The sequence below is a fragment of the Manacus vitellinus genome, unplaced genomic scaffold (assembly GCF_001715985.3).
Source record: "Manacus vitellinus isolate BGI_N305 unplaced genomic scaffold, ASM171598v3 scaffold_31_pilon, whole genome shotgun sequence".
Lineage (NCBI taxonomy): Eukaryota > Metazoa > Chordata > Aves > Passeriformes > Pipridae > Manacus > Manacus vitellinus.
In genome coordinates, this window is record NW_021940379.1 from 6,368,456 (window position 1) to 6,429,403 (window position 60,948).

At 39.7% G+C, this 60,948-nt stretch overlaps 1 protein-coding gene across 3 annotated transcripts; it reads left to right on the forward strand.

Annotated features, from left to right (window-relative positions):
- Nucleotides 1-29,644: 29,644 nt before the first annotated feature.
- On the forward strand, nucleotides 29,645-59,670 carry SFSWAP (splicing factor SWAP). Of its 3 annotated transcripts, none has more exons than XM_008920727.4 (18): nucleotides 29,645-30,027; nucleotides 32,460-32,629; nucleotides 33,164-33,301; nucleotides 34,730-34,815; nucleotides 37,909-38,134; nucleotides 38,567-38,682; nucleotides 39,539-39,674; nucleotides 40,078-40,315; nucleotides 40,524-40,655; nucleotides 41,006-41,099; nucleotides 43,361-43,538; nucleotides 45,272-45,505; nucleotides 46,353-46,543; nucleotides 54,174-54,439; nucleotides 55,741-55,866; nucleotides 57,918-58,088; nucleotides 58,664-58,736; nucleotides 59,254-59,670. In XM_008920727.4, the coding sequence occupies exons 1-18, from the start codon at nucleotides 29,774-29,776 to the stop codon at nucleotides 59,317-59,319; spliced, it is 2,895 nt and encodes a 964-aa protein (XP_008918975.3). In that variant the 5' UTR covers nucleotides 29,645-29,773; the 3' UTR covers nucleotides 59,320-59,670. The 3 variants fall into 3 exon arrangements, with proteins under 3 accessions (XP_008918975.3, XP_025751269.1, XP_025751268.1); XM_025895484.2 differs by having other exon boundaries at nucleotides 29,911-32,061; nucleotides 32,460-32,582; XM_025895483.2 differs by having other exon boundaries at nucleotides 29,911-32,582.
- Nucleotides 59,671-60,948: the final 1,278 nt, after the last annotated feature.

Here is a 60,948-nt window from a genome sequence, read left to right on the forward strand (position 1 = left end):
CAGGTATTTTTATCATATCAGTGCTGTGTCAAATCACTTCCAACCATGAAATGCAAAAGAACTGCTCACAGCTCCTGCTTTCAGTGTGTTTGCTATAAGGAAGCAGAAGACAGCTGGTGTTCCTGGTACTTTTGCAGAGATTTTTCCTTGACCGTTCCAGTGAAATTTTGGATTTGGAACTGCTTTATGTTCAGGAAGATATGTCACAGATGGGTTAAAAGAATTCCATTTTTCTTTCCTATTCATCACCTGGATTTAAAAGGTTTTGCCCAATTATGTCACGTGATGGGCTGGATTTAAAGCTAGAGCTCTTGGTGTGATTCAGATAAATATATCCTTTTGAAGTGACAGTGAAAAGGGCTGCTTCCTGGAACAGAGAAAACAATTCTATCACAGAGCATGTGTCAACTTCAGGAACATGGAAAAACCTTAAAGGACAAAAGAAAAAGAGATGGAAGTGCTGAATAAAATCAGATGGTTTCTGCTGACCTCCTGCACTACCTGGAGCATGTCTCTGTATTTCTTGTGCAGGGTGGTACTTTGTTAGGGGGTGAAGAAGTCAGCTGTTATAATGCTGACATACATGCAAAGGAGCTTACAGAAGTGTCAGTAAAGTAAAAAAGTCAGGCATTCAGGCATTTGGAAATGCCAGAATGGGATCTTTGTTTTATTGCCCAGAATTTGGCCCTTCTTGCTGCACCTTGGGTAAATCCTAGTTTGCAAGCAAAATTCTCCTCCCCTGTCAGCCTTTCAGGAGCACTTTTTACAGGATTTTTGTGAAGTTCAATCTATAAGAGGTAAGAGGTAGTGCAATTCCCATTTCACAGAGAGAGAATGCCAGCACAGGGCAATGATAAATTTAGCAAAATGTAAGTCACTTAAGATACAGGGGTTTTTCAGTATATGTATTATTCACACGGGACTGAACCATGCACAAAGATTAGGGCATTACATTGAAGTTCCTGCAATTTACAGAAGTTTGCTTCAAATGACTTCCCATTAAATGCTTCGAAACTGCAAGTTTCTGATGGAAAATGGTGTCTGGTTTCCCACAGGAAATTAAACATATACAGTTGTGCCATCTGCCTATTCATGTGCTGTTAATATTCCTTCCACCTCATTTCTGAGCCCGTTGGCTGGTTTCAAATAAAACTGGTGGAGGAAAAGTTTTCTAAGTGAATGCCTCTAGGCCTAACAAAAAATGTCAGCTAACAGAGAGTAAAACCCAAAGACAGGCCCCATCCCTGTCCTGCCAGGCAGTGCCAGACCCCTGTTTAAAGCACACAACTTTCAACAAGCTGCTTGCTCTGGGATTCAGAGCACAAATACTTGGAGTTAATATCCACGTTTCCCTTGGAGAAGTTGTGTTCTCATCTGGTGATACAAAACAGAGAGCAAAATCATCTCCAAGATATGCAATAATGAGCACTCACCAGGCAATGAAAGGGGTACCATTTTTGTCAGCTTGGAGGCATTCATGGCATACTAAATGCACTTTTATAAAAAATATAACCATAAGCAGAGGAAGAATTGGCTGCTTTTACCATAAAGCATTCCTAGATAGGGTGATGCAAGCGTTTGTGCCATAGAAAATTAAAGGAAGGCATACCCAAAATACAAATGGCAATGGTGCAGCAGTAAATTCACACTCTCTCACCTGCAGACAGCTTCACAGCTCCCCAGCAACTGCACAGAAAGTGGAATGTGCAGAGGAGCCAAGGAGATGCCAGACACAAAACCAGCCACTTGCTGATTCCTGCTGCCAGAAACCTGCCCTCACTGCAATCCATTTGGCATTCCCACCCCTGAGCTGCAAATGAAATGAGATCCCAGGCTGGTGTGTCTCACACTTCTGCCTCGTTCTCTACCAACACCATATTCCCAGGATTAAAAGGGCTGAGCCCAGTCCTTGGTTCCACAGCCCAATTACTGTGTGCAATGCACTGTCCCCCACAGTGACAGGAGTTTCTTGGGCCTGATATTCCCATTTGGTGAAGTCAGTGAAAGTTGTGCTTTTCGATTACATTAGTGCAAGAGTGAGTACAGAGGGGGAAAATTTGGGCAAGTGAAGGCACAAGAAAGCAGTCACAAAAATCTTGGTTTACAAAAAGCAAAGACTCTTCAGAAAGATGGGTTTTGCTTTTCAACAGCTTCCTCGGGTGACAGCTGCTTTCTTGCTGTGCAGCTCTGCAAAATGCTGCTATGCCTGTGAATTCATCTGTGTGGTCTAAATCAAGAGAGGGCTCACTGTCAGATAAATCTAGGAAAAAAAAAACAAAACCCAATGATAAAAAACCCATCAACTTTGCCTTTTCTTCCTAAAATAAATAGCATTCAGAGCAGGAGCTGAATCCTATTTTGAACAGGGGAGTGGAGACTCCAGCTGGGCAGTTTATTTCTCAGGACAGGTCTGCAAGGAGAGAAATACTGAGAGTCCCAGGAGGTTATAACTGCAAGTATTTGCATAAACTTCTCTACTCTGTGTGTATTTGGGAGATCATCTAGAAGAGAAACAAAACAAAATATTTAAAATGGGGTGGAAGGTAGAGAAATTCACTTAGAAACTGTTTCTCCTAGCTGTGCATTCCAAGTGCCAAGTTGTTCCTGGTGGATGCTGCAGCAGCTGCCTCTGCTTCCAAGGCAATATGAAAGAGGTAACTAGGATTCAATTCTACATGGCAGTGAACTGGAAGGCACAACACAGCATATTATAGGGCAAATACAATTGGAAAGGGAGGAGGAAACAATACAAATGGAAGAAGCGAAATGCAGATGTGAAAGTGACTTCTCAATACTCAGAATTCCAGTTTGGTTCATAAAAATACTGGCATAAACCCCAGAACACAGAGCATTTGGTCCATCAGGGAGGGACCCAGCAATGAGTTACTTCACCCCATCTTGCAGTGGTGGTCTAGGCTGGAAAGTTGTATTGAAAAAAAATGGACACTGCTAAGTTCTCTTTTATCTTCCACAAATTCAGTTCAAATTTGGTAAACCATCTTCTCACCTGTAACTACGTGACATTCATAAAAAGGCAGGTGAGAACATGGCTTGAACTGCAGCTTTGTTTCCTGCCTTAATGAAGTTCTAAACCCACAAAAGTCATGCTAAATTTACACAAGCAACAGTTAGCAAGAACTCAGAGGAGATTACAAAGCAGAGTTTGATCAGTGAACTGACACCTGGACCAGGTAACCCATAGTAACTGTCTAATCCTAAGGTCAGTGTTGGAAGACAGACAATCAGAAAAAGTAATTGTAGTTACAGATGGTTCATCTATAAGCTGAGCTTACAAGTCAGACTGTGTTTTTCATCTAACTCTGTGCTTCCTTTTGTATGTTGAAGAGATGGGAGGAATGTAATTTTATTCAGTACTGGGAAAACACATTTCTGTGGGCAACTTCGGAAACAACTGAGAAGGGAACACCAAGACCTGCTTGGAATATGTGTTCTCTTCTGCAGAGACTTCAGTTTTGCCAGTTAAAATATGTTTCAGCAGCAGGTATCCATCTGGATTCTAATCTGAAATAACATAAAAGTTATTACAGCACTTCCAAATATACTGATACACACATTATCTAATGTTCTGCTGTTTTATACCCCACTATAATAGCTGAGAAATAATAGAAAAAGTCTTCGGCTGTTTTATGAATAATAAAGTACTGAGATCAAGAAAAATGTTCTATATATCCTTGACTCACAGATCAAATGGGCTTAATAAAAACTGAAATGAGGTGGTTATCCAATAATCTGAGGATGTGATCCCCTTGGTTTTATTTTCCAAGCTGTTCCACCTGCTGACTCTTTCCTCCCCTCCTCCCCTTCTGCTATACTTGTTAGGAGGTTGAGGTTCTGGTCAAGCCCTTGAAGAATTTGTTGCTCTGAAACAAAGGAAATCATGTCATAATCGTCTCATGAGAAAGTATTCCCCGCAGAAACAGCCATTATTGAATATTATGTGAAGCTGAGCATTTTAAGGCATTGTTTAATTTAATTGCTAATACCCGTTTTAATTAGCAAGAGTTATAGTCCTACCATAATGAGCAATTGCATAGAATAACATTGTGGAAAATTTTAAGACTTTTTCCACTTTGTTGAAAGCACTGACAATATCTGGCATGTTCAAAAGCTGCACCCTTAGGCCAGGGATGTGACAACAAATTATAGCAGGGTACCAAACCAAATGTCCCATCACAGTCCCCCTGCTTAGGGCCTGTACAGTAACACCACGTCCTCTGGGATAGGACCTGTACCTGCAATGCCCTCAGTGACATAGCTTTGATCTGAAGTGTAAAGTACAGGACTAAATTCATAATAATATATCTATCACTTCTCTAAAGTTCCCCGTGTTAACTTTAGGCCTAGCACAGTGGCAAAGGATGAAAAAAAAAAATGAAAAGACAGAATTATAAGAAACTGTGGAAAGAATGAAATCAATTAATCAGTGGATATGCACAGTATGTGCATAAGTGGCAGGGACTTCATAAGGAAAACAGCAGAGAGCTGAATTGCCACCAAAGGGTGTTCTCACTGTTTCATCCATCAAGGCCCATTAGTGTTAAACTTTAGGTCTCACTAATGCCTGACAACGATTGATCCTCCCCATTTTCCAGCCCTCTTCTGAAATCCTAAAGGTGTGTTTGGATAGTCTGCATAGGCACTGGCGACATCCAGTTCCAGAGTTTAAGGGAATCAATCCCTCAGGATGTAAACTACAAGTAGGCTGCTTTGAAAGCAAGGGAAAAAGCATAATAAACAGCTGTGATGGTCTCCCTCACCACCACTGCTCACCAGCACAACGGAGACCTTGATCAATCATATTTGTCAATTTTTTATTTTTTTAAGTCATACCAAGTGTGTTTGGGGATCTTGGATAAATTCTAGCTGCTCTTGGATAAATTCTAGCTGGCATTAGAATAAAAAAGATCTTGGTTCATAAGGCCAACATTGCACTGTTCCTCACTTCCATCTGCACCTAGTAGGGTTTTGTTCTTTGCTCTGAGGCCTTTGTTTCAAGGACTTTTACAATTTTTTTGGAGGTGCTGGGGAAGGGGATGTGGGCTATGGGGCCAGATGGGCAGACTGAAGAGAATTAATTTTACTGTGTTTTGGTCCCATAAGGTAATGGAACAGACCAAAATTGGAAAATCTCTCTTCAAGTTGGTGGACCAATATTCAGAGAGCTGCAATGCAGCTGCAACACCTTTCATGTCTTCTACCATCAGTCTAATGGGCCTGGGGGGGAGGGTTTGACCCTTGCACTGTAGGAAGAAAGCTCTAATTACTCTGAAAGCAAAAAAGAACTTGCCCTTTATGTTACATAACCCATGTTGCTGCTGTCCTACATAACTATGGAGAACTAAATAATACGTAATTGAATGAAAGTTGCAACACTGGGCTGGGAAAATCTGCTGAAATAATTAATACCACCAGTCAGTTATATTGATTTATACATTCAGCAGTCCAGACACAGCCAACCACTGTAGGTTATTATCCTCAGAGTCAATATGTTCAACTGCTATGCAAAAACAAAGGGAAAAAGTCAAAGAATATAATTTGTAACATTTGCAATGGAAAAAAAGGAGGTGCTGAATGCACAATGTGTACTGCATAGGGGAAAGTCATGCTGAAAAATGAATGGAGAAAGAAAGAGAAGCTGACATGAAGGATTGCTTAGCACACAGCCCAAAGTAAAATGCAATACTGGCTCCTTGAATATATTGCTATTTGCACAGTCCTTTTATTTTGCCTCTCTGGTATTATTCAAATTCCAAAGGTAGAGTCTCTGCTGTGTGTGACTGTGTAAATACATATAAAAACACACACGTACACACATATATAAAATAACTTCACAAGAATGACTACTGGGTGTCAGAGGACTTCAAAGTATGAAGTGATACAATTTCTATCAGCACATAAAAGTTATCACAGAAATTATATTTTCAGTTAAGGATAAAATAACAATTTGCATTGTTATCCACTGTAATGAAAATTGTTATTTTTTTACCAGCAAGTGCATGTCTGACTTCAGCCTCAGTGGCAGGATGAATGTTAAACCAGAGCCAATGAATAATTCATGAATGTTATATAATGCAATGGCTCATTCTGGGATTCGTGTTTGAAGAATGACTTCTCCTGGTTAGATGCTGTTTAGATTCTGGGCCAGTGACACTCTGGCATGACCTGCCTGCAATGAGATAATGATGAAAGGGGTGGGTTGTTGTCTGGGGCTTTCTTAACCATTAAAATTTGATTGAGTTTTCATTACACAGACATATCTACAGCAGGATGAAAAAAGCAAACCCTGGAATTCAGCAGGCACGTTGCACCCCCTGAGCTGATTGCAGGGTCAACAACTGTGCCCAGTGAACCAAAGGGCCCGTTCCCACCACATCCTGGGCAAAATGAGGCACAGCGGGGAGGACATTGTCATTAGGAAGTGGCATTAGGAAATCTGAGTCCATTCCCACCTCTGCCAACTGCCTGGGACGTGACAGAAACACAGGGAAGTGATTTCTCTCCATGCCCATGAGCGGGAAAGAGGAATGGAGGGAAGACTGGAACCTTCCCAGGGCAGGGACTGGGCCTTGCTGGTGCTACAGCCAGACCAGACACTTGTCTGGTGTCCTCTCCAAGGGAGCTGAAACAAAGAGACTTGGTATTTACCAAAGGCTTCTTAGCTGTGCTGCTCCAGCATGATGACAGAGCTTTATTGAAAAATATAAAAGGAGCAGGAATCACAGAGTTTTGGGAAATTTAGTATAGTTCATTATAAATTTTTTCTAATGTCATGAGATCTTCTTTGAACGTTTCATTTTAAAAACTCAAAACTTGCAAGAACTTATTTTTCCCTCGTACCATGTCTTTTTGTTGTTTTGAGTGGCTTTTTGAGGGGCTTGTGGTTTGTTTGGATATTTTACACTCCTTTCTCACATGTTATAAATAGCTCTACTAATTAAAAAGCTTAAAAAAAAGAAAGGGAATGGAGAAAGATCTTAACAGGATTGTAAAATGCTGCTCTGGATGTTCTTGTGACTAAATACATGCTCAGACAACATTGTGCATTACAAAACAGATAACCAAATTAAACCCATCTCTGCCTCAAAGGAGTTTTGGAGACAGAATTGGTTCATATGTCTCAGAGTAAAAACAGACAAATCATAACCAATATGGGCTGTAGGGTTTTATACTTCTTGATCCAGGTTAATCCAAGTTGAGCTGCTGTACTGAATTTCTGGTGCTCTCCTTCCATTCCATCTGCTCTTGAACACAACATGGATCTAGAGGTCTAAACAGTGCAACAGTTCCAATATCCTTCTGCCATGAACTCCCACCCTCTTTTTCTCATGTCCACAAAGCAGCATATTTCCTGCCTCTGTGCCACACTGCATGGTTAAGAGGCCAGTGTTGAAGTTGAAGTGGGTTTCTCATTTGAAGTGATTACTCATAAGAGGAGAAGTAATTTCTCTCTGACCTTCTTGATGACCATGAAAATATATATAATTCCTTAGAGCTCCTGCATTTCTCTGATTCAAAAGAATTAGAAAGGAGATACATACAGCAGGGAACTAATTTACACTTAGCTCACACCTTTGGAAAGGGATTTATAACCATCAAGGCTTTAATAAATTCTGCCTCCCTGCAGTTGTTAGTTCCCAAGAGAACTTGATAAAAGCCAAAGTGTCAAAAGGAAGGCTAACACTTCACTGCCCATATCACTCCAGCTGCTCCTAAAAATGAGGATAAGTGAGAATTGTTCTACTAAATTTAAAATTCATTTGCTACTCAGAGATTTAGTGAAAATCTCTGTTCCTCTGAGGGCCACTCCAGTCTGGTTCTGCAAGGACCACTGAGAAAACAGCCTGCACAGCCCAGAACAGCAGCATGCCCAGGCACTAGCCTGGCACCCAAAAGCACCACAGCAGTATTAGTGGGTGAGAACAGGGACCCTACTGCTCCAAGCCAGGTCCTTCAGCACCTCTGTACCACCCACCCAACCTTCAGACATGCAAGCACTAGGCTGAGAGGTAAGACTGAGTAAGGAGTGTTACAGGGTGGAAGCATCTTCCTTCCCAGAGAAGGAATAGTCATTAACACCCGTTGGAACACCCTGGTGGAGGGTGTGACTGTGTCCAGCTATTCCAAATGCCACAGCAGATGCAGACAGCACACGCATCAGTGCAAGCTCCTGCCTGGAGTTATTCCATCAGTATCCTCACTGAATATTGCCTAAACTGTAGTTAGAGCAGGTGTGTCACGTGTGTTGCTGCTGTTTGATCAGTGCTCTGTAAGGTCAGAGCTGTGACAATTTAGATCACAACAGGGACGAAGCATTTTTGGCTCTTAACATTTCATTTGATGAGAGCCCTTTAGTTATTAAGTGCATGCTGGTTTTGTAAAGATTATGATTATGATTATGTAAAGATTATGATGGCAGGTTTTTGTTCGGATACGCTGCCATCTAAGAACAAATAAGCATAAAATAACTACTCACAAAAATAAACCCAACCTAAATTTACTATTGTTGCAGTGCTGTCTCCAGTTACACAAGAGCCTGCAGCAAACTTTCAGCCCAAGGAACCCTCTGCTTTGCAAGCAGGACATCATCTCATGATTTGAATAGAAGTGAGATGACTTACAACATGCCCTCCACGTGTGAGCGAGCAGCTGCTCTGTTGTTGCTCTAGCGACAGGGGAGGAAAAGAAGATTACAGATGGATATGGGTACGAGATGAAAAGCATATTGTTTAGGTTCAGCAATACTGAAACACACAGAGTGCTGTCATTTGTATACAAAGCTGTTTTCCATTTAACCACAATGACAAAATGATAATTGCCTGGCTACAAATGTGTCCATTTTAGAAGTTATAGAAACTGGCAGTCAGGGAGGAAAGAAGTATTCCTCTCTGAGAGTCAGAGACCAATTTGTCTAAACTGTGCAGCCTACTGCCGAGGGTAACAAATCACTCAGACCTCCCCACTGAGCAGAGTCAGACGGTAGCACTGTATGGGTAGGAGGCTCCTACACTCCACGTAAAGCACTTTCTGGAACTCTTAACTCACAATAGCTGGTAAAATTACTTGTCACCCGAGTCTGGTTATTCTGTATGCTGTGCTAATGATGCTGTTTCCCTTTGAATGGGATACTTGAGATGCCCATTAAGGATCTCAAATTACTTTTAAAAATAGTAGATCCATCAAGCTAAGTACTCCATGAAAAGATTTATGTTGTTTTATGCAACAGCTCATACACTGACATTTAAGTTCATCACAGTGTATGACTTCCTTCTAGCAAGATCTTAAATTTCTAATTAAGAAATTTACCTGCTATTTATCTGCTGCTTTCCATTTGTGTGTAAGCAGCTGTTCTGGCTGCTACCTGGTACTTTACAATACTGCTAACAGCAGCTAAGCAGCTGTCAAACTTTGCTTGACAAGTGACAGCAGTTCGATAGCAAAGTCATCACCTCTATACTCTTAAAGTGCACGAAGTGTTTTGCAAATCCTAGGGAAGAAAGCAGGCTGGAGCAGACCACAAAGCCTGGGAAATATTAACCCACTTAACAAGTGATGAGGGCAGTGATGCTCTTCACAAACTAGTGATGCTCTTTGCCAATCTGTTCTACCTGGGTGTGAGTTTGTGTGGGTGTCAGCGTGAACAACCAACACATTCCAATCTCTCCTCCTGGCATTAACGCAGCAACAACTGGAATTTGTATATTGTGCTGATATGAATTCAGTTAAAGACACTGCAGGATAGAAGTGGTTAAACCAGCACAAACTGAATGTAGATCCTGCTTCTGAAATAACAAGAGCAAAGTTGCTTGTCTTGAGCCACAGCACTGCATTTTCTTCTGCTGTTTTGGAAAGCTTTGCATCGCCCCAGCCTGTCTGGAGTTACTTCAGTGCTCTCCAACAAGGATACACGGCAGAAAGAAGCTTTGGCTTTGGCCATGCTCATAGGTGGTCTTCAAGCCCGGATCTACCAGACAGCTACATCCTGAAAGCCTCAGAGTTCGGTCTCTAGTTGTACACTAGCCCATGTCTTCATCAGTGTTATTGAATATCAGAATTTGAAGCCAAGCCTGCCCCTGCAGATTTTCAAGTCTCATCCCTTCCAGAGTGGCACTGCAAAAATGAGCTGAGGAAGTCTCAGTTATGTCCCTGCCTTTGGCTTCTGCTTTCTTGCCTTTTTTTTTTTTTTTTTTTTTTTTTTTTTTTTTTTTTTTTCTGTAGTCTTTCTACAGAGAAAACCCACAGAGCTGTGGGATTTAACACAGGTCTCAAGATAAGACAAGGATCAGAAAAGGACTATTCTGATGGCTCAGGTGATCCTGCACGCTCTGTCCAGATCAGCTGTAGAAGCAGGCTGGGCTTCTAGATGTCATCCAGTGGAAAAGCATTCCAATGCAGTAGGGCAGGAGGGGTTTATACTCCAATTCACCTCCTAGCCTACTTCACCATAGCTTTGTCCCTGTGAATAGGCTCAGGTAAAGCTCACAAAGTCCTTTGGATATAAAACTGGTAAGCATCACAATCATGTTTGTAGTGGATCTATTTCTACCCCCTTAGCAAAGAAACAGAGGAGTGTCTAGCTGCTATATTCTCCCTTCCTTGTGTTCACATGTCCATTATTTATTTTCACTTTTTTGAAGCATCACCCTGGCATAAGGGCACAAAGATGCACCTATCAAATCTGAACCACAGTGATTATAACACAAGCACTGCTCCAGAGCTGAAAGCAGCAATCACTCCTTCAAATAAAGAACCATTTATTAACCCTTTTATCTGAACTCAGATAAAACTCTTACAAAACAGCCCTTTGCAATTTAAACTAAAGGGCAAAATGTTACCGTGGATCTGCTATTTGTCATCTAGGAACATTTGCTGAAGGTCGCAGGGACAGGCAGAGTCCTGATTCTGCTGCTTTCATTACAGGACTCTGCAGGATCAGCCAGTTCCCACTTTGCTCAGATGCTCTTCCTTCCTGAGCTGTGGCTTCTACAGTTACAGTCCTAGGAGGGTACAGAGGGAAGGGCAACGCTGCTGAGCTACAGCATAACAATATGAGAGGTTTCTCATAATACAAAGCAGACAAATGAGAAGGAGAGTAGGAATATCACCTAACTAACAGCAGATAAAGGTGTAAATCCAACTGACCTCTTTCATAGGTACAAGTTGCAAGAAATAAACACCTTTTTGGGGGGGGAAAGGACTCCACCTATAGGGTCATAATATTTATTTGTTGAAGTCATCTTGCTATTTCTATTTAGTTATTTCAAGAACAGTTATTCCAAGGATGTCATTCAAATGGTTTCTGAGCTTTTTGACTCAGAGAAGTTTATTTATTCAGTATTCAATCATGAGGTACTTTCTTTAGGTGTTAAAAATCACTCCATAGTTTGCTCAAGAACAAGCTACGAAGGTAAAGGATAAGAAGAGAGGAAATTCCCATTACAGAAACAAAGCTTCAAAAGTCAATGCTACAAAACTTATGTGATTTTTTTAATGCCACTTTTCTGAGTCCTTTTCATTTGAGCACTATACACTGATGTGAACAGTGATTATTGGCTGATAATTACTCTGTGCACAATACAGCACCTGAAAGCAGAGCAGGTCTACCACTGACTCTGGGGAGCTGTGAAATTCAATAAAATGTCAGTTTGGTTCCCATTTGTGTCAGTCTGTGACACTCGATGTCCCTGTTCAAAGCTCTCCCTTCTGCAGTTAGTGATAGGCTTGGTACAAATCTAGCTAAATCGAGTTACTGGAAGACAGGGAAATTAATAGCTTCAAAATTCAATTCATTTCTGTCTACATTTTAAGATTTCACTGCCAGGTTTTAACATAATTGTTTCCTGAATGCTGGTAAGAACAACCTGCATTGATCTGCAGTGTTCACCTTCCACATGACGTCACTGACAGCTGCATTACGTGGCAGGGCAATTTTTTTCCCCATGTGGTCACCCTTAATGAGATTAAAGGTACTTTGTATTTTCAAGCCATTTATTTGGAAGAGATTGTGAATGGATTGTCATCACATCAAGGTTATTTAACCTAATAAGCAGAACAAAGAAAAATACAACCCACACACTTCTGAAAGAGAGGTTATCAATCAACGCTATTTAAAAAGTGTATCACACAAATAATTTTCGTGAGATACTAAAGAGATATTTTATTTGCAATCCTATGCCATTTGAGCTATTCAGAGGTGCTTTGCATATTCATAGTATGTCCATTTAGGACACCTCATTTCCTATTTGGAATGAGAATTCAGGTCCCACTTTAATCAATGGGAATTTTGCCATCAACTTTAATGAAATCAGGATTTCATTCTTACTATAAATAACTCAGATAGCTTCAAACTACTCCAAAATACTGTCATGAATTACCACTGGCTTCTGCCCCTGTTGTAGAATTGCAAACACAATAATTAGGCTGTAGATATAAAAGCAGCAATGGAGAGAGAGACTAGAACTGAGAAGGAGGGTCAGAGTGGCACCACAGCATATAAACACTGTATCATCCATGTTGAAGTGTTAATCTGCATGTTTCCAGATTAATTCACCTTCTCTAATTCAAGTCCTTTAATATGTAACCCCCAGGCAGAGTACAATATTTTGTTGCAGACAAACATACTGCTATAATCAGCATATTTTCAGGTACTTCATGCCTAAGAAATGTCACTGCTGTATGGATGTATAATGTATACACAGGAACAGATTACACCTATTGCAAAAGCTTCTCTTTAAGATAACACAAAATTCTGTACCTCAGCTGGTACTTCAAATAATGAAATCTTTTCCTGATCCACCACACAGAGCAATTATGCAAATTTCTACTAGTCCCCTCTTTCTGCAATGATTATGATTGAGGGTTCGACATGATCATAATTTGTCTGACTGGAAGATTGTAAGAGAGGCACAAATAAAGCATCGTGCCAAACAAGAAATCCATAGCTAGTAAGCAATTCAACGTTCATTAATAGCTCCTTCCTCCCAGAGGACTCCCCCCAGCCAGCAGAGACTCTCATGCTCCCGTTTCCAAGGAGCTGTGTGTGGCTGATTCAGACTCAAACTTTCTCAGTTAATTCTGTCTCCCATAACTCAAGCATTTCAGTACTGATTATTTGCCAGCTAATCTCCTTCAGCTCATCCCCTTACAGGCAAGAAATATTGACCAAACTAGCCTTACTGGACCAGGACTTAAAACCTGTAGCTAGTCCTCTATTTTCCTGTCTGAACACCATATTCTGAGCAAGGAAGACAATAAAAGTCTCCTTTCTCCTGGTTAGACCCTGCCTTGTTTCTGCAGCACAAGAACTCTCTTCAGCTGCTGTATCACTGATAGCAAGCAGGTGGGAGTTACCCAAGATAATATATTTGCCTTGTTGTATTTTCATGTTGTACAATCAGATTTCTCTGTACAAAGCATCACTACATTGTTTACAAGGCATTAATTCCCACAAGTTGTGCGGTATCAATGAAACAAACCTTAAAAGAAATTATATGCTTCAGCTATTGGGAAATTTGTTTTTTATAGATGACTACAACACAGCCATGAGTGACTCAAACCATACATTATTCCTATACAAAGAACAAAACAACACAACTATAGATGCACCTGGCCATGCAGGAAGGCTTCCACTATCTATCACTTAAACAGATGGGAAAAGTTGCCAGTAAGTGTTGCCAACTGCTCCTCTAATAAACAATATTCCTCCCAACAGAAAGCCAGCAGCATGTGCTGATTTATGGTAAATGTACCATTCTTTCCCTGTGCTATCAGCACTGAAGACAATAACGAGTAGCTCAGAGCACAAGATTACATTTTTATAAAAACAAAACAGTGGGTGTTGGCACAGCACCTCAGCTGCTCTGTGTGAGCACAGAGGCATCTGAATTGCCCCAGTGGGCACCTTAAGATCCTTTATTACATTTATGCTATTGCCTTCTTGAGTACAGCTTTGAGGATGCAGACCAATAAATCATCAGTGAATAAATAGTGTTCAGTGATGTATTTGACATATTTAGATCTATGGACACAAAAGTCAAATCAAAGGCTGTGCAGAGGTAGCAGAGGTTACACCCTCTTACAGAGGTGAGTTGTGTGTACAGTCTGAGTCAGCCTGAACACATCACCAGCAGAAGAGCTGAGCAAGTGCCCTGGTTCACAGACAAACCTGTAAAAATTCCTTCTGTGTCTTCCAAATGCCTGCCATTCAATTACTGCCACTCGTAAAGGGAAAAGGAGTCTCTAGAACAGTGCGATTGCTCTTCGCCGTTAAGGGCTGATGGGGAAGAATCCTGTTCTGGGGACTGCATTAGCTTACACAAGTGTGAAGCTGCAGTGTTCCCATCACCCATCACGTTCAAGATGTTTTCACAGTAGGTTATTAGCCTGGTAGCAGTACTAACACTATTTCTGCGTGGTGTGCAATATGTACATCGCTCAGCCTCCCCAAAATGCTCTTGGATTAGATGCTTCATACACACAGCACCATCCTGGGGCCCATCACAATTTTCCACTCACATTTTACTCAAATCTAATATAAAACACACTTTTAATTCAGAATCATGCATCTCCCTGACACCACGAGTCCTTAACTCCTCTCCCAGCCCCCTTGGAGGCAGTTGCTCTGCATCCTGAGCCAGCTATCCAGAAAGTCTAATCAAATGGCTTTATGGATAAGTATCACTCTTAGACTTAGTGCAATTATTTACATTTGACTAAAGCTTAACACATATTTTGCTAAAGTTAATCTTCCAAAAAGATACTTAAGCTCAGTTCAAAGGTGTTTCAGAGCATAGAACTATGGATTTATTGCAGCAGTTGTTATGTATGTTCAATCTTTCTTAATTGGCATATGTCTTGCTTCAGTTTCCATCTGCTGATCCCTACAAAAACACTATTTAGGACCCAATACTTCTTTTCGCATGAAAATACTACTTCATTGCAATTGAAACATCTCTCAATCTCTGTAAAAAGTACATGCACTAAAAATTGAAAATCTCAGCCCATTACACTTGCAATCTTGACTGTGCACATTTCCAAACCATACTCCTGACCCACACTGGGATTATGCAAATATGTTTTTATTTCCTCAAACAACTAGTTTCCAGTTGATGCTTAGAAGCATTCACTGCAATGCTCCAGCAGTTACTCCTGTGATTGGAGGTAAAAGAGCACTAACCAGGGCATGTCTGATTGACCAGGTCCTGCCTGGAGCTGACAGTTATCTTTACAGATCACGACAGGGATGTTGCTGCTTGGCAGCATTTACTGCTCTGGCAGACACTGGTGGAAATTTCAGGGAAACCTTTAATTCTTTTTGTATGTTTAAAGCTGACCAGAGACAAAGGCAGAGTGGTTGCAAAATAACTACTGATTATTCCACTCTTTTTCGTCGACAAACATCCAGGGTGAGTAAGAGCACGCTAAAGGTGCGAAGAGAGGTATTTTGTCCTACAATTTCCCATGGAGAGAAGGGGGCAGAACAGTGCAGACCACTGGCTGGACAGGGCCACTTTCAGCATCACAGGAAGTGTGTGTGTGTGAGGGCAGGTCTCAAGCCATAAGCAGCAGCTCCCAGTGTGGGAGATGGGAATGGAACACGGAAAGGGTCAGGTTGGAAGGGACCACAGTGGGTCATCTGGTCCAACCTCCCTGCAGACACTGACAGACATGGGTGAGGGCCCCTCCCAGTGTCTCCTCTCGAGGCTGAACAGCCCCAGCTCCCTCGGCCTTTCCTCATCACAGACATGCTCCAGTCTCTTCATCATCTTTGTTCTCCTCCTCTGGACCTGCTCCAGGAGCTCCATGTCTCTCTTGTCCTGAAGAGCCCAGAACAGGACACAGCACTCCAGGTGTGCCTCACAAGGGCCGAGTAGAGGGGCAGGGTCACCTCCTTGACCCTCTGGCAATGCTCTTCCTGATGTCCCCCAGGATCCCATTGGCCTTCTCATCCCCCAGGACACACTGCTGGCTCGGGGGCAGCCAGTTGTTCATCAGGACCACCAGGTTCTTCTCCAGAGCTGCTCTCCAGCAGGTCACCCCCAGCCTGTGCTGGTGCCTGGGGTCATTCCTGCTGAGCTGCAGGATCCTGCATTTACCCTCGTTGAACTCCAGGCAGTTCTCTGCCCCTCTCACCAACCTGTTGAGGTCTTTCTGAAGGGCTGCACAGCACTCTGGGGTATCGGCCACTCCTCCCACTTATGTCCAAAAGCTCTGGATTGTGGGCTGCTGTGTGATGGCCCCTGCTCCCAGAGCTGACAGTAAAAAGGAGGCTTTTAGAGGGACAAGAAAGGATAATTCTCACCTATTGCATTTAAAAGGAAGTCTTTCTCAACAACAGAACCTTTTTACATCACATTGTCAGGATCTGCCTTTTTAGTAAAGGCTTTTATATTGCTCAAACACTAAAGAAGCATTTAATTACAGGGCAGTTCCATAATAATATATTAAGGATGCAATCAGTTCTACTCCTCCAAAATCAAAAGAAGCCGTGACTGGCTAATAAACTACCCCTTTCTAGTTGGGAACTTTTATCTGGTGTTTTAAAAATTTTAGGCTGAAATTTGGCTCTGCATACATTGAAGTATGATCATGAAAATATTTGCTATACAAATGTTAATTGAATTGAAAACACTGTTGATTCTGCCCTTAAATTTACATTTAATTGAAAAAACATCAAAGAATGAAGTAGCTAATTATAGGGACACATGGTTTTTTTGGGACCTACCCAAATAGCTAACAGAGCTCTTCAGAGAAACACAAAATGAAGCAAATTAAGTTACTTTCCAGGTATTTTCTGTGCATTACTTGAGTTGGGGTTTGTTAGTTTGCTTGGGTGGGGTTGTCAGGTTTGGGGGTTTTTTGGTTGTTTGGTTGGTTGATTTTTTTAAACTTTTGGTGCAATCCCAACAGCTGTGTGCTCCAGGCACAGGAATGTTGGATCAAATTAGTGCTTTTTCTGCCCTCTTAAGCATCAATGATCAGCCCACAGTCAAGGCAGAATAATTTAACCCTTTAAGTTAGCAGCTTTCTCCACATCTGGATAAGGTTTTGGACATTTCTAGGCATCTAAGGTCTGGAGAAGAGGATATGAAGGGCCCACATAGCCCAAAAATCAAACAGGCTGCTTGAAACTCCCCCAAAGCACAAAAACAATGGCAAGTTCTTAATATTTAACCTTGTGACACAGAAAAAGTGCTTTTTTAATAGCTTTCCTCCTCCTGCAGTAAAAGTTATCAACACATTCTAGAAAGGTGAGTGGGTTCTGCTTAAGAGCTTTATTTTTTTAACAGTTAAAAAGAAATCCAAGAGTAACTGATTCGTTGATACAGAGAAAACACTCTAGTAGCAGTACTTCCTTTATACTGAAGACTACAATGGTATCCTTTGTTACACAGGAACTGGCTCTTATTAAAACTGAATAACTTTCACCCAGGAAACAAAGAAAGAAAGGGGGGTAGGGTGGAGGAACACTAACGTTTAATTTTGTCTAGGACTTTTGCCTTTCTTCTGAGATATGAGGGGAAAAAACGCACCTTGAGTTTTCTCTTTTGAAGCTGACAAAATGCTTTTCAGACCTTGGCTTTTGGCAAAGGCAGCTGAGGGGAATAATTTAGATGTAATATGGAAAGTTATCAAAAAAGGACAGCAGCTTGAATATTCTTCTTAGATAACAGAGTTTAGTAAACAATTTTGGTCTTTTTTTTTTGCTTTATGCTGTTAAGTTGAAAGCAATGGTTACCTTCTCAATGGCCTCTTTGACCAAGGCTAAAATGAAGAAATACTGACTCCTTCTGTAAATAGTCCCACATGAAGCACTATTAAATTATAGCAATATTTCTGAAACATAATGGTTTGAGGGGGAGAAAAAAAAAACTGTAAGAGTTGGCAGCTACACTACACAGCTTCCCATCTCTCTGGAAATCCAGCCAAGCCTTCCTCCTCCCCATACAGGGGATTAAAGTCATCACATGAGAAAGCCTGTATTACCAAACACTTCGGAAAGAAACAAATACTCTTAGGATTTCTATGGAAACACAGAGGGAAAATCAAGTATTTGTTTCACAAGGAAAATGTAGATAATCCCCATGAATGCTTAAACTTTTTTTTTAATTTTTTTTTTTTTTGCTAATTACTGAGCAGATTCACAGTGAACTTTAAAAAGGATGAGGCATTGAACTAAGTGCAGTGAAATCTTGAGAAGCAAATCAGAGATTCAAGCTTACAGGTCAGTTTTAAAATTCCCTATGCCTTCCTCTCTTCCAAAACATCTAACTTCTGCCCTTTATTACTCAGGAAACAGGAATGAAAATGTATATATTAATTCAATCTGGCTGAGGACAGGCTATTTGCTGTGAAGGCATAAATAAAGGCTCAGCAATATTGCAGTTTGTTGAGCAGACCAGCAGAACATCATGGGCACATAATACATGAAAAAATAGCCCAGGAGAACTAAATTGTACTTCTGAACACATGGGAAACTATGACAGAGGATAAGCCCTTTCCCATAGTCTTAGAAGACAGATTTTTTTCTTCTCCAATCACAAGAAAGCATCAGTGCCATTGATCTTTTTATTAGGTTGTGCTGTTAGCCCTGAATATTGCCCAGCATCGAATTATTCTGTAACAGAGCTAAATGTGCAATATATTCCAATTACAGGACTTCACTGACACGTTCAGCCCTTCTGACATCGTTGAGCTATGCTGTCCTTTTCCTAAAGTCAGACAAAAGAGGTATCATGGAGTTCATCTTCCCTTTAGCCTGGAGCAGGGCACTGGCACTTGGTAGCGGCTCACAGGATATTCAGGCCATTTTACAAACAGGTGCTTTACAAGGGCTTCTAACAGCAAGAATGGATGAGTCTCACAGCAAAATATTTTACCATTCTGAAACATCACTGACAAACTCTAAGTTGTGCTTTTTCCAAAACTTAAGGATATTACCACCCAAGAAAAAAAAAATTGATATATACTTTTTTTTTAAAATTGCCAACCTATGTCCCACTTCCCTTTTTGAACCAGTTTTCTGGTAACAAAAATTCAGGGTGAAATCTTATGCAAGAGGAAAATTTCATACAACAGTTTTTGAAGCTGAAAATTATTTTTCAGGATAAATTTTTAAGCAGTCTAAGGCAAATGTAACACATTTTTTATTGTTTTGGAATTTCAAAGTTTTTCAGATAATATTAGGTGAAGTTATTCAGATCTGAAGTTATTTATACTTGTATCATACACAGGCTTCTCTCAGCAGTACCTCAATAACATCACAGATTTTTGCCTAAGGAGGGAGCCAGGTAAAAATGCCAGAAAAATTGCATAGAAAATAATTAAAGCCCACAGTGCTGTCTCACACTAAGTAGTCACACTGTGTTGGTTCAACACAATGAATCATTTGGGAATTTTATTTTTATTTGTTGTGAGTGGGTTTCATTACATCTGAGCAAGATATGCTCTTATGGGAGCAAGTGGGTTGTACTGGATTTATAGCAGAACAATACAAAGACCAGCAAAGGAAAGATGTATTTTAAGGCTTTTTTTTTTACTTTTTTTTAATCAATAAACTGCTTATAAAGGAAGATTAAGATCAGATGCAACATGGAACTGATTTAGAGGGGGGATGAAAAGATTATCATTTTCTGTGTCTTGTGAGATGCTCAGGTCTCAAAGAAGGAATAAATTTACTAGACTTCAAAAAAGTGGTGGGAGCAGATTATCACACATGAGAAAGGCACAGAACAGAGTCATTTCTGGCATTATATTTCCAGCAGCCTGAATTTTAAGACTCATAATAGAGAGAAGTCTTCCTTTGGGATAACGAAACCTATTTTTTTGCTGAGCATAAACCTTTGAAGAACGCTAATAAAATTACCAATAAAAAACCCAAAGTGAACTTTGGGGAAGTTACATCAAGAATCGGTTGTTGTGGGGGGAAAGGCAAGTGTTTCTTCACCAGCCTGCCCTGACACAAGTGTCCCAGGAGAAAGTCAGCCCTAAATAATCCTGCCCAGAGCAGGCTTTTGGGAAAGGTTTGTGTGGTCAAATCCTGTTTAACAGCAAAACTCTGTGCTGTGGTTTGTTAGACGGAGGTTTCTGCAGACAACTCTCCATCTGAGAACACAATGGTATTCGCTTCCTGCATTTCTGAAACACTGTGTTGGACCTTCTCAAGCTTCCTCTTGCAGCAACAGCACCCCTGGAAAACAACGAGGAACGAAGCACTGAAGTGCTCCCAGTGAGTATTTTTGACATAGGTGAAAGTCTGACTTTATTTTAATAAGCACTGTGTCTCTCTCCAAATAAACCAGTAGGAACTAGGCAGGAAGAAGAGAGTCACCTACTGCAAACGGAGCAGCACATTCCCAGAACAAGTTCCAAAAAAACCCACTGACATTTTGCAGATATAATGAGGGCAATAATTAATTAATGTAGCGTGATTCAGAGACAAAACTTATAAAGACAATGGGTCATCAGGAGTCACCTAGAAAATAAATAACCAAAAAAGTAAGAATTGGCTTTGCCCTGCTGCAGCACGAAGGTGATCCCCCTTCCACCTCTGTCAAACCATGTAGCTTTTTTAAGCACAGTAAATACTGGTTCCTTCAGCTTTGCTAAGCAAATGCTAGATTTGACAGCATTAAGTTCTTTTTCCAGTGTGAGTTCATTGGTGTCTGAGCTCAAAGTGAAGATTTTACCTTTGTAGGAGTCCTAGGATTTCTCTAATCCTGATGTCCTGTTTACATAAACTGATATAAACTTATGTTTGAGACACCTACTCTGCTGTCAAATTTCTCCCACAAAGGCTTTCAAAGCTTTTTAGTCTGAGTTTTTGTTTTAAAAGAAAATATTTTCTAAGTCTTCAGTTTAATGTTTACACCTTGCCTATAGTTTGCATATAGTAGCTCTGTTCTGTGCCTGGTTCAGGTCTCTAACCTTCAATTCAATGATCAAGATTATCTGATGTTCAATTAGCTCAAAGTCCTTCAATTCCCTGCTCTCTGCACTGGAACAGAAGTCAAACAGAAGTCAAACAGAGTCAATAATTAATTCAGTTTAATCCCCACAGCCTTCCTCTAGCACTGCTTGTCAAGGCCCTTTAAATCCACTCTAAGATTATGAGAAAAGATCAGAAATTCAAGAAAGCCATTGCTTTTCATTCTCTGTTGCTGGCAAGGCAGTCACAAACCTCCTGTACATGCAGGTTCACACCCACACATCCTATTTAAAATTAAAAGCTTTTCATTGATCCACTCTTGGCACAAGAGTGCAAGTGTGATTCACACAGCTGTATTGTCTGTCTTGCTCAATGAAATGCCACTAGGCTTTTGAAGATTGTCATCTCATCATGAGTTCCCAGGAAATGCGACCGGGAAAGAGTAACAAACTGCACCAAAAAGGTGGGAAAAACATGAGGAGCCTTCAACAATGACAGCTTCCTGCATGACACATTTAAGAAACCCTGATGATAAAGGGCAGCACAACCCAAGCCAAAATGCTGGAGAACAAGTGGAACAGTGGCTAGAAAGGAAAACTTGAAAGTGGACAAAATGCACATTTTGGGTTTATGGCAGTACAGTCCTGACTCTGTCCCCAACACCACCTGCATCCCTAAAGGACAGACAGACAGACCCTCCTGAGATTAATGGGATCACCTATGCCTCATCCTGAGGATGTGTCAGCAGAAGAGATGTTTGGATTCACGGGATGACTCAGACCAGAACACACCTCAGGAGGGGTTATCAGTCCAATCTCTTGTTGGCAGCAGAGTCACTATGAAGTCAGATCAAACTGCTCAAGGCTTAAGCAAATCCATGCCCAGTTATTGTATGCCTTTCATGTTTTTGTATGTTATAATCTTCTGAAGATACTCCCCCTTCCAGAAACTGAATTTAGGGAAACTGCATGGAGTGAAACTTGAAAAAATCAACGTGCTTGTAAACTGTCCTGGAAAATAACAATTTTTCTATGAAATATCAACCCTGAGCCTCACAGGGGAGTTCATTACTCCAGATTTTAGGAGTCACTGTGTGGCTGATTCTATTTCCTCGCTGTTATCATTAGAACAAAGATATAAAGCAGTTTCACAATATAGTGTCTTATGTGTATAATCAACATTCGCATTTCAGTTTGCATGTTATTCTTGTCCATCATAACTTGAGTTCCTGTCACCAAAATATTGCCACTTGCACCATAAATTAGATCTCTAAGGCATTAATTCTATTTCCCAAGACATAAAAAACCCTTATAGGATGTTATTACTTTATTTTCCTTTGAAACAGGAACCAGCTGTCTGATCCAATAATTCAAACCCTTAAGTTCTTAAACAGAAGCCACCATGATATCGAATGTAAACTACTTCTGGAACTGCAGGAATGACTGAATGATGAGCAGTATTTATTTCCTTTTCATGTTAAAACACTTGGGTGGGCTCTCCTTCAGTCTGACACTTTTTTAACACAATAGGACATGACCAAGATTGTGCAGATCAGAATAGAGGCAACAAAATAATAATTATTGAGTTTTTCTGCCTCAGGTTCAGAGCAGCAGAAACCTTTGGGCTCAGTGTAACACAAAGGGGTCTTTAACACAATTATTACCAGTAAAGTTTTTCTTTGACCCACTAGATAACTCAAGAACCACAATGACAATATAATCAAGTTATTCTGAGATATAATTTAATGTCTTCATGAGTGTGCTCCCATACAAAATGTGAAGAAATAAAGATGTAGGATGACAAACAGCAGCAAGCCAGAAAGAAAACACCACTAAAAGTCCTGTGACTAGACCAGCACACAGATGTGCCTGAGCAGCTGTACTGATACACAGATCATTTTGGCTGCATAGAGGCAGATACCAGGCTGACATCTCTGCCTTTGAAGTTTTCTTATATTAGAAAGCCTACAAAAATAGGAAAAACATCACAAGACTTGGGTTGCTTCTGTGCTGAGACTTCAGCTTACCGTGCTGATCAACCTCGTCTCCCTACTGTGTGTACTTTCCTTTTATGTCACAACTGCACACAGGATGGAGATGGCAAATATGCCTTGTCTGTGTGTCTTGACTAATCTGAGCAGATTTTAATAACTCACCCAGCACAAAGAAGTATTTGGCTTGGCTTCTCCTGTACAGACAAGTTGTATTGACTGAATGTCTTATGCAGTTGAGAGTTTCAAACTAGAAAAACCATAATGGTTGCATTAAGCAGAGAAGGGTCTTTATGAAGCATCGAGAGCTCTTTGGAGTTTGCTTCCAAATTTGGTAGCTCAGGTTTTTCCCCTTAGAGCAATAATATCCTGAGCCTTGCACATAGTACTATGTATTACCAAAAGCAGCATCAAAAAAAGGAAGCAGCTGTGGGAATTGACATCAATAGAGGAAGAAACATGCACAACATGCACAACTGTGGAAAAAAAGTCAACGAATTTTAGACTAATAAATTCTACTATAGGATGTCTCTTTCAGTTCTTAATTAGTATTTTCTACTCAGATGTATCTCAGAGTGAAGTATTTGAAATAAATCATTGGATCCAACTATACACTTTTAAGTTCAGGTGCCTTTTCCAATTTCATCCACCTTCAGGAATGGGCATTATCTCAGTCATATACAGCAGAGGTTAAGGTATTTAATTACACTTCAATGAAGAGTGGCATTGAGCCTTTTTTTTATATTTTAGATTCAAGTCTTAGGTGTTGCCATCATGGAAACACAAAATATTTGCACCCAGCAGATCCACCATGGAAGGACAACAGTCCCACTGCCTTCCCATGTCCCTCACTTGATCCCAGTTGATGTGTGAACAGGAAAGACAAGAGTTTTGTCAGGGATGACAGCAAGTTGCACTAGAGAAAAAAAACATATGAAGGACCTGGCAAATTACATATGTCTTCACACTGCCTGATTTGAAGGCATAGTGTGTAGCACACTCTGAAAGCAGCAGCTGCTTAGTATAAAACACTTGACACTGCTGAGACATTTGGAAGCCAAACAGTGAAGACTGAAAGAAAAAATTCAGGGCTTTTCATCCAAGAAAATTCAAATTCTTAGAGAGAAAAAAAAATAACTGGGTTTGATTACTCAAACTGGCAATATCAATATGCAGGCACTTCAGCCTTCATCCTCAGCATCTCTGTGTGGCCTCACAAAGGACAGTGTTGCTGGAGGCCTTTGTAAGGAATTTTAAAACCAAGTTCAGGATGCACAGAGCCATAAACAGCCTCTTGTCCCACTGTGCCATCTGGCCCTGGGTTGATGTGTCTCTCAGGGACAGCTGTCACACTCCTGGAGAGCCATTACTGTTACATGACCAATAGGTCCACTGGAGCCTGCTGTGATTTGTAAGCTGTCTCCCCCGAAGTTACCAGTTTTAAAAGTTATATTCTGACTCGAAGAAATGTTTGTTTCCAGAAGCATTTTTCAAACGTGTTAGACTTATAAATTTTCCTGCAGTAAGATCTAATAAAAAAAGCATGTATGAAATATTACAGTTACAGCAATTGCTTATTGAGGATCTCACACAGACCAACTTTTCCTCCAAAGTCCACATGATGACATAATCTCATGTAAACTACCAAGGGCTTGAGAGCAACATTGCTGCCCACAGACTTATTAGATAAACTGCCTGTGTCCTGATTCTTGCAGTCTGGGCAGACTCCATCAGCAATTCCTTTCAAAAGGTTTCTTTCCTCTTCACCCACACACAAAGGAACAGTTGATTTCTATTTGACAAAATCAACATTACAGCTCAACCCAGTCAAATTTTAAGTTAATTTTCCATCAAACCTAAGTAAATTATAACTGTATTCAAGGCTCCTGTGCTATAATATGGACTGAAGGTTTTACTTTCCATTATGGATCAACAAACCCCCCAGTGATATGAATGGTAGTCTAGCAAGCAAATGACTCCGCACAGACTAATACACTTAAGAAATTGCTACTGGAGAACATTCTCAGGAATTAGAAAGTAATTGTGAGGCAAACAATGAAAGAATCCAAGCTAAAGGAGAGCAAATCATATTCCAACTTGTTCACAAACAGTAGGACAACAAAGGGAGGGGAAAATAATTTTTGGTGGTTTGTTTTATCTTTTTACACGTCCCTGTGTTTTTTCTTATGGATTAAAGGAACTAATGAACTGACTTTATTGACATAAAACTACCAGCATGAAAAGCAAACCAAGATCACCACCCAGTATAGCCCCCACCACAGGAGGCCTAAAAGCTCCTCTGATGTCTCCTACCTGTGAAACTTTTCCACGTGTTATCTTGAGAGACTCACCTTTGGTAAAGCATTTAAAAGTTACCTGCAAATAAAATCTTCAAAAAATACTCTGTAGAACAGAAGATTGCAGAACATTAAAGAAGCTAGTAAAAACCACAAACTGCTGCTGATCCACCTTTTTCCTCCAGGAATGATTAGTAGTCTTCCCAGCCCATATCTTTAGTAATTATTTGCACACAGGAGTGCAGTATTGATTTCTCTAAAGCACACAGAGGGCCAGGAGTGCTTTAGCATCATTTGAGAGAGAAGCCTCAAGAAAGCAGTGGCTGCTGAAGAACAACATTTGCTTCATTTGCAAAAACTCCAAATTGTCAGAGCCATGAAGTTTGCAAGTAAGCCTTTCACTAGTTTCTGTGTTCATTCTATCATATAAAATGACAGTCTTTAATAATCTGTATTTCCCTGTTGTTTCTACTAACAAATATAGTCTGACAACCCATTAAAGCTTATGAATCTGTCTCAGGTTCTTTTAGTATGCCACTATCATAAATCTGGCTGTTACACAAGGGCAGACTTTGACATTTTGCTATCTGTGTATTCCAAATGATACAATGTACAAAAAAAAAAAAGCAGAAAGCATTTATTTCTTTGTGTCTCAAGTGGGCACTCTCCTCTTCAAGGAGCAGATCAATGATCATCAAGGTTCAGTTAGAAATTCTATCAAGGAATGCTATCACAACATTAGACAAATGGTATTGCTTGTAGGGAAAATAAGTTTATTTTTGTATTCAGTAAACCTGCTCATCTAAAGCCTTTTCTCCTTTTGCAGAGAGGATTCCCCTTAATGGCTAAGAGGAAATTAAATACAATTGGCCAGGCTGTGACACAGAGTGAGCTACTTCATTGCATGAGGAATTTAGTGTAAGCCTCCCTGCTCTAGGGCAGGTACACCATTGACTTTGCACTCAAACAGTGCAAAGTGCTAACAGTGCTAACAAAGTTTCCATTCATTTTGGTTATTTTATCTTCAAGACAGAACAGTACTTAAAAACCAGATTAATGTAAGTTACTCTCCAGAGATACTAAGCTTTGCAAGCAAACCCACAACACATTCCTTATAGAACCTGTGTCAGGGTTCACACAGTAACAACACAACCAAATCTATGATTAAAGCTGAACATAAAGAATTTGTTCATTATAAAATGATTACATTTTAAGACTATTACATTTCTTCTAAGAATCTCTTGTACAGTAACTGAAATTGCTTGTTGCAAACTTCAGCTGAAAATGTCTCTTACACAAGCACTTTTTTGGGAAAAAATTATAAGAAAACAAAGGTACTGCCATGAGAATTCAAGAGCAAATCCAACATCGACTGTTGGTGCTACTCATAAGCTTTAATTTACCCTTTTGAAGCACACGGTAATAAAATGCCTTATAAAGTACAGCAGTGGAGATTGTCTTAAATCAGGAAAAAGGAAAGCACCAGGAAGGGAAAAGAGACAGCTTTGTGTATTGTTTTCTGTTTATATTTAAGTGCAGTTATGCTTCTTACACCCTCAAGAAAGGAGTCCTTGGGTCTAAAGACAGTAACCAAATAAATTAGTCATAGAAATTGGCAGGCAGTGAAATACACACACAAACTCAAAAGAAAATTAAAAAAACAGAATAAGAAAGGTGGTCAATAGGTAAAAACACTGTGTTAAAAAGAAGTGATTTACCTCATTTTTTAAGAGAAAGAGGTAAATAGAATCTTTATACAATTCATGCAAGAGGTAAGTAACTCTGCATATAAAGTGAGCAACTAAGCTACGAATTGCAGCAAACTTCTAAATAAAAAGGGCTGGAAATCCTTAACCACTACTCCACCCCAGTCATTGATGCAGAGTAAAAAAGAAAGGGAAAAAAGTTTAATTTTTTACACTAAGGAAAAAGGAAAGGGATGGGTGCTTTTTTATACCAATGTGAATTCATAATGTACTATGATGAGCTTTCTGAAAGACATTGAAGATCCCTGTAAGTTGTCTGCTTATGTTCCTATTTCTTTTCCCCAGTTACACAATAATCTGAAAAGAACTATGGTGCTGTAGTCCTGTTCTTTCAGAAGTCTCTCTGAATCTCTCTTCTGATTACAGGTTAATGATGTGTGAACAAACAGCCCAGAACATCCCATGCTGTAAAAAACAGCAAGGTGCTGCCCTGGGCCTCAGGATTCATTTTGTCCCCTTTCTTAAAAATAGACACGTGATTCCCCTTTTCCATTTCTTTACATTATTTACAAACTACCAAACCAACACAAATTAATTTTTAAAGTATTACCCCCTTCTGTTCTTAATAATTCAGTGGGAACATTATCAACACCTGGTGTTTTATCCTTCCTGAGTGCTCTGGTTGCCTCTTAGTTCTTCTACAAATGGCTCAGCTCTGGAAAACGCCAGCTCATCATTAAAGAGATCACTCCCTCTATCTCTCTCTAATTGCATTTTTTGTAACTAAGTTTTCCATTTTGTCCTTTATCTGACTCATGCACAGTTCATGTCCTTGTCTCAAACGCTGATATCTCACTAAAATGGTCTGGAGTTATCCTATTACGCTGCCACTTCAGCTGCACAGAGCTCTTTTTGTGCCTCACCATCTTTCTGCTGAATCCTTTGTGTTACCAGAGGACTCACGGAAGTCAAAAAATCCTCACCATATATTGCTTTCTTATACCCCCCATCAAAAACTTTTTTTTTTTTTTTCTTGGAGTTCTTTCCATGGTTTTCTCCTGCTCTTTTCTTTGCTCCAAATGTTTTCCAGCTGGTATAAAATTGTTGCACAATAGTCAAGCGTGTTCTCACCTGTAATACTTGGTGTTCAGGTCTGTATTTGTTCCTCAAAGGTCAGGCATTTGCTACACTTAGAACTTCTGTCTTTGTTAAAACAACTTTAGTCATTATTTTTATCAAACACTAAGATCTCTCTGAAGCATCTACCTTTAGCAGATTTGTTCACTGATAACTTTGAAGTATCAGATGATTACTGGTACCTTCCACACACTCAGGGATAGAGATGTTAACTTTAGTAGAATTTTAACCATCTTTTCAGGGCTGTGGAATGGCAGGTGGAACTGTGTATGCATCACAGCTACCTAAAAGCATCATTAGAAAGCTTATTCAGATTTTGCATTTCACTCTGAAAGATACTGAGGAACTCCCACACATTATTATTTCCGATTTCATTACTCCAGATGAATAAAACGTCCAAGGACATTTCTAGTATCCTCCTTCGGCAAGTTCGCACGCTAGGAGGTATTTCTAGATGCTGATACAAACTATCCATGTCTCTTCCACTGCTCCTGCATTGTTTTCCCCACACTATCTTAACATGTTTCATTCCTTTGTGTACAATGAAGCCAGGAAATTTTTCCCACAGGAAAACCCCAGCAGCTCTGCCTGCCTTTATGAGCACCCCCAACCTTTGGTTACAAAGGCTGTGGAATAACCTCCACCGTGAATCACTAAAAACTTGTTTCTTGACAGAATTGTATGTAAAATATGCAAAGCAATTTGTTCCTTCCTTACTTCTGGAAGAGTGATGAAAGTAACCCACCCTGAGTAAACAAATATTGAAATTTCAAGCAGGTGACCACCAACTTCAGCAAAAATAGTCCTTTATGTATATATATACATACATATATTTATATATATATAATGGTATATATTATATATATATATATACTATATGTTATATATATATTTAAATCTCCCTCAGTGCCCTCTTCTTTTTAAGGGAAGACTGGACTTGGGACTCAGTGCCATGGTCTAATTGACATGGTGGTGATCGGTCGAAGATTGGACTCGATGTCAGAGGCCTTTTCCAACGTAATTGATCCTGCGATTCCCTCCTTGGCTCCCAGGCTTTCCTTTCCCCTTGAGCTTCCCGGGCACTGCCTGAGGTAAATCCCCGCTTTCTGCCGCCCCGAAACGGGCCGAGCCCCCTCAGCCTCCCACTCCCCTGTGGGCTCCGGGGAATTTTTGTTTATTAAAAATTTGTTCTCGGTTGTTGTTTTTAACCCCGACGGGCTCATTTCGATCCACACGGACCGAGCACGCACCCAGCCCCTCCCCCGGAGCCGCCTCAGGCGGCCCCTCAGAACCCCCGTGCGGTGGAGGCGGGGCCTCCGCGCCGCTCCGCCCCCCGTGCTCCGCACTTTCGCCATACCCGTGCTCCCGCCCGCGTCGACCTCGCCGAGCTCCGCGACCCCTGTCGTCGAGGGAGCCGTGTCCTTGCCGGTGCTACGGAGCAATCTGGGCTGTGTTTTCCCCCCGGATTTCACACCCGGGCTGCCGGACTCTGCGGCGAATCTGCTGCTCGTGAGAGCCAGCCCGGCCCTGCCCCTGCGCCGCCAGCGGAAGCGGAAGCGCCGCCATTTTGTCTCGGGTGATGGCGGCAGTGGCGCTCCGGAGCTGGGGGGTTTAACGTGGGCCCGGCCCTGGCGGGGACTCGCTGCTCGGACAGTCGCTGTTCCTGCGAGCTGCCGCTGCCTCGCTGAGGCCCCCGGGGATGTACGGAGGGGCCGGAGGGTCTCGACGGACTTCGGAAGAAGCAGGCCCGCCGCCCCTAATGTTGTTGTCAGGCGGGGGAGCGGTGCCCGGGCCCCCCGGAGCAGGTGGAGGTGGAGGCGGGAATAGCCGTGTGGAGCTGCTGGTGTTCGGCTATGCCTGCAAGCTGTTTCGGGATGATGAGAAGGCTCAGTACCAGGAACAGGGGCGACACCTTATTCCTTGGATGGGAGACCCCAAGATCATGATCGATAGGTCGGTGTAACACAACCCCCCAGACTCTGCTGCGAGCCCTCCTCCTGTGATAGCCTCTTTCTGTTCCCCCCCTTGTGCTGTGGGCAGGTGAGGGCGGGGGATGAGCAGCGGGGATGTTCTTCGAGGGCAGCTCCCCCTGGAAAAGCGCTCCGGGGGCTGCTTTGGTGTCGCTGCAGGGCCCCCCCGGCAGCGGGAACTCGGCTTTCCCCGCTCCGGCGGCGCTGGAGGTTCCCGTCCGTGCGCGGTGGTCCCTGTGCCCCGCAGGGCGGAGCGGAGAGCGGGAATGGGCTGTTCCTTCTCAGTGCGGACCACAAACATTCTCAGCTTCTCACTTGGAGTCAGTCCAAGGGAGCCCGACTGCTTTGGGAATATCTTGCTAGGCACGCTGTGTGTTCTCTAGGTGAGAACACAGTGCAGAGGTGTTTACCCACCTCAGAGCAAATGGGGATTTCTTATTTCTCCTACATAATCTGGCTGCAGGCTGTTGGTGGGACACCCCAAAAGTAATTCTTGGCCTAATTACTTTTTCCTTGTGCCATGAGTCACTGTATTAGTCAGAATGGAGTTGATTTTGGGTGCTTGCTGTTCAAATTTTATGTGAGAGGTGGCTTTTTTTTTTGTGGTTGTTCATGCAGTAGGTCCAGGTTCGTGGCCAGAGAGAGGAATAGAATCTACCTTGATGTTCCTTCTGGTCTCTGAGTTGTTTCAGCAGTGCAGGGTGGGATTTAGAAATTAATTCATTCAGAAAGAGTTTTCTGGATGTTTTGCTGGAGAGAGGGAAGATAGGAGGTCAGGTTGGTTACATTTGAGTGGAGCACTGAAAGAATAATTTAAGAGTTGTGGCTGACCCTGAAAACCTCAGTGGGAAAGATGGAAGGATTTTGGTTTGAAAAGGATCACATGACATACTGTAGATATTTGTTCCCTCAATTTCATCATTGCTTTGGTGCTAGACTTGATTTTCTTGTTATGACTTAAGAGCTGCATTTGGCTTGGAAAATGGTCAATAAAGGAAGGTCTTTCCACTCCCTTCCATTAGACTGGAGAAAAAAGAGGTGCCCTTGCACTGTTTTGGTGTCTGTACTGTTAATGATTTTTTTATCGTTGAAATTAGTTTGATAAATTGAAATAAGCACAAACACAGGAAAAAACAACCAGAAGTGTTTGTAGCTGTGTTTCGTTCTCAGTTACGTGAGAATGGAAGTGTTACGTTGCACACCTGTGATCCAGATCTCTTCTGTGACAGATCTCGTGGGTAGGTAGAGGCCGGTTTTGGGGTCCTGTGCAGCAGCAGCCCCGTTCCCAGGTGGCACAGAAATTGTAGGGAGCAAACACTGAGTATGTGCTTGTCAGTGCACAGGTACTGAAACACCTGAATAACGGACGTTTGTGAGTTAAGGCAGCTTGCAATTGCTAATCTTATAAACTCCTTTGGAAGCTTAGATTCCTTTTATCTCCAGCAGCAGGAAGTCTCCATTGTCACCATTTTGAGAAAAGCACATTGCTATGAGAAGACTTGGGTTGAAGTTTGCCTGTGGACAGAGCTTGATTAACCAGACCTGTGTGTTTCATTCACTTTTTTGCTACAAGAATATTTACTTTCTTTGTTTTTGGTCTAGCGAGTTGGCACAAGTCAAGAGTTGTGTGTGGGAAGACACCTCAGCGGAGTCGAGTTTACTGTCACTTTACTTTTCCAATCAGTTTCTCTTGCTGGTGCACAAACATTATCCCAGGGCAGTGCTTTTCCTGCAAACCAAACCGTTTCCTGGTAGACGGGAACTGTCCGTCATTGATCTCTGCCGGTTTTGCGGTGAAACCTCCTTAAATTGCATGTTTATGTTACTGTTCCTATGTATGTGTGTCTCTCTATCACATAACCCAGAACTTATTTCCTCAGCCAAATGGCTAGGGGCCGAGCCTAGCCATGATTTTACCTCCAATGGACGCAAGTTTCTATGGTGAAGATTTCTCCTGAGAGTTCGGGACTAGCAGAAAGAAGCGAGGAAATTTCGACCGTTTGGTTCTTACGGATAGGTATTTATGTACTCGGGTTTGTGTGAATGTAAGCTATTTGACTTTCCAGAAAAACGTATTTTGCAAGTGACATTGATTGGTTGGTTGAAGCACGTACGGTAAGAAGCTGTTAAGGAAATGGATCCCACTTAAAAAAAAAAACAAACTATTAAAGGATACCTTTTTGCCTTTAATTGTTAATAATTTATTAGTTTCTTTGAGAGGAATCTAGACTGTTAAATTTTCGATAGTTGGCGACAAATGATTAGCAAAATTAATCGTAACTTCTAAAAAAGGCAGTTTGCGTTAACGTATAAGTATTTATTTTTTTTTTTCATTTTTAATGGGTAAGTATTTTAAGTAGTCACATAAACCCAAGCCCTAAGTTCTTTGCATTGACCAGCTGTTTCATCCTGCAGGTATGATGGGCGTGGTCACCTGCATGACCTTTCTGAATACGATGCTGAATATTCCACGTGGAACAGAGATTATCAGTTGTCCGAAGAGGAGGCTAGAATAGAAGCCCTCTGTGATGAAGAGAGGTATTTAGCCTTGCATACGGACTTGCTTGAGGAGGAGGCAAGGCAAGGTATTTGCTCAAGGAAACTTCCTGGGTTTAGCACATGTTTAAAGAAATTATTATGAAATTAAATTTACTCCTAATTTTATACTCTCTTTTTCTGATGTTATCTTGACAGTACCCAGTGGATTCGAAAAGCGGGAGTCTTTGCCTATGTGAGAGGACCTCAGGATAGTTTAACTGTAGAGCCACACAGAAATTGCCCAGATTCTGAGGGCAGACTGGGATTTCAGACCCCCCCCAAATGCCCCAAAATAAACACATTGTGCTTCTTTTTTAGTGTTGTATAAGTGAAATTCCCTGCTTTACGTGCATAATTGCATTAGAATGTCTTAATCCGCAGCCCGTGTCTCTTCCAGAAGAATTAAGTGCTCAGCATGTGTTACATGCTGTGTTTTTCTGTTCAGTTTTTAATGAAAGCTAAAATGATCAGGTGAAAACTTCTAATTTTAAAACTAAAGTAAGAATTATTACTTCTATTTTTTTTTTAATCAATTAGCTTCCAAATATGTTCTAATGTTGGCAATTGCATTTTTGTTCAAGAGGAGGAATATAAAAGACTGAGTGAAGCTTTGGCAGAGGATGGTACCTATAATGCAGTGGGATTCCGTTATGGCAGTGATTACTATGACCCTTCAGAACCCACTGAGGAGGAGGAGCATCAGCCTGCAAAACAAAGAGGTAAGGGGTAAAAATAGCAAGGGTTAATTGAGAGGGAGGACACTGCGCCTCTGTGTCTTGCAGTTGCAGGCTGAAAATATGTGTGTCATTAAAATGCAATTAAAAATTCTCAAAGCATTTCATCAAAGTCTTTATGGGACTCTGTTACTGAGTTTTTGCAGACTTTGTTCTTGATGAGCTTAAATGTTTTCTGTTACAGCACAGTCAATACTGCAGCAGTCAGGGAATTTAATTCTGCTGTCTTGCAGATTCTTATGCAGAAAAAACTAGTAATTCCTCACATGGCTGTCTGTTGACACTGTGTTTCTTAGTCAAGAAGGAAAATATAATTGTAAACATAGAATAGTAATTAATAAGAATATGTATTTTTTAAATTTAGATTTTGTCATCTTAATTATTAGAAATGAGTCTGTCTTCAACACAGTGTGCCCGCTCCATGACCTAAAAAGTACAGAATTAAGTTCTCATGTTCCCACCTCTAATTGCAGTAACTTTGTATTTTTAGCATGAAGCCTTAAGCAAACTTTCAATGGTTTTTGAACTATGTCTTAGTAAAGTGTTTAATTAACAGTTGGGTTGCCTAACTATGTATTGATGTGTTACTGTGGTATGAGATGTGCTTGTCTTACCAAGATGTGTGTGCTGCAGTGCAGGATCATTTTAGGTGCTAAAACTTATTCATTTTTTTTGCTGCTGTGTTTGAGAGATTGTGTCAGGGCAGTGTCTGTGTTACATTCCACAAAGGGTTTTTTTCTGTGCTCTATCTGATGCTGAATTGCATTGTCTCTTCTGGGGTTTAATTCATTTGTTTTAGACTCCATCACCAAACAGTGTTAGCTGGAGCTACTGCCAAAAGAAACACTCCCATTCTGATTTGTCTGCTTCTTCCTTCTTTCCTTGATGCTGAAATTTCTCTGTGCCTTTGGGGAGTTAAACTATTCAAGTTCATTAAAAAAAAACAAACAAAAAACAACCTACCAGAAAGCAACCAAAAAGTCCCTTTGTTGCATGGTTTGTGAGCAGTGATTGTTTTGACATCTCATGTGTGATGAGGCTGCTCTGCTGTGCCCAGAGTTCCTGTGGTCAGGTGTCCATGCACTTGGTCCTGTCTAGTTTGTAAGGGGAAACCTGGAATACAATTTCTCTTAAAGCCAATAGAATAGATAATACAGTAAGTTACTTTCTAAAGTAAACTTTTCAATTATTATAACAATTTGTAAAGCAAAATATTTTCAGAGGGACGTTTCTGCTGTAGCAAATAACAGAACATTAAACAAATTGTTCCTTATAACCATATTTAAATGTCTTCAGTGCAAATGCTGGTTATAGTTGCATTTGATAAATTCCTTGAGTGCACATCCTTTTAGGCATACTTTATTTTAATAATTGTTTTTGACCTTATATATTTTCTTCTGTCATTTCTTGTAGAAGCAGCTCAGACAGAAAATATAGAAGAAAATGAAGAACCTTTTGTTGCCCCTCCGGGACTGAATGTCCCCTCTGATGTGGAACTGGTATGTGTGTACATTTAATGCAGCTACACTTGTGCCAACTTTTGGGGAGCTGATGGTGCTCTACTGTTTGGTGACTGGGTTGGGGTTTTTTCCATTAACTTTACTGTGGTTTATTTTAAATTATTCTAAAAGAGCGGCTTCATTTCAAATGTTCTTTCTTGAATTCTTGAGTTCTGTGAACACTGTTGAATCTTCTTTTTTCTCAGTGAAATGATTGCAGGGCTTGTACAGAGTGCATTTAGTATCACTTGTGATATTATTTAAGATAATGCAGAGAAAGGGCAGTTGTTCTTGGAATGGATTCTTGCCGAGATGTCAAGGCTGACATTCTGAACGTAAAGGACCAGTAAACCAAAAGATTGCTTCTATTCAGGAGGTTTTCTCTGGATTCTTTTTAATTGAGTCCCAATCTGAAGGGGATAGGAATTGACCAAGTGTAAAGGCTGTTTTTGAAACTAGCCTAAGTGTGAAATAACTTGAAAGTATTAGCTTCCAGAAGTTTGTAGAAGCTCTTTCCTTTGTGTGATGTCACCAGAATTTGCTACATAATTTAAACTTAATTGCAACATGCGTATTTTTCTGCCTCCTGAAGTTTGCTGAACAGACACCTACTTGAGTACAGTTCTAACCTTGAGGGTTTTCAATTTATATCAATTTTTATAGAAGATACTGGGAAGTCAAATAATATTCCTTTTTCTATAACTGTAGTCACGAAAGTGTTAATTTATATATGGGCTCAACTTGATATTTTCAACTTGATAACCTTGGTCACTAAAGATTCAAAGCACTCTGCTAGAATAATAGTGAGCACAGGATATTTGTGTAAGAGTGTTTTTCTACTTCATTAGCTTTTAATTAAAAATATTTATCCTGTTGTGGTCTTTTTACATGAAATAAGAGCTATTTAACCAAACTAGTGTGCAATTTATTTTAATTTTACTTCCTCTTCTCTACAATCTATAATGCATTTCATTAGTGAGCTGCTTACCAACCTAGTTCTAAATTCAGGGAAGATTTTTATATGCTGCCTTTAAATAATGAGTTATACTTTAGCCTTATAATAAGAACCTTGAGTTCTCAGAGAGAAGCTGCTTATTTTGCATTTGGATACTGTTTCCAAGCAGTAACTGGTGGTGAGAGAGGTGACAGACTGTTGGTTTAGACAGCTGCTTGGCTTGGGTTTTGTTCTGAAACTTAAGATGTATTTTCTGTGGATGTTGCAGAATGCAGTGTGGGACTTACCAAAGTAATTTCCCAGTCAGTTATTGAACTCCAGTGTATTCACATGAACAGAAAGCAAGTATAGGCATATTTGATTTTGAGTAAAAAAAAAACCAGCAACCATCAAAATGTCTAGACAGCAGCTCTGAAAACAAGTCATATACTTGTATATGTATACAAGTGTATACTTGACCTTGGATTGAGAATTGTGAGAATTTGGTTTTTTACAAGCCTTGATTTGTTCTAGTCAGCTTTACCAGGGAACATATTCATTCTGTGTTTTTTATTTCAACTGCTGGGAGGAATAGAAGCCTGGTAAAGGTCACTTGTAAACTTTGAATCATTTTGGAGAGGAAGCTGCTTGGAACTAAGTTAAAATTTGAGAGTCAGCTTGCTAATGTGGAGACCTTGCTCACAACCTCCAAGGTGCAGTTCAACAAAGACAGATATGAAATAACTTCTGTAATACAGAGCAATGCAAAATGCAAATATGTGATATTGAAGATGAGTCAGCACAACTGCATAAAAAGTCCAGAGGCTCTGGTGAGCTGGGGAAGGTTCACTGTGTGGCAACTCCAAGTGCAGCAGTAATGTCCTTCTGCAACTTGGAATAGGAGAGCTGTGTCCAGGATGCAGGAGGTCTTCCACTGCTTCAGACTGTGATTATGGGCAGAAATGACTTTTTCACCAGTGCCTTTTAAGAAGTCTATGGATGCTATGAAAGTGGGCTGTAAGAGGAAATTATCAGTTAATAACTTCTGAGGAGAGATAGAAACAGAAAAACTTGATATATGGTGTGAAACTGATAATGCACAAATTGTTACCAGTTTATTAAAAACTTCATTGCCTCTAATTAAAATAATCTTTGTTAGGATTTTAAAGGGACAAGTAAAACTTGTAACAATTAGTTATTTTACATGTTGGACATGTTGTCCTGGTAGAGGATCCAGTTGTCTGAAAGCAGCCTTTAAAAATGGGCTGTTTGATAATATTCAGATGTCTTTCCCTACGTGGAGCACCATGCTTCCAGTCTAATGAAAACCATTTTCTGAGGTTTGCAGCATAGTTCTGTATTTAAACCAATAAAATTGCAAAGCTAAAACAAATCATTAGTGTGACACTTCAGTCTTTATAGGCATGCAGAGTATGTGTTTCTACAGTTAGTAAGCACAAGACAAACAGCTATCTGAGTATGAAATTAAAGACAGTGAATGATGTTCATTCATTCTTTTACTGTACTTCTGTTCTCTTCTCTTCTTGGGTTTGATATGGTAGTGCTCCCTAGATGGGATTTCAGGAGTGGAATGCATGGATGCTGTGTAACTTTATTAATTTTATTTTTTCTTTTATTGTTAAGGCGTCCAATGACTCTTTAGGGGAATGTGACAGCACATAGGAATTATAGTTCTTATGTTGGTCTTGAGAGACAACATGTTCCCTCCAAGCAAATGCAAAGTAACAAACTTCTCTAGTTAGGGAACAATATTTGCACACTCAGAGGTAACAGAATTAAGGAGAGCTCTGGGGATGAAGACCGTATATTGTGAGTCTTCAGATAACCTTGAGGTATTGTAACACCGAAGTCACCCTGGATTTGTTCCCCTTTCAGTTTGGTGTGCAATGGCAGAAACAGTTGTGCTGATGGAAGGAGAGGATCTTGCAAAAGGAACTGAACGAGCAGCTTGGGACTGTGTTGGTTATTTTGTAGTGCTGACGTGCTTTCACTAGTTGTGAGAGATCCCGAAACTTGAGCTGCCAGAGAAAGCTGAGAAGGGCAGGGAGCTCCTGTTCTTTCTAATTCCCTTTGGAGTTGTAACACACCTTTACAAGCCACTTATGAAAACACAAATATATGACATTTCCCTCCCACAGCCGCCGACAGCGAAAATGCACGCGATCATCGAGCGGACGGCCAACTTCGTGTGCAAGCAGGGAGCGCAGTTCGAGATCATGCTGAAGGCCAAGCAGGCCCGCAACTCCCAGTTCGACTTCCTGCGCTTCGACCACTACCTCAACCCCTACTACAAGTTCATCCAGAAGGCCATGAAGGAGGGGCGATACGCTGCCCCTTCCGAGAGCAAAGCGGACGAGAAGAAACGTGAGTTGTTGCTTTTCACAGCCTGGCTTTGGGCAGGGAGTCAGTGAAACGGCCACTGGGGTCGTGGGTAAAGCAGCCGTGTCTCTTTGGTGTTACCCCCAGCTGAGGTGGATGTGATGATTCAAAACTTTGCTTAAATTGGAGGAGATTTTTTGAAAAGATGCTGTTTTGGAAAGCTTTCAGCTATAGCAGCTGCTGTGATTTTGGAGGTTTTAGAAACTCATAAGGCTCAAGCCCAACAGAAGGACTCAACACTTAAGTGTTAGTGTTATTGATGTCTGGCAATATCTTCTTGTATCTGTGTATTTGTGAATAAGCTGATTTATATAATTGAGGCTTCCTTAAGAATTCATGCTAGTGCTGTATCATCTTTCTCTCCCAATGCAAACTCATAGCAAACCCAGCTAAAATTCAGACATTGCTTTTGTTTAGACTCGAGAGTCAAGTCTGAGGAAGATGATGATGATGACGACGACGATGATGGAAATTATCTGCATCCGAGTCTCTTTGCATCTAAAAAATGCAGTAGGCTTGAAGAGCTCATGAAGGTACTTGACCCTATTAAAATTACTTTGTCTTGTAAAACACCTGATTCATGGACACAAAAATTATAATATGCAGGTGTTCAGGTCTTTTATTGACAAAGGTTTGGGGGTTTTTTCAGACTGTAATTGAGGTCTGTTTTGATAGGCTTTTGAGTTATCTTTTCTCTAGTACATAAATTGTTATTTTTCCATTTGTAAGAATTATATTTCTATTTTTGATGCCCTCTGGTATTGAGGGCATCACTCAAGGATTTATCCCACAGAACCTGTGTTGAAGCAGAAGAGATTAAGGTATTTAATGCCTTCTGTATATAAGCTGAGAATGTTTTCATTTTAGATTTTAGTAAATAAAATGTTGACATGAAATGGCACTTTCAGCAAATAATATTTCACTAGAATTTACTACTCATTACATGTAAATTTTGCTGGATGTGTTAGTTATTTTTATTTTTTTTTAGTCTGGGCAGTGATGGAATAATGGGGCTGACAGATGGTTGGATGTATTTGAGGCTTTCAAAGGAATGGCTGTGGTGCTGCCTGATGCTTAGACAAGGCAGGTTCTGTGGCTTATCCCAGCCATGGCAGTACATGGCTAACAGTAATAACCACTTTTTTTTTTGTCATGCACTTCTGTTCAGATGGAATTACTTTTGTTTTGTTTTCCACTAATTTTCAGAGATGTTGATTCTGACATGAGAGCTACAAAAAGATTAACTTCTTTTAGAAGTTTGCGCAGAATTACCCGTATCTATTAACTTACATAAATTTACTTTCCCAAATATGTTGATGCCGTTATGCCTTAAATATGGACTTCCAGTTTTAATCTCTTTTTCTTTTTCTCCTCTGAAAACCTTTCCAGCCTTTGAAGGTGGTAGACCCTGATCACCCCCTTGCAGCACTGGTGCGCAAAGCCCAGTCAGATAATAACTCATCCACACCACAGTCGACAGACGGGGCAGCTGTGCAGACATCCCAGGCAGAATATTCCTCTGATTGTAAGTGCTTTGTGATTAGGCAGCTGCTGGAGTGTCTTGATGAATTGTGTGTGGATGCTGGTGGGAGGAGAATACGTTGGCTTCATGCTTGATCCTGTGTGTTTATTCTTCTTCAGTCTCCTGAGCCTTTGCAGGTGCATTCTTTATTACTTGTAACCTTCAGTACTTCTGCATTCTGTCCCTTACTCCACATATTTCTTAGTCAGCCTAAGAGCATTAACATGAGCCACCTTCTATTTCTTTGTTTGTTTGGTTTTTTTTTACACAAGAGATCAGGTGCCATTTCTTAGTGTGTGCTGTGAATCTGAATTCTCAATGTGTTAGTACTGATGCAATAACTTTTTTTCTAACTGGGTGTTTTTCTTCTAATCAGAACATTGTTCTTAAATGTATCTTTTTGTAGCAACGGTGGCAGCCATGTATTACAGCTACTACATGCTCCCTGATGGCACCTATTGCCTGGCACCTCCACCTCCAGGAATAGATGTTGCCACCTACTACAGCACCTTGCCTGCAGGGGTGACTGTGTCCAGCACTACAGGGGTAGCAACAGTGCCTCCCCCCCCTGGCACCACACCTCCACCTCCCCCAGACACAAGTGACAGCAGCAGTGGGTTGACTTCCACCACAACATCTACAAGGTACCTTGTGCAGATTTTTTCATTGTTTGGAGGGCTCTTCCTGCACTTCAGTATGGAATATTTAGTATATGGAGTGTTCTGTTACTGAATCAAGTTTAAATGCATACAGAGAACAAACCTCTGTGTAGTTTTTTGTTGTTATTAAAGCAAGAGTCTGAAAGATATTTATGTTCTATTTATGAAAACCATTTACTCTTGATGTTTTCAGCACAATTGCTCCAGTGGTTGCCATTATACCTCCACCTCCAGATATCCAACCTGTCATTGATAAGCTGGCTGAGTATGTTGCTAGGAATGGGGTAAAATTTGAAACCAGTGTTCGTGCCAAGAATGATCTCAGGTAAGAGAAAATGTTATTTAAACTTGTATTTTAAAAGTTGACAGTTTTGTTTTTAAATATATTACCAGGGCATGTGGGTTTCAAGTAGATAAGTACTGTCTTTTTTTTTTTAATTTGAAATTCAGGGATCTACTTAAAAGTAAGACCAAAGCATTATTGCCCAAATTCTCAAAAAAACAGCCTATTGAAAATGTCTCCAGTAAGCATGCTCTGAATATGTATCCTCTGAAGTTTAAGCATAAATAAGAGTCCTTCCATGTTTCATTTGCTAGAGAAAATTAGATGGTAAAGGATTGTTGGTATTCACTATGTTCATGTGCATTTTCAGATATGCAGTTTTCTTTTCACAGGTTTGAGTTCCTGCAACCATGGCACCAATATAACGCTTATTATGAATTTAAAAAACAGTTCTTCCTTCAAAAAGAGAGCAGTGACAACTGCCAGGTACATGTGTGTTTGTATATACTTCTACTAAAAATGCAGTGAAAGTGAGAAAAGGCCTGGTTTATCTGTTGTGTTACCATGAGACATTTTAAAAATGGATCACTGAATTATGGAGAAATTATTCAGTAAAGGATGTGAATACTTTTTTTGTTGATTTTTAGCTTTGTATGGCATTTAAGTAAGGATATGTGAGGTGGCGTGGTGCTTAATTCTTTTTCAGTATAAGCCACTTCACTGTGGTTGCAATATAAAATGACCACCTGAAAATCTTTGGGCTTTCTATAGGAGGGAATGTATGCTTTGTGGAGGTTTAGAGCTTTGTAGGATTGTGATCAGCATTGTGCTGTCAGAAAGGGGAGGTCTGGCTTTTAACACCCACACCTTCTCATGTGCCTCATGGTTCTTTGTACAACAGTAGCACAGAGGCTGGACTAGTTTTCTGACATGTTTTTTTTCTGAGGGAGGTTTTGTTAAGAGTCCTGTCATGACTGCAACAATGCTGGAGCTTCAGAATCTCACATGAGTTTCCTACTTGCTTTGCTTCTCCTAGTCCATGTTATTAGAAGATGATAGCCAGCCTTGGCATCCATGTCTTTAACTGTTCTCGTGCTAGCTAATTAGATTGTTCTCTTACTGAAAAGAAAATTGCAAATAGTATCAGAACTACATTATCTGATGTTAACTTTTCATGGGAAAGAGCTATTTTTTTTTTAGGCCCTATGTCATTTGTCATCTCAAGGCTTAGATTGGGGAGCCTTAAACTGAAGAAGGTAGGCCTGTGGGTAAACTCCTCGGAATTGCTTTGTGGAAAATGAAGAAATTCAATACTCATTGCTGTTTGAAACACTTGTGTCTCATGTTTTGTTTTAATAGTGAAAAATGTTGTGAAAAAACTATTTTTAAAGATAAGCTGTGGTAAATATTATCTTACTCAGCTGATAAATTGCAAGCAAAATTGTCCTGTGCCACAATGTTGACTGTTATTCTAGAATGTCTTATTTGCAAACCAGTGGGTTGAATTCTTAATACTTAGATAATTAATAGGGACTTATTAACACTTATTGGGAGGGAAATTGTACACTAACCAAAGCATAATAATAAAGGATTCATTTTAAATGTTCAAATGAGTACAGCGAAGAAGCACCAGAAGCTGACTTAAGTCCCTCGAGGTCAAGTGTAGCAATGCATATTTTTGTACTGCATGGCTTTGTAGATAATGCCATTCTCTTCATTTTTTTTAAATAATGATTTCAATATTATCTTTATGCTTTAGCAATACATGTATAGGCAACTAATGCAATTGAGGCTTCTCCTTTTGGCCATTAAAGTTAATAAGAAATTGTACTACTGGCCTCAGTAAATACACGATGAAGTCTTTGATTTCATTGTGTTTTTCCCCTTTGAGGATTTTACAGAAATTAGTTCTGTTGGTCAGGGAATGGCTGCAGGGAAGATCTGCTCAATACCTCAATTTCAACATCAAACATACTTAACAACAGGCAGTGGAATGCAACCAAACTATTTATTGAGAGGCACATTTCAATGTTAAATTACTTAATGTCATCGCCTGACTCACCATGTAAATATTTTGAATGTTCTGTAATATCCATCTTGAAATTTTTATACTGTGAGTTCAGAGATGGTCCTGAATGATTCAGTCATGTAATAGCACAACCAGGAATTCTTTACTCCTTTGAGAAATCTCAGCACATCTGCACTGTATCAAAAAACACTGCTAGGCCCAATGTTCTTCAGCAAGATGTTGGAACAAATCAACCCGTGTTGACCCCTGTAAAACTTGATTCTGTTGAAGAAGTTATCATGCAATTGTACATTAGGAAAAACGTGTTGTAAGCTTGTATTTTGTCCCTGGGAATCAACGTTAATGGGTTTGGTCTGGGACCCTGAAGGTCAAGACCTTAAAGAATATACTTTGGGAAAAAAAGGATATGCTTTTAGGGTCTAATTTTAAAAATATAGTTTTTAAAACGGTTTTTGGCAATAGTGTATCAGCTGAAGAACATTTTCTTTGCTGTAAAATAACAATGTTCTTACAGTAGGTCTGTAGATTTTACAGCCCACAGTGGGTTTACATGAGGCAGACTTATGGTCATGAGTGCTCAGTGATATAAAAATAGCTGTTATGTGATTAGCTGATAATGTGATTTTTGAAATGGCTGGCAAAACTGCAGCTCCACAGACGCTGCATTAATTATTTCATAACCACCCAGTTAGTAATTCTGCACATTTCTTTTGAAAAGGGAGTATCTTCCTCTGAAGATGTTCCAACAGACACTGCCAGCGATACACCAAGCGAGACTCAGTTTGCAGATGAACATGCACCTGAAGATGTGTCTGAGCCAAGCTCTAAAGGAGTTCCAGGAACTAAAAAGGATGTTCCTCCTCCTAAAGCTGTCAGTGATGGCAAACTGGTGAAAGGTATGTTAACATGATTTATTGGGCATGAAAGTATTTGTTAACAGGTACATAAGGAAAAAAAAAGAAGGTGGGAGAGAGGAAAAGAATTTCATCATGCGAAAAATACATTTGCACCGAAGGCATCAAAAAGGGACTGAAATAAGTAATTTGATTGCTTTCATATTTCTTTCTTATCAGACTATCAGGTGTTTATGGGCTGACAAAATAAATGGTTTCACTTTGGTTTTGTGCTAAGTTGAAGGCTTTCATCGTTGACCCCAGCAGAATCTTATTTTTGTCATTTTGAATTTGGCAGTTACAAGCTCTGTGCAAGAAAGAAGTCATTTGTTCTGAATAAAAGCAGTGGTCTGATTTGAAAGCATACATATGGAGGAAGTAGTTTAGGCTTGTTGCTCAGTCTTCCTGTGTTGGACATTAGTCATGCTGGAAAAAAAGACCCCTTTTCATGTCTCAGTGGAATGTTTTTCCTCTTGTAGTCGTAGCAGCAGGGGGACAGAAGGGGAAGATCTTTCTGGAAGCCAGTCAAACAAAGTCAGCTAGCACACTGTTAGTGCCCTGAGTAGAGATTATTTGTATCTGGGAACTGATTTCCTGGCCTATCAGGAAAAGATACCTTAAAAATTCTCCTTTTTTGCAGTAAAAACTAGAAATTTAAATTTTTTAACTAGAACTGAAAGCCATTGGAGAAAAAAAAAAAAAAGAAGAAACAGAAAACCCACTCCTGACCTGTGTTTCCATGGATGGAAGCTGCCTTCCTGCCACCTCACTTAGTTGCTCCTAAGTTTATCTACATCCTGTGGTCCCTTGGAATTCTTCTCTCTTCCCATTCCCTCCAGGGCCTGCAGGCTCCCTGCACTCCCATTCCCTCCAGGGCCTGCAGGCTCCAGGCTCTTTGCTGTGGTTTCCTCACTGTCCTTACTCTGCCCTTTCTTCCCTGGGCAGCTTGAGAAGCTTTCTTGGGGAAGGAGCAATTCTTCCTGTCTTCAGAGGTGCTTTGTTAAGGGAACACAGTGTTCACCAGAAAATGGTATTGTTTCTTTTTGTGTTATTAATAAATGGCAAACTGGAGCCTGTGCTTTCATAATAGTAATCTGCTCAAATTCGGATGATGGAATATAACCAGTGAGAGTCATTTCATGACAGTTTCATTCCTATTAATATTTATTTTCATTTCCTTTAATATGGTACAAATACCACTTTATTGTAACCTAAATACTGTACTTGGCTGCAAGACAGACATAACATTGGCACTAGATTTTTCTTCTGCCTCTGAGGAAGTAAAATCTCGTTTTAGGATTTGTTTTGTCACGTGAAAAATTTGGAAAATCACTGTTATCACTTCTCTTGGAATGCTTGAGTTCTCTGTTTCTGAGCATATTTCCTGAACCCAGAATTACCAGAATCAAAGCATGTATTTTAATAAACCTTGGTATGTAATTTAATTACTATATTTAAATCTTATAGGATATATATGCAAAAGGCATCCTGAGGAAGATATACATTGCAGCAGACCATATGGTAGTAGGTTGCTTTGCTTGAAATGTGTGAGAAATTCCATTCTTTATTCACTGAAGTTTCATGTTGGATAAATGGGTTAGAAATTAATGCTGTATCTTTTTTCAGGTCTTTACAGACAAAGGAAGTTTCCAACCTTTATTTAAAAACAAATTTGTTCAAAAAAAACCGGGTTGTGTTGCCTAATGATGTGTGAAATCTCACCCATTCATTCACAGCATCGTTTGCTCCAATAAGCTTTGCAATCAAGGCCAAAGAAAACGACCTTCTTCCTTTGGAGAAAAACCGTGTTAAATTAGATGATGACAGTGATGAGGAGGAGGAGGAGGGAAAGGAAGGCCAAGAGACTGCTAACAGTGCTTCAAACCATACTCCAGCAGTTACCACACCTTGTGCTGCTCCGGAAGAGAAAAAACCTCAACTTACACAGGAGGAGTTGGAAGCTAAACAAGGTATTCCATGTGGCACTGAAAACTAAATGAAGCTTTGAGTCCTTCAGGGAAACTGCATAACTGTCATGTGAATGTGTGACATTTTAGTGTGTTGAATCTTTTCTGTGTCGTGTTAACAGGAATCAGAATTCTTTTCTTTTACCACTATTTCCTTCTTATTGTTAAGAATCGAATCTTCATTAGTTGCTCAGCAAAAATCAGATTTTTAATGGACTGCTGTCAAGTGCTTTGCCCTAATGCCTGATCTTTCTGAATTTTTTTTTTTTTGTTTTCCATTACAACCTTGAGTAAAACACTAACCTTTTGGTTCCCAGATTGCATTAACAGAGCCAAGCAAAGGCATATCTGTTTCTCATTTTCTTCAGAGAACAATGAATTGCTTCAAGCTATTTTTCAGTTATATAGCACTCCCATATAGACTAATATCACCTAGTTGATGTTTTGTTACTCTTATAATGCAATGTCATTAAGTCTTCGTGTGGGTTTTTCTTGTTACTAGGAAAGGACAGAAGGGTATGCTGTGTGAATTTGAATGAAAAGATATTTTAAAAGAATCAAATTGCCATTCCTCCCCAGGGCCTATCATTTGGGGGTTTTTTAAGTTGAAAAGTTTTTACTTCCCCTGTACTGCTTTTCATCAAGAAAATGATATATCTGTGAATTAAGATGCTTGGAATTTCCTAATTTCAATCTGATATATCTTTATCATGTCATTGAATGGATGTAATAGAAAGGCTTAAGAATGACTGGAGAGGCTGTTTGCTGGTTTGTGATATTTTTGTATGTTTTTATTTCAAGGAAAGCCAAGTTCCCTCAGAATTACTCTCTGCTTAATTGTCTTTCTTAGCAAAGCAGAAACTAGAGGACAGATTAGCAGCTGCTGCAAGGGAGAAGCTTGCACAGGCCTCCAAAGAATCCAAGGAGAAGCAGCTACAAGCAGAGCGCAAAAGGAAAGCTGCACTGTTCTTACAGACCCTGAAAAACCCTCTGGCAGAGGCAGAAACTGAGAAAATGGAAGAGAATTCCTTCAGTAACGAGGTAAGCAGGAAATAAATTTCTCTTTTCCATAAGAAGCTGTCAGAAAACTTTCCTCTGGAGTGTGAATCTGACAGCGTTGTGGATTTGACTGAAGAGATGGAAGGTTTTCGAAATGGGGAGAAATTTGAATTTTAAACACTGTTAATCTTTTTCAGTTATCTTACATATGTCATCTGTCATTAAAGAACTGGTAGAAAAATGTGCTGCACAAATTCTGAGGTCAGTTAGCCAGATACAGAAAGGAAAAGGACCTTCCACATTTAAGCTCTGTACTAGTGGTCCATCTATTAGAGTGCTCACCTTTCAAGAGTGTTGGGATATCAGTTGTGATGCTTATTTAATGTGCATATTGATGAGTTTGATGCATGTTGCAAATTCAAACACTGTTGGGAAGTAGAACCTCAGTTTCCTGGGTTTGGAATTACATTGCTTCCAGGAAAGGCAGTAAAACAAAGAATCCAGTTGCACTAATCGAGCCAAATGTCATCTCTGGATACAGATAAAAAACTTTAGATATTGATTGTGACAGACTGGTTACAAGAACAAATGACATGGCTTTCCATCATTTTCTTTCCCACAGAAAGAATTCCAGTACCTAACAAATAATTAATTGCCCAGTTCTCAATTTTTTTTTCTTTTTTTTTCCCAAATAAATCATGGATTAACCATGAAAACACTTCCAAGAGAACAACTGAAAGGGACATACCTGCAGTTTAGCTGATCCTTAACAGCACAGAGTAGCAGATGTAAGAATTATATGTGGTCACATCCCAAAAGAGATCTGCTCTGGGTTTCTCTTTGCTACTGCTGACCAATTTTCCCTGGCACAGATGTTCAGTACTTTTTCTCAGTTATATATTGAAGACTGAATGCAAAGAGACAATGACAATGCAAAACTCCCCAGACTCACAGTTCTGCTCTCCTTCTCAAGGGAATTTGTCAAGGACAGATATTTCCAAGCTAAGGTTCTTTTGATATTTTTCTTTAAGAGAATGCCTGAAATAACCAGTGACAGCTGACTCTTTTTCAGAAGAGCAGATGAATGTTCTTGCTCACATCTGAACTTACTGAAGTTCTAAGCTGAACTTACTAAAAAGCAAGTGAACTTCTCAACAAAAACCCACTCCCTATCCCACTTCTCAGTAAGCTGATTTTCTAGAAACTTCTTTTTCCATCTCCTGCATATGTACAGTTTCAGAGAAGGCATCTGTTTTTCTTACACAAAAAATTCCAGTGTATTTGATAATTTTAAAATAACCTGTTTCACTGCTTCTTACCAATAGAAATGGTTTGGAGGTGCTTTCTTTGTTAAAGGACTTTTTTAGAATTTCAGTTATATATTTAAATGTTTCTGATGTGACCTTGCTTTTTAAAAATAAAATTGGCTGTTGCATTGGGAGTGCTAGTACTGTTTTAATAAACAGTCCAAAATGCCATCATGCCTTTGGAAGTAATATTCTTGCTAAGTGTGGTTTGCTTAGTGGCATGCTTATGTAGATATATGCATATAGATTTTTGCATATAAAAACTTATTTTGGAACGTGAATGTTTTTTTCAAGCTGTCGTTCCATTTGCCATATTTGAAAAAGTTTCCATCTCCATTCATTCCAAATAATCTACCTTTTGCTCTCCTTGCCTGCTTTTGCCTATTTGTAACAGCCCATTTGAGTTGAGAAATTGTGTTGGTGAAAGATGAGTGAAATCATATTGCAGACTTGTTAACCTCTGTTTTATACACCCTGAGAATCCAGAAAGCAGCATCATGATGTCTAAATCAGCTTGTAAATAAATACATACCACTGGTTTGGTTTTTTTAAGCTTTTTCAGTTGTGTTTCAGAAACAAGATGCATTTGAAAACACTCACTGCAAAAGTAACAAGAGGGTGACTGCAGTGGCTGTAATAAAAAGGAAGTATGGTAAAAAGGCAAGAGAGAAAGATGTGTAAAATTAATTTTGTAGTTTGGCCAGTGGAACTAGTTGGGGAAATTAAATCAGAAAATTAATTAGTCTGAAAACAAAGGGAAAAATTAAATATTTGCATCCACCGAAGATGTCACTTATTGTGTTTCATCTCCTGTTTTGGGGGAAGGAACATCCAATGAGGAGTCTAGGAAAGAAAAGATTGATATGCTCTGGTCTTAGAGTTAATGTAGTGGTGTGATTTTTGTAGCTTAAAACGTGTTTCAGAAACTGAGTAATGACTGGGATGTATAATAAAGAGTGAAGGGGAGTTGAGAATGTCCATGGGAGGTGCATTTTTTCCATGACACTGCCCCAGCCTAATAGCTGTATAAAAACTAGTAAATGCTCTTTATGTGTACACACAGTGTACATTTGTGCTGAGAATCCGTTTATCACACTGTGCAGAAATGCATTAAATGTGCAAAGCTTTTGTGACCTCTCTGGGATTTTCCTGATACCTTGTATCTCATGAAAGAAAGGCTGGTACTGGGTATACATTATATCTTTGAATCAAATCGATTCTCCTAACTGCAGGTAAAGGACAGTCAATACCATAGAACAGAGCACTTTTAAGCTGGTTTGGCTTCAGCTGAATCTTAAAAATAGTCAGTTCTACGTTTTCCATAACTGAATTATTTCTTTTATATGGTTTCCTGTTTTTCTTTAAGTGAAATGAAGCAAGAGAAAGACAGAAAAAGGCTGAAAAATGAGCTGGAGCAGTGAAGCAGCACAGCTTTTCACAAATGGCTCCTCACTGTTCTTGCATGCATTATTACAACAGTACAGTGGTGCAGAATATTTCCTCAAACCAGTAGTTGGAAAACGTGGAGCTGAGCTCAGTTTCCACAGCTGAGCAGCTCCCAGTGACCTTGTGCTTGGTGAAGTCTGTGCCCTTTTTCAGGACGTGGGTAAACAGTGACCGGGTGACATTTCCCTTCTTGTGTTTACATGTATAATTCAGGTACACTCTTCTGGAACAAGAAAATCACACCGAGTGGCACATCTGTCAGTGTCACTAAAGAGGAGCTGCTGTCATTCTGCAGTGAGAGCAGGTTCCTTGTCCTACAACACGAGCAACTTGTAGTTTCAACAACTGCAGTTCTAGACATGCCAAGCTGGAGCCCTCCAGGTTATCTGGAGTGCTGCTTTTTTTCATTTAAAAACAAATAAAGGAAGGTGTTTCATAGTCTGAAAGGCAAATATTATTCAAAATTATTAAAAATAATTGAAATTTTAAAAACTATAAGATTATATTTGTATGTCCTTGGTAGTAGGCCTTGGTATGGATTATTCTGCTAATCTCTCATATTTTATCCTAAGTCAGAAATGTTTTAGGGCTGATGGTGCTTTGATAGGCATGTCAAAGACAGTTGGTTATGCCCAAACTGTTCCCTGTATAAACCTTGGTGTCCAGTTTAAACAAGAAGAGAAATCCACAGTCATGATGCTGCAAAACCAGACAAGCACATGATTTGGAAGTGACATTGTTTTAATGGCTTGTCCCAAATGTCATCTGTTGTTGTGCCTCTGAATATAAAGATTCTGTGGCACAAAGCAAAACTTTTCCTTCTTTTGCCTCTTTCATCTTCTCTGTTTTGAAGCCCTGTTTTATCATTTGTTTCTTTAGATGGCTTGTCCTTACTTTTGTCCTGTATGTAACAATTCTTTTTTTTTCCTGTGGAAAGTAGTCTGTTTACGAGTGAAATAGAAGTGTGCCATGTTTAAAAATGAGATGCTCTTCTAGTTTTGTCAAGCATAACAAGGTAATCAACCACTGCAGACAGTGCATGTCTTTCACACTGATTGCTGTAGTTGATCCTACTTTTGTAGCAGTGGACTGCAGATACTGCTGCATTCCTCTTTTTGGAAAAATAATGTGAACACCATTCTATGTTTGCCTATTTTCTTTACGTTAATTTTGGAGCAAAATGTAGTTGTCTAATGAAAACCATCCAGTAAGTAGTTAAAGAAAAAATGCTTTAGAATATTTCAGAGCCATTCACTTCTTTACCTTTTTTTTTTTTTCAGAGTCTATAGGTATCTATATCTTCTTTTTAGCATGAGAGGGGAAGATGAATTTGTTTGCTTGTAAATCTGTCTGTCCTTTTGAAAAAGCAAGATAAAGGAAAAACATAAAATGTCACATACTAATTTGGCATTTGGGGGATGGATAACTTGATGGCATTTGGAAATTCTTTTTTATTGCAATAACCAAAAACTGCATGAGAGTTGTAATTCCTTGTAGTATAAATTCTTTAATCATAATTTAACAGGGAGAAAAAAGGTAAATATCAGGATCTGCCATTTTAATTAAGATAGGTGAGGAGTTAAGAATGTTTATGTGTTGATTTTTAGTCTTCAAAGCACTCAAGATACAAAGGCATATTGATCCATATAGCAAACTGATTCACAGCCACTAATTTCTTTGCAGTTGGCTCTTCAAAACTGAGGATGCCAAATTTTGTCTCCTTTTGAAGACCTTACCATGGTCAGTGTACTGTCAATAGCTGGGTTTCAGTGCAGCACCTTAACCTTGATGAAACTGTTGAGTCTTTGAGTATTGAATTTGTTCTATAGGAAATATTTTTATCTCTTCTGTTTAATAATTTTGGGCCAGTTTATTGAGACTAGAACTGACAAACATCTAAAAAGATGTAATTGCTTACTTTATTGCACAGAGCAATAAATACAAAATATAATACACTCCTATTTCTGATGGACAGTTGCTTATTAATTCTCAGTCAGGGAATACTTCACCATAAGCTTTGAGGAACCTGCAGTAAAAAAAGATACAGTGGTAGAAAAGAATCTGGAGTTTTTTCAGATTTTACTGAAGTAAAAGAATTGTTGATTAACTCTTTCAGTGCTGATCTAATATAGGATTCAAATTACTGGAAAAGAAATATTAGCCAATTATAGAAGTGTTAGTAATGTTATGGACAATGCTCTTTGCCAGTTGGTTTTGTTTGAACATACTAGTGTTTTGTTCTGTTGCAATGAGCACATTTTGGTTCGCTTCTAATTTTGGCTTTGTGTATTGATTAAGTAGTGTAACCCCAGAATAACTAATGTATGTTCTGGGCTTATGAATACTGCAAATATGCAAATGACTTGTAATGAACTGAAGTGGTCGTTTCTGTTCTCATATAGCTATAAATCCTCCTTATTATAGAGCTCTTTCCTAACCTATTCCTGCTAAACAAGAGTTGTTAAATCATCTTTTAGCATTATTTTAGTCAGACTTGCTTCAGTCATGCAAATAAAATGCTGAAGAACAACTCTGCCAGTGAATTTGTCTGTCACTGTAGCATTTAGTAATGGCCAAAAAAATATGCTGTTGCCCAAAATGGACAGACAAGTGAGGTTTAGTGAATGCTATCTGAACATTTGCAGTTTAACTTCTTACAAGAGCTCTGAAAAAAATGTCAATCTCTTATCCCTTGAGATGCATAATAAAATTCATCAGGTAACCAGTTTGTTTCCGTGCTTTCCAAAACTCTTCAGCTGAGCTGCGAGTTGGCAGAGCCTGGTCAGTAAAGCAGAGTGTTTCTGCCTTTTGGAAATGCTTCTGTGCTTGATGTGATTTTTTTTTTCTCTTTTTTTTTAAATTATCTTTTTCTGCATTCATGCCTCCAATTTGAATTCCCATTACCTTCTTTTGCCTGGATCAGCTTCCACTAGTAAAAATACAAACCACTGACAACTTTGTCTCTTTGCCAGACGCTCCAGACGGTTTATTTTTTTTTCCAAATGTTTTTACTCATCGGCATTATTTATACACCTAGAAACTTTCTTTGTGGCCTAGCAACTTGCTGACGTGCTTTCACTGAGCTCTCTGTTCTGCTCTGATGGTGAATCAGGTCATTTTGCTGCTGCTTTTTTAGTTTGAAGGCAACCAGAGTTTCCCACTGAGGGAAGCAGCACCTTTGTTCAGGTGATCACGTCCTTGTGGCCTGACAGTTGTCACTGTGTCCTGGACACAGTGGTGAAGGAGGGTGACTTCCCCCTGTGTGTCACCTGTTGTATTTCACTGCAGAACCTGCATATTCACCTGGGGGTAGCTAAAGTTACTTCTGTGTGGCTTTCCAAACGTGAGCTGGAGCAGTGGTGTCTGAATCTCCAACCATCCTGCAGCTTCTCGGGGATATCTGGACAGCACTGTCACTCCTTAGTGGCAGCTTCCTGAAAGCCAAGGAGAGCCCACAGTGTCAGCACTGGATGCTTTTGGTGGATACATAACAGGGCTTGGCATTGTGGGGTTTTTTTGTTGAGGTTGCTGAGAGAATCTCTGTATGAGGCACAGGTAAATGTGTCACTCCTTTATCCCCCTGCCAAAAAGGAAGTTAATGAGAGCTTGTGTTTTATGCGACCAAATGAACTTGGGCACTGAAAACCTTTGGGGTTTTCTTCCCTCTCTTGTTTTCCTCTTAACTCTACTTTGCCTACAGCTATTTTGTTTCAAGCTATTAGAGGTGTCTACTTCAAGGCAAACTGGGCTATTACATATTCAGTAGTGTTCAAAGCACAGGATTAGGTGCTCTATAAAGACATGAATAACATTGTCAAGGAACAAAAGTCAGCAGTGGTGGCCTCTTAGGAAACTCTGAAGTTTGGAGAGGAGGTGTCTGCAGTTACATGTGGAATATGTGAAATTGGAAATGGGCCTCTGGTAAACCAGTCACTCAAATGATCCTGCTGTAAAATGTTTATAGTCTTTGAAGCAAACTACCTTAGTGCTGCTTTATTGCTGGTTTTGTGGGTGTTGTGACAGCAGTTATTAGTTACAGCACAGAAAAGTGTCACAGCTCTCTAACGTGAAGCAGAGCTGGCTTTTTGACTATTCAGATGTGGCCAGTTGTCACCTGGATACATTCAGGGTAGGAGAAGGGCAAAAAGAAAGGAAAAGATCACCTGATTCTAATTTGGTTATTTCAGGTTTTAATGTGTTCCTTTTTATTCCAGTCATGGTGAGTATCCTTGTATCAAACAGTGAAAGTGTCAGACCAGGTGGAGCAGAAATTATGACAGAGGGAACTGATTTCTCCAGTTGCCTTGAAACGGCAGCTGGGGGAATGACAGGCTTTGAAATGAGGAGCATATCTATAATGCCTGACTTGAATTGTTCCAAGCAAGGTATTGAGCAGAACTCTCTGGGGTACAAGCTGATAATTTGAAAATGTCTCAGTGTGGTTTTGCTTAATCTCCTGCAGTTGGAATTACTCACTGATCATCAACTGTGCATGGACCTGTTTTGAGATTAATAATTTTTGTGGTCTTCCCAGCCCTTCACGTTTGTTTTGCAGAGTTCAGAAAGGAAACTTAACTTTGAATGTCAGAAGTTCCTGATTGTATTTTCAGGTTCATCCTTTATTACATAAAGAGGATAAGTAGACTAAAAGATATCTGATAGCACCCACTTTTTAGAACACATTTCTTCTAAGAACTAAAAATGAAAACTTCAGAACTATGTCCTAGTTAAGCTGACAGTCTTAGCATGCATATACCAACTTGCATATGTATCTTTGGGGAACTGTACAGGCCTCTGTTAAATTCTGCTAGATAGATGTTTTTGAAGATGTCAGCCTTATTTATGCACACTTTACATAATCCTCATGAAGCACGACTAACTTGAAAAGTGAACAGTTCTTTGTTTACCTTTGATTTCAGACTGTCAACAGTATACCATGTCCTGTGACTGCAGTCAGAACTTTACCCACCTTGGAGGTTAAACAAACAGAAAGACCTTCAAGCAGAAGCAGGGATCTTCCCAGGGATGAAGAAAAGGAGAAGAAAAGGAAAAAACACAAGAAAAGATCTAGATCAAGATCTCGATCACCATTCAAGTATCACTCATCATCCAAGTCCAGGTCTAGATCACACTCAAAAGCAAAGCACTCACTTCCCACTGCCTATAGAACTGTCAGGCATTCAAGGTGGGTTTGGAGGCCTAACATGTTCTTTATGTTCAAACATACTGTTTATGTTCTTTGTGTTTGGATATATATCTCTTTAAAACTTTTGGCTATCAATTGGCTAACAAGCTTTTTTGCTATATATCTCTTTAAAATATCTTTGCACTTCTTCCATTACATAAGCATTGGTACAGTAAGCTTGAAGGCAATAAATAAATATCATAAACTGTGGCAGGTCTTTGAAAGTGGTTTTAATGAAATAATGAATCGTTAATTTCTAATTACATAGTGCAAACTTGTACCATAAATTCTTCTTCACTCTAGTCTGTAAAATACCTGGTGATAATATGCAGGGATGTGATGATAGCAAGAAGAGAACTTGGCTAATAAGTTTGTGGCTGTTGCTGGAGCAAAATAACTAGACATATTGAGATGGGGAATAGAGAACTGGATGGTTGAACATCAAAGCTCAGAAGGAAACAAAGCAGTTGGGTGGCATGTGAAAAAATATGATGGATGAATTGCAGGAGAAATATGACAGGAATTCAAGAAGGGTGAAAACAGAGTTGATGAGGGAGAGACCACAAGAATGTAACCCACTTAACTCTTTACATTAACGAGATTAAATACACTATATTGATTATCCAGCTATAAGATGATATGTATTGTGTTACATTGATACTGTTAATTGTATCTAAGCTATTTGGGTTTAGGCATCTTGACAGTTTGCTGTCTGTAAAATTTGTCACATCTGAATGCCCTGTCACAGAGCAGTCACTGTGGCTGTATGTGATGCATGTGGAGTCATACACTGCTTTCCCTTTGTGGTCATGCCTCTGGCACATGCTCCTTCCTGAAAAACAGCTTCCAGCCCCCAATGGCAGTGTGCCAAAATTTCTCATCTTATATATTCCGTGTGCTTTCCTTGTTTGTTTAACTGCACTAACAGGAGTAAGTGTTGACACATTCCAACCTTTTGGTTTATTCTAAGTCTTTGTTGCCACAAAAGGTGGCTGGACTAAAGGAGAACTAATGCAGAAGTTGTCATTACAGGCAATACCAAAAAAATAATTCCTTTTTTTTTTTTTTAACCTCCCTGTTGGAAGTGAAAAGCGGTGGGTAACTTCATCTTAAAATGTCTTGGATGGGCAAGAAATTTTTATGCAGCTGACAAGTCTTGGAGACTCAATACCCCATGTTGGTATAAAACAGGCATTTGAAAGGTGTTCTACTTGCATTTGGTGACAGCACAACTCCACTGAGGTAGAAGTAATGAAATAAGTAACAAAAACCAAGCTTCTGAGTGTTTCTTCTCTGCTCAGGTCCCGATCCAGGTCGCCCAGGAGAAGGGCTCACAGCCCAGAGAGGCGGCGGGATGAGAGGAGCGTTCCCACGGCCTATCGGATCAGCAACAGTCCTGGGAACAGCAGGAAACGACCCCGCTCCAAGTGAGTGTGCCCAGGCCTGGATGGGGCTGGGACCTGGCAGACTTAAACATTGCCTGGTGTACTGTGGACTCCCTGCCTAGAACTTACCTTTCTGTGTTCTGGGGGTTTAGTTCGATAGAAAATAACTTCTGTGGAGAAAATATAGTAATAGAAGCGCTTGTTCTTCTTCCCTGTTCTTACATGTGTTTGAACATCAAATGTACAGCCACACTGGTGAGTGTTGATACACTGCTGCCTCCTGGCCATGGGAGCTCAGGTTCTACTTGGAATGTCATATTTCCCTCTTGTGGGGTCATTTTTCTCATGCTGTGCTTGTGCAAGCTGTATGACCTGCACAGGTCATGGTGCAAGTGTGCTGTCATCTTTCTTGACATCACATCATATCTGCACAAATAAGGGTAACCCCAGTTTAGCAAAGAGTTTGATTTACATTTTGCAGTTCTTTTACTGACAGAGTGGAACATGAACTATGAATCAAGGTACCTTTTTTGAGACCACATTACATATAGTCTGTTTTAACCTATTATTACCAAAAAGGCATTTAGTCTTTAAATTGTTTCTGCCTGTCTCTTGTGGAGTAAGAAGCAAAGAGATCACTTTCAACTTTATTAAAAAATTCCTATTGTTTCTTAAAATAAGTTTCCATCTCTTGACAGCCTCTAATTAATTGATGTGTTGTAGGTATAATTGAAAACTTCATAAGTGTACTTCAGTGATTCAGTTTTTAACATTCATCAAGTGAAGATAATAGAGGCTTCTGTGGAATTCAGCATGCAAATTTGGTTAAGCAGAAAAGATATGGAAGCTTAAAATGTTTCTCCTCCTATAAACACACAAAAGAATTATTTTCACAGCCCTGTGCTATTTTTAATGCAGTGTTGGTGTGCCTCCTGCTTGACCATTCAGCATTTTAAATCATAGAGTATTTTTAGAATTATGGCACTCCCGAGTTGTAAAAGAAAGAAACAAATAATGTGATACTTAAAAGATGGCTTAAAGTTTTACAGTGTTCTAAGATGTTCTAGAAGCTTCACCACCATTCTTCTGAATAGACTTCTAGCAGTACACACTAGAGAGAGATGCCTCCAATGAGGTATTGCCTAACTCTAATTAAAGCATTACTCTAGTTATTCTAATTATAGTAATATCAATACTGGTATATAAATCATACAGACATTAGTTCATAACCAGGTAAAAAATTGTGATAGTTCTGTCTTTAATATATTACTAATTGAATTATCTTCAAGCTTAATAGTGCCTGTGAGGTGGGTACCTCTGTTCCCTTTCTGTCAATAATGAATACATCAGGTGCCCATAACCCCTTTGTTTTGGCTCTTGTAGTGACAAATATTTGTGTATCTCATTTCCAAGTTGCAAACATTTTACACTTGAGACATGTTGCCAGGTCCACGTTGGTTTGAGTGCAGTACAGCAGGCTGTTGATAATTTTGAGCCTGTGGTTTGTTGCATTGGAGTCTGGATCACAAGGAAAGGAGCCATTTCTTTTCAAAACCAAACAAACCATAGATTTGCCTGGTACATTTTACATAGCTATGGTTCCATGTTTTGTTTATTTATGAGCTAGGAAAATTATAAGGGATATAAGCTCTTATAATTCTCATTACATTCTCAGTGTCTGATGCTTTTTGGGAAGAAACTTCCCTCTAACCAAGTTATTCTGCAAATCTCCAGTGAAAGGCTTTTTGCTGTCAGCCTCCAAACTGTCAAATACTAGCCAGTAATTCCTGTGTACCATAAAGCAGCATTCCAAGTGAGAACCTCAGGAGTTAGTAGTTCCCTAATGTAATCTGTTAAAAAGAGCTTCTGAGAAAGTATTTTGCACGACTGTAGAAGTGGAGCACTGGGGTGAGACTCATGGGTAGGCTTTGCGAACGAAGATTTGGGAGGGGTAAGACTAATGCTTGCTGAATGCATGAGAATATCCTGAGGAAGAGGGTTACATCATCTTTCAGAAGTGTGAAAAGTATCTTGAGCTGAGTCAGTGTAATATTGCTTTAAATATCCTTCAGTATAATATTTTCTTCTCACAGAAGTCCCCACGAAAAGAAGAAGAAGAGGCGGTCCAGATCACGTACCAAATCCAGAGCCAGGTCTCCCTCGCCATCCATGTCACCAGGCAAACCATCCACACACAAAAATTCTGTACATTCAGCTAGTGTCTCTCCTGTGGAGAGTAGGGAATCCAGCCAGGAACGCTCCAGGTACCGTGCCCTGTTACTGCACCACTGCAGTGCTGCTGTCTCTTGGCTGTGAGTGTGTCCTTTGACCAAACCTGGTGTGTGTGCAGTGGATTCATGTCAAAAGGAGAAGGCACTGGGAGCACAGCACCGTGTGCATCAGTCTGATGAACATCTTGGATCTCTGTCTCCTAATGGAGTAAACATCTCTACGTGCTCTTACAGTAAAACTGGTGCAGAAAATTCTGCAACCTCATTCTGAGTTAGAAACTGGAAACTTGCTCTAAATGGGATAACTCTTTGAAGTAGAACTTTAATTGAGTGGTTTGAATTGTAATGCATGCACAAGATTCATAATTAAGTTATTTCTACAGAATATAGAACAGTCCTGTAAAAAGATTCCCAGGCTGCTCTTCAGATGTGCCTGATCAGCTGTACGAGTGACTCTTCTGACTCTGACTTATGGCTTCTAGTTGAATGAGAGAATGGTTGACTTGACATGTGAGAGAGGTGTACAATAAAACCCAAAGTGGTGGTGGTGAGTGAAATGCATTTTTAAAACATTTACTCTAAATTCCTAATCCATTTTTATTTTTTAGGGGAGTTTCTCAGGAAAAAGATGGCCAAATCTCTTCAGCAATCGTGTCTTCAGTGCAGAGTAAAATCACTCAGGTACAGATAGACAAATTCAGAATATGTCACTGTCATGTGTGAAAATGCCTCTGCTGTGTAGATTTTTGGTTCAGATTTACAAAGCAAGCAAAGAAAGCTTTCTGTTATGGAGAAGTTGTGACATTCACCTCTTAGCATCTCTCTTTCGCTTTTTCTTTTCTTTTTTTCCCCTTTTTTAAACCTCCAGTGGTTAGTTGTGTGTTCATTACGGGAGGTTTTTTAAAGATTTTTTTCCATCTCAGTTGATGCGATTTCTGTGTTTTGTTGTGTAGAAACTGCTCTAAATATTTATGCAGAACACTTTGTAGCATTGTAGTAAATCCCAACTTCAGTTGCTGTCATAGGAACTTTCTCCAAATTACTTCACTCATTTAGCCTAGGGACTGTTAACATTTGATGATCAGGAATCCAGGTTTTCAGTGTGACTGGAACATAAACTACCCCTTTCATGCAGATTTTTGCAATTACATGATTTAGCTCAGGCACCCACTGACCATTTTCCTTCTATTTTCTACAGGATCTTATGGCCAAAGTGAGAGCAATGCTTGCAGCTTCCAAAAACATCCAAACTAGTGCCTCCTGAGACCTGCTGAACTGATCATCAAGAAATTGTGTGAAAAAGAACAATTAAAAAACTGCCTCATCTCAAATGTACAGCTGAGCTTGGCTCACTTGGTTCACAACTCGTCTGATTTACCAGAACTCGAGGAGCTAAAACCTATCTTTCTGTACAGAAGCATCTCCTTGAAATTTCATGGGATTTTTTTCAGGCAGAATATCTTTGGAAAGTTTTTGGTTTTTGTAAATTGATTTTTTTGACTAATTCCTCAGTAACATTTTATGATCAGCAGTCTATATGTGTATATTTGTAAATACTATGTTTCTGTGAAAAGTATTACACAATATTAAAGAAGGAGACATCTTTCATTAGCTAGTTTTTGTGGAGTCCTTAATTGCTTGCTGTAGGGTTTTGTTACAAATTAATTTGCTTTTTCTTTAGTAGGTTCTGCTTTTTAAAATGATAACTGTCTAACCTGCCTGACCATCTTAAGCTGAGAAATTCTTTTTGTCTTCCTGCATGCACAGGGTGATCTCAGAAGAATGTTTGCTTCCTTGGATGTTAGTAGTGGACAGTTTTTGAACAAGGGATGTGATTTTTCTATCCATGATTTAGAAAGATCTCTGAGCCTCCATCTGAGGAGCTGACCCTTTGAACTCAATAATGGTCAGCAGTAGCCTCCTTGTGTCTTAATGTGCCTTGTTCTCTCTACTTAGCTAGAAAGAGGATATTTTTGGTCATTCAGCCAGCATCCTGTAGAGAAATTCAGCATTTTTCTGATACAGTTTTACATACAGTTGAAAAAGATATTCACTACCTTGTGTTTTACTGACACAGACCTGTCAACAGTGTTCAGAAAGCTTGTGGCCTCAGTAAAATGGCATGTTTATTATGCACCCTTGTTGCATATGCTGAGGCTGTTTAATTTTTTAACTTAAATGTTCATAAAATGAATACAAAAAGATGTGTGGATTTTTACCCAAGCCTGCTTTAACAATGAAGGGTTTTTGTAATAGTTGGTGTATTCAAAAGGTGCCCTAATTGACAGTTACCTGATTCTGTAAAGAGTGGGATCAAGGCTTTTACTTATCCCTGAAAAAGTCTGAGATCTACAATCAGAAAGCCTGTGGTTTTAGTGACTCATGGTCCTAATTTTCTCAAATTTCATAAAGAGTAGGTGGAGGTTGGAGACAGATTAGAGAAATTATTAAAAAGTTCACACATACTCATACAGGAGTTCGTAACTTACCTACATAGAACAACACAGATTAATAACCCCAATGCAAAAATCTTGTTCAAAGGAAGGTGAAGAGAAAGTGTTGATGTAATTTAAACTGTTAGTAACATGATGGTTAAAATGGTCATTGGCATGCTACTGGCTCACTTGGAATGCAAGCACAGTATTTAAGCCATGGGAGATGTTAATCAATCAGATTTCTTTTCAATTTTTGGTCAGTAATTAGAATTTACAGTACAAGCAATTCAAAATGCTGTGTCTGCTGCAGAGAAATTTCATTGTGAGCATAAGTGGTGATGAAGCAGAGCCACCTAAATGGCAGTGCAGAATCATGTTATCCACCATTTACCTAATTATTTCCAAGTTATTTGTAATGCTTTGACTAGGACAAAAATAACTTCCTACCAGTACTAAAC

Coding starts and splice junctions, on each gene's coding strand:
- SFSWAP (XM_008920727.4), top strand. CDS start 29,774: ATGTACGGAGGGGCCGGAGGGTCTCGACGGACTTCGGAAGAAGCAGGC. Junction 39,675..40,077: donor GGCAGAATATTCCTCTGATT/GTAAGTGCTTTG, acceptor ATCTTTTTGTAG/CAACGGTGGCAGCCATGTAT. Junction 58,089..58,663: donor TCCAGCCAGGAACGCTCCAG/GTACCGTGCCCT, acceptor TTTATTTTTTAG/GGGAGTTTCTCAGGAAAAAG.